A 71,527-nucleotide genomic window follows, 5' to 3' on the forward strand; every position below is an offset into this window, starting at 1 on the left:
CCAGGCCCAGAGCCCCAGGCACGGCCACCCATTGTGGGGCAGCGGCGCAGACAGAATGTCCTGCAGCCCAAACCTCCTGCTCCTGCCACACAGCGCCAGCCTTCTCCCCCTCCTCCTCCTCTCTCAGCACGGCACAAATTCCAGCTCGGAGGAGGCTTCCCCAGAGAGGGCTCCGGCTCCTGTTCCAGTCTGAATGTCCCTGCAGAGGAACAGGGCATCTTTCAGCCACTTCCACAAGCTCAGGCTTCGCACTTCCTAGGGAATCTGGGATGCAAATGGCCATGCTAAGAAAGCCAAAAGCCAAAATGTATTAGTAATTATTAGAAAAAAAATCACCCTTCTTCCAGGCAAAGTTCACCAGGTCATTCCCTGCATTTGTCCTTTTCAGATTCTTTCAGTCAGCTGCTCTTAGAGGTCCATCTTGTTCTGGTGCTTATCATGAACTGATTGTGCTCTTGATTTATGTACCAAGGCACCAGATGTGGAATCATCTACACTGAACTCAGAAACAAACTTCCTCTGTCAGAGCATTTTCACATTCCAGATAATTTTCAAGATGTCCAGTGACAGGTTGGAATGATCATCACACAACTCTCCACTTGTGGCTGCAGGCTCTGGAGATTCTTTCTCTGCATTCAGCCAGGCTTGTATTCCCTAACAAGTCCTGGTACCACCTCACGTTTTCTTAGCTTAGAACAGTAACAATGAAAACCTCACCAATGGCACAACTCCCCAGTCCACCAGCAAAAGAAAGGACAAGTTGTCAAGTTCTCTAAACCTTTGTCCTGCTTGGCTGCAGAAATTGTGCTGCACTCACAGTGTGGAAAGCCAAATGAAGCTGCACGTGGTGGCACATCTTGTGACAGGAGCTCGACCTCATTCTCCAGGAAATGTTTTTGAAAAGAGCAGATGGGATTACAGAGAAGATTCCTGGAAAACTGAACCAGCTATCCAGAAGTGAAATGAAAATGGAAAGAAACCATTTGAAATAATTTTCTCTATTTATTTCTATGCTCCCCTTTTCCATCTTGCACTTCTTCTCCATGCCATTAATTCCAAATGAATCTCACCTCTAAGATCAATGACTTAGCAAGTTTTAGACACTCTAAAATACCATGAGCTGCACACAGTTGGCCTTCCCCTGTTTTTGTTGGAAAGCAACACTGGAGCCATCAGTGCAGTGCTTGGGTTGGGCACAAATCCTGCAGGCAGAGAATGTGCCCCGGCAGTGTGCAACCCTCAGCAGGGACAATGCTCAGCAGCGTTGCTGTGCTCGGTCTCCATGGAACCATGCCAGGAGCAGCTGCTGAGCTCAGAAGCCATCACAGCCCCTGCCCTGCTCCAGAGCCCCTTGGCAGGGTGGGCTCCTGCCCTGGCTCTGTGTGCCAGGAGCTGGCAGCGCTGGGTGCAGGGAGCCCAGGGAGGGCACAGAAACGCTGGGTGAGAAATGCTGGGGCACAGCGAGATGGGCTAGTGCAGCCGGCCAGGGCAGAGGAGCAGCACACACAGGGGGCACAGCCTGCAGGACAGATGGCCAAGGGGAGAAAACAACAAACTTCTCAGGAGGGTGGAGAACAAACTTTTAGTTGCAAACTTCAGAGAATAAGGTACTTGGGAAATCTGAAAAAGCATTGAATTACAGTAAACCACTTGACAAAGCACTGACTGAGCTAACTCTAATGTGTCCAACTTCAAGTTATCCAGATTTTGAGAAGAGGAAGTCAGGAGAAGAGAGAGAGGGAGACAGAGATCCACAGTCAGTCTTGGATCTCAGCTGCTGTGAGCTCTGGAGCCGTGGGACGTTTCAGTGTCACACCTGTGTCACAGCCTGACCTGCTCTGGTCCCTCTCTCAGGTGGGGTTTTCGGGGTGCCAGGGGCTTGGCAGCCACTTTGCGGCTGCACCAGAGGCTGCAGTGGCTGGGGTGGGGCAGCGACCACCCCACCTATGCAGAACTTACCCTGCCCCCAAACACACAATGGAGATATCTGGGGCCGTTCATCATTTCTCTGCTCTCCAGCGCCGAGGCAACAGACTCTGACTACAGCTCTGAGCTCATGCCCAAGGCAACCACCCCTGGCAATGGAGCTCCATGGAGCTGCCATCAGGAAATCCCCAAGAGCTGGGGACTGCCCCAAAACTGCCTCAGAAACATGAGATACTCCAAAATCTCTTCAGCAATATGGATTATTCAAGAACTCACTCAGTAATGGGCTCCCCCTCCCTTCATCATCCCCAAACTTTGGCTGTCTCATTCCAGACCCCAACCCACCTCCCCAATCCCAACCCCAACCCATCCCAGCCCTCCTAGATATCATGACCCCCTTCCCAAGCTGTACTTCCCCAATTTCCCACCTCCCAAACCCCCTCCTACCCATCCTGCCCCACCCAATGCCCATCTCACCCCTCCTGATTTGCATCACACTTCGCCCAATCTCCTTCCAACCTCATTCCACACCAAGGGGTTGTGGAATCGAGGAATTTTGTGGTGGGAGTGAGTAGTTTCAGTGCTATTGAGCTGACAGATCAAACCCTCTTGTCTCTTTGAGTGCCAAGAGAGGGAGAAAACTAAACCAAATACCCCCCAAAACCCCAGATTCTCCCAATTATCTCAGTGAATCCCAGATTCCCCTGAAACATAAGTAAAAAGTGAGGCTTTGGATGTCTTTGATGAATTTATTGATTTTTACCCTGGTTTTGTCTGTTTTAAAGGGATGAAGATGAATCCAAAGAAAATTAGGGCCAAAACAAAAGAATACCCAGCCCAGTGTTTTCCCAACATGGATCACAGGGAATGGGTCACCAGGGCTGTGACCAATGTGGGTCCTCCCATGAGGGATGAAGCCGGAGCAATGCATGAAGCTCCTCCTGCAGTTGGGGCACTCACAGAGCTGCCCTTACCAGTGACTCTGTTGGTGTTGGGTAAAGAACGAGTGGTGTGAGAAGCTCTTCCCACACTGGGGACATTCGTAGGGCCTCTCCCCAGTGTGGATGCACCGGTGGGTGACGAGGGTGGAGTTGTGCCTGAAGCCCGTCCAGCAGTTGGGGCAGCAGAAGGGCCTCTCCTTAGTGTGAATCCACTCATGTGCAAGGAAGTGGGTGCTGGTGTGAAACCTCTTCTGACACTTGGGACACTCGTAGGGCCTATTCCCAGTGTGGAACCTCAGGTGGACAACAGGTCGGACCTGTGGCTGAAGTTCATCCCACACGAAGGGCCGTTCCCAGTGTGGATCCTCTGGTCGCAGATCAGGTTGAATCTCTTCCTGAAGCTCTTCCCACACTCCAAGCACTCGTAGGGCCTCCAGCTGTCATGAAGCTGCTCATGGACCACCAGCTCTGAGCTCTGGCTGAAGCTCTGTCCACCTTCCTGGCTCAGGGTGGGTCTTTCCTCCTCAGAGCACCCTGGGCTGGGTTTGGAGCCCATCCTTGTGTGGGATTGCCAAAGCTTTTCCTCCCCACTGGGTTTCTGCACTGTGCAGTAACTCAAAACGGCCTCTTCCACCAGGTTCTGCCCTGGGGATTTGTCCTCCCTGGTCTCCATCCTCAGCTCCTTGTCTGGGGGAGGAAGGACAAGGAGAGGATGGGATTTTCCTCCATGCCAGAGGGAAGGGGAAGGAGATCCCCCCAGTGCATCCCTGACAGGGCAAGGTTGGCAGTGGGGTTGTCCTGCAGCTGTGGGCCATGCTGGGCTGGGAGATGGAGCAGGAGAGAGGGCGAAAGGGGCACTGACTTCCTCCTGACCTGTCTGGGTGTCCCGGGGCATCTTCCTTGTAGCCTTCTCCTCCTCCATTCAGCCAAGGTTTGGGAATGGGAAATCCTGGTTTGGGGAAAAACACGTGAATGGCTTGGGTTGGGGATTCCTCCCACCCAAGTCCATCACGAGAAGTCATCTGGTCTCCATAAAAACCTTCAAAAATCAAGAGTGAATCAAAAAAGCCACCAGGATTTTCCCATTTCCAGTCTCTGGTGTTCTGGTGGTCCCCCATCTCAGGGCTGCTGGAGATCCCATGGGTACTGGGGATTCCCCCTCTCCAGGGTCCTGCTTAGGGATTCTAGGGGAATTTCAGGGTCCCCCACTCCAGCCTCCCCCCACTCCAGCCACTTGGGTCTCTTCACTCTTCCCACCACCCTGTCCTGTTTAGGGCAAATTGGGGAGAAAATCTCCAAAAGAGTTTCCTCTAGAAAGCAGATTCAAGCGGCCCCTCCCCCAACCGGATTGAGAAAATATTTCCATGGAGAAAAGGGGGAAAATCTGTTTATTTAAAAGGCAAAGCATCCACCAGCACAAAAAATGAACAATATTAAAAAATGAAACCTCTTGCCGCTCCAAAATAGATGACAAACTCAAAAAGTCCCTCTGTGGGCTATAGCTCAGCTCACTCAGTCTCTTATCAGTCTTTTATCACTCTGTTATCGGTCCCTCCAGCACTGGAAATGCCGCAGCCCAGGCTCTGCCAGGTGGGCCACAGGTGGGAGGTGCCAGTGTTGTTCTGGGTGTTCAGTCCAGAGCAGGTTTAAACAGCTCCAAAGAAAAGTAAAAAGCACAGTCCAAGGAACTTCTCTGTCTCAGCGAGCTAAAACTAACTAAAAGCAAAGGAGAGCTCTGTCCTGCTGTCAGTCTGTCCACAGAGAACTGATACTTTAGGTTTTAAATTTTTCCGTTCTGTTTTGATGTGCAGCTTGTAGCTTTATACTGGGATCTTGTCACAGGGTGGTGAAGATAAAACAATCCTCTTCTAGCTGGAGACTCAAGGACAATCTCTTAAAACTTCAGGCCCAAAGCATAAACAACATGGAGAGAAGAGAGCGGGCAAGCAAGCAAGGAAGATGTAACTTCATAATTTGAAACTATTAATTGAGCAGTTAACTTCTATATACAAATGGACTAAAACTTGCTAAAATGTGAGATCTCATGACCAAGCCCTCTTTTGCTCTGAGCTTGAAGCCATCCAGGCAGAGCCACAGCTGTGGCTCCTGTGCTGCCTGAGTGTGGCCTTTGAAGGCATTTCAATAAAAATCCACTTTATTTCTCTTAGCTCCTCTGTTCCAGCTCCTAAAGGCATCACAACACTCCAGGAGCTGGAATGCAGAGGAGTGAGTGCAGTGTATGAAAACAAACTGCAGCTTCTTCCTCCTCCCCTTCACTCTCAGAACCGGCCTTAAAGGTGCAGAACTCATTTCTGGGCTAAACAGACCGATGGGGTACGAGCATCATGAAATCACCCCAGGACACGCCCCTGTCAGGGTGAGGGGGTCCCGTCCCCGCCTCATCTCCAGGCTGCCGGGGGTCCCCCAGCTCCGGTATCTCTCCTTCCCCTCTCCCCGCCCCACGGGTCCCCCGTTCCACAGCCCCCGGCTCTCACGGGGATCCCCAAAACCAATGTCCCGCCCTGTTGGTACCGGGCCATCCCCACGTGGACCCCCCGGACCCTCCCAAGGGGCGATCGCGGCTCCTCTCCCCGCAAAAAAGCTCCTCTTAGGGAGCCCGGAGATATCTGGGGCTTGAGTCTGGGATCTGCTGGCTCCGAACACTCTCCAAAAAAATCCTCCCTGCGACCCCTTCCTGGAGCCGGGGCAGGCTCAGCCTTCACCCTCACCTGCGGCTCAGGGCTGGGGGTGATGCTCCTGGAGCAGGGAGTGCTGCACGCTCAGCGTGTGGGCACTGGGAGTGCCGGGATTCTCCCGCTCCTGCTCCTGCTTCGTCTCTCCCTCCTCTTCCTGATCCTTGTCCTAATCATCATCCACGGCCTCCTCCCCGTCCTCCACATTCTCATCCTTGTCCTCATCCTCGTCCTCCTCCTCATCCTCCTCCTCTTCCTCGTCCTCGTTCTTGTCCTCCTCTTCCTTGTCCTCATCCTCCTTCTCCTCTTCCTCCTCCTCCTCATCATCCTCATCTTCTTCCTCAACTTCTTTGTCTTACTACTCCTCCTCTTCGTCTTCCTCTTTCTCGTCCTCTTTTTCCTCCTCCTCATCCTCCTCCTCTTTCTCTGCCTCGTCATCCTCCTCCTTCTTTTTCCTCATCATCCTGTTCCTCCTCATCCTCCTTGTCCTCCTCCTCATCCTCCTCGTCCTCCTCCTCATCCTCCTCCTCCTTGTCCTCCTCATCCTCCTCATCCCTGTCCTCCTCCTCCTTCTCCTACTCGTCTTCTTCCTCATCCTCCTCATCCTCCTCCTAATCGTCCTTCTCCTCGTCTTCCTTGTCCTCCTTGTCCTCGTCCTCCTCCCCCTCTTCCTCCTCCTCATCCTCCTCCCCCTCCCATTCCTCCTTTTCCTCCTCTTCATCCTTGGTTCCCATGACGCCCTGCTGTGTCACCTTGTCCTCATCATTGTTCTCCTCCTCCCCCTCTTCCCCCTCCCCCTCCCCCTCCTCCTCTTCCTCCTTCTCATCATCCTCATCATCCTACTCGTCCTTGTCCACCTCCTCCTCCACGGCCTCCTCCTCGTTCACCTCCTCCACATCCTCGTCCTTGTCCTCGTCATCCTCCTCCTCCATGTCCATTTCCTTGTCCTCCTCCTCTTGCTCATCTTCTTCCTTCTCATCCTCATCCTCTTTCTCATCCTCCTCATCCTCCTCTCAACAGAACTGGAGATTTTCCCCTCCTTCTTTTCTGTGCACGGTTGAAGCCCAGCTGCCCTTCTCTTCTGGTGCCTCATTCTCTCCTGAGCTGAGGATGTCAAACACACCAGGAGCAGGAAAATCCCCATTCCCTTTTTGCTTGTGGCTGTAGCCTGGAACATTCACTCCACAATGACATCTTTCTGACAGCACTGTTGAATGACACTGGGAGGAGGTTTGTGAGAAAGGGCAGAAATTGTATTTTGAAACTAAATCAAGTCACAAAATTATTTCTTTCTGCCCCATTCATTTTCAGTCAGTTCCAGTTCTGTTTTTCAGAGTGCCACCTTCTCAGATCATTGTGTTTGTGTCCTCCGTTCCCTCCTGCCTTTCTCTGCCTGCTCTGTTCTCTTTCAGTGTCTCTCTTGACCCAGGACAGCTCCCACCAAAGACCCTGCCCTGATTTAATTCCCAATCCAGGAGCTGCAACAGCCATGGGTGAAGTTATGAAGGCTGGCAGTGAAATGTCACTCTAAGAGCTTGCTTCACTTGGCTTTTGGCTCCTTCTTAAGAACTTTGCCTTCAAGGGCAGGAACATCTTTTCCTGGCTGGGAACTGGAATTTCAGCCCCTGGCAGTGTGTGCCATGGATCCCAGAGGGGCATTCCCAAGGCTCCCAGGGTGCTGCTCCTGCCGTGCCTCCCAAGGAGCTGTGCAGGGCCAGGGGACAAGGTCCAGCAGTTCTGTTGGTTCTGCAGTGCCACAATGGCCCCTGGTTCCATGAGTTTCCCTACTGCCAACAGCGGTTCCTTGGTTCCCATGATGCCCTGCTGCTGTGTCACCATGGATATTTGGTGCCATGAAGTTCTTCTGTGTCACAATGGCCTCCCTCACTCCATGAGGTTCCACAGTGTCACAACGGCCTCCTTGGATGGGCAATGTCACCATGCACCATTGGCTCCATGCAGCCCCACTGGTCACCATAGACTCCTTGGTTCCATGAGGTTCTGGGTGTGTCTCCATGGCCCCTTGGTTCCATGGGACCCCAGAGTCACAATTGACTCCTTGCTTCCACATCGCCCCCTCAGTCCAAAATGGCCCCTTTGTTCCATGGGGAACACAAAGGTTTTGTAGAAACATTGAGCAAATCCTGCTGAACACACCTGGGAATATCTGTTTGCATTCAAGAGAGGGGTTAAAGGTGAGGATGGCACCAGCAGCTTCCATCTGCAACAGAGATCCAGGCAAAGGACAAGGATAGAGAATTCAGCTGGAACACTCAGAGAATTCTGCTTCCAGAGATCATTTCTACACACACTGTCCCTTGGAAAAAGGTGACACCATTCCAGGCAGCCTGGACTGAGCAGGTGGTTCCTGAGTGGAGTTTGTTGTTTAGGAAACCTGCTCAGGCTTTTCCATTCTTTCCTTCTCAACAGGGAAACTTCTTCTGGGCCTGTGTGCAGGCAGAGCCCTGAGGAGAGCAGGTGGGACATGGTGCAATGGGCTGGGACATGGAGCTGCAGAGCTCAGGGGACAAGGTTCTGCTGCAGGGCACAGGGATGTCAGTCCCAGGTGGGCCATGTCAGACATGGTGAGGCTGGGGGTGAGGAGCAGCTTGTCCAAACAGGGTCAGCCCTCAAGGGGCTCATTCTTCTTTGTGCCCAGACCTCCTAAGGAGACATTCAGCATTAGGATCACCTGGGGAATGCTTCTATCAGCTCTTCTCTGAACTGGAAAATAAAAAAATACTCACTTGATTAAAGAAGAAAAGTCATGAGATGCACTTTGAAATCTTTCTCTTGAAAAGAATTCCAAACTGACTCCAGTGAGCTGTTTAAGCCCTGAAGACCCGAAAACCATTGAAACTAGAGAAAGAGCCCCAAAGTGCTTTCTGTATTTTAATGAAACCCATGGTGGATTAGGGGCTGAGTCCAGGACCCTCAGGCACTGAGAGAAGGCTGAAGAAGCTGCTCAAGGAGTCAGCAGCAAAACTCCAAGTCCTTTGGGGCATCACTGGACCCCACTGAGGGCAGGGAGTGCCAAAGGCTCCCCAGGGACTGCTGAGAGCAGATCCTTGAGGCCAGGATTGCACAGAGCCCAAGGCTCTGAGCAGGGAACTGCAATGCTGAGCAAGATCTGGGCTGGTTGGAGGAAGCAGAAAGGCCAAGCCCTGAGCCCAGCCTGTGACAGCAGGGCCCATGCCTCACGGGTGGCTCAGGGCTGTTTGTGGGGCACTGGGATGTGAGGGGCAGCAAGGACAAATGCCATAAACCTGTGTGACACTCCAGATCTTCATGGAACCAAGGGGCCAGTGGGACACTGTGAGAAGTTGTGGGACCAAGGGGATCATTGTGGCACTGCTGGGGCCCATGGAACCAAGGGGCCAGTGTGACACTCTGGGGCCTCATGGAAACAAGAGGCCATTGTGAGCCTGCTGGGCTGTAACAGCCCAGAATGCTGAAATGCTGGGGGTAACCAAAGGTTCCTTTCCTTGACTTTGGGTCACTGGAGAAACACCAACCAGATATTCTCAACATGGGCAGATGCAAAGAATATTCTTGGTAGGAAGGGACCCACAAGGATCATCAAGTCCAGCTCTTAAGTGAATGGCCCACACAGGTATTGAACCCACAGCCTTGGTGATACCAGCACCATGCTCTGACCAACTGAGCTAAGAGGTCAAAATGACAAAAAATTTTACTGGCAAAATACAGGCAGTCAAGGAACTATGGCAAATGATTTAATACAACATCCACTTCAACATAAACCTCTTATCCTAGCATTAATTTCATTGCCTTAGTCCATTTAACCTGAAAAGTGTTAACCCTTAAGATATTAAGTTACACAAAAATGTTCCATGTAAGTAGGATTAGAAGGAGAAGAAATAAAGAACAAGAGAAAGACAGAAGATCTATAGAAAGACACGCACATAGGTACCAACCACTCAGGTTCCAGCCTCAATAACAAAGGAATGGCAGGAGAAGCCAGGACCCAGACCCTGGGCTGGCCTCGTGCTCCGGCTTTTAACACCCTGGGCCCTCATGGGCCCTCCCCTGGGATGGGACTGCCAGTTGCTTGTCCAATCAGAGCCAGGGTAGAGCCCGCTGGTGGTGTGTGATTGATTGACAGCTGGGCCAATCAGAAGTGGGTCAGGATAGCCCCTGCTGTGTGATTGACAGCTCTGCCAGGCCAGGGGCTCTGTCCCACCATAAACCAAGGCCTGACCCGGCCCTGGCCCCACACGGGCATTCTGAACATCCCAAGGTGTCTCGGGACATCAATCTCATCCAGCCTCTGACAGTGTCACCATGACCCCTTAGTTCCATGAGGTTCTGTAGTGTCACTGTGGTGTCCTTGGACCCGCATTGTGACAACTGACCCATGGTTCCATGCGGTTCCATAGTGTCACTGTGGTCGCTGTCAGAGACTGGATGAGATTGATGTCCCAAGACATCCACAGGCCGAGCACTCAGACATTTCTGAGTGACTTACTCAGCCGTCCTATCTCTCTTTTCCCCCGGGGGCCCCTCAATACATACCGTATCCACCGACGCCAGCAGGTCCTTGTCTGTCCTTGCAGGAGGCAAGCTCAGACAAGCAGAACCCCTCCAGGAAAATCCTGGGGCGCACCTTGGAGGTCCGTCTATCCCCTCTACCCCTGTGGGGACAGAGAAGTACCATCTGAGGTGCCAAAATATTTTGCGGAGATATAGCCAAAAACTCCACAACTTTGTGAAAGTTGTAAAGCCGGTATGTTTATTATTACAGCTCTGGATGCATGCAGAGATTATGCTCCTTAAAAGGCATGCATACCTCTGGGAACTTCAGGTCCCTTTTTATCCCCCTCTCATATACATATGCATACAATTTCACAAGAGGATAATACATATTCATTTTTACTAATTTTGCGTGACATTTGCTACTGGTTTTTCTTTTTATCAGAAAGAATTCCTAGGTCAGGTTGACTTGCTCTCACAGCAGTCTCTGTCTCTATCATCCTCTGTCTCCCCCCCCTTATCTCTGTCCTTCACTGAGCAACTTCACTGAGCCTAGGTTCTGCAGTCAGGCTAAATAGCTATGGTTTCTAACCATAGACTCAAATCAAAAATGTACATTTCACCTAAATCAAAATGAATTTCTACCCTGGAAAATTTCCACTTTGTCTCACACTACAGAACCTCATGGAACCAAGTGTCAGTTGTGACAATGGAAATCCAAGGAAACTATGTTGTGAGTATGGAACCTCATGGAATCAAGGAGACCATTGTGCAACTCAGAGGCCCTATAGAAGCAAGAATCAATGATTAAACAGTGGGGCCCATATAAAAAGGAGCCATTGTGACACAGAGGGGCTGCAGGAAGCCAAAGGACCCTTGTGACTCTGTGGGGGCTCGTGAAACCAAGAAGCCATTGTGACATTGCAAGACTTCATGGAATCAGAGAACACTGTGTCAGTGTGGGGACCCGTGAAATCAATGGAACATGGAACAGGTCTGCCTAGTTTGGACTCCTGGGGGCTGTCAGGTCCCACTGAATTTGACATGTCAAGGGCTACTTCCCATCTGATTGTGAAGCACTGGGGCTCTGTGCTTTCCTTCCTATGGGAAAGAACTCTTTTTCTTGTCTAGTCACCCATGGCCAAAACTGGGATTCTGCGTCTAAAATTCTCTTTATCCAAAGGTTACTCCTAGACAAAATCTGCCCATACAGTCAAGTCTGGTAAGACTTGGCCTCTGGTGACTGCCTCTCATCTGCCCCTGCACCACTGGGGCTCACTTGTTTCCTTCCTATGGACACCATTGTGACACTGCAGGGTGTTGTGGAACCGATGGGCCATGGTGACACTGCAGGCCCTTGTGGAACCTGTTACACTGTAGGAACTTGTGGAACCAAGAGGAACATTGTGACCCTGCAGGGTACCATGAAACCAAGGGGACACCGTGATACTGTGAGGCCTCGTGGAATCAAGAACATCCCTGTGGCTCTGTTGGGCTGCATGGTCCCAAGGGGCCGGTGTGAAGCAGCAGGGCTTTGTGGAACCAAGAGGCCATTGCTGCATTTAAGGGCCTGGTGGAGCCAAAGGGCTGTTGTGATCCTGCAGGGCGCTGTGGATCCATGGAGAGCATTGTGGCATTGCAAGGCCCCTTGGAATTGTGGAGACCCTTGTGACACTGTGGGGCCCCATGGAACCAAAGGGCCATTGTGACCCTGCAGGGCCTCATGGAAGCACGGGGCCATTGTGACACTATGGGAATTTGTGGAACCAAGAGGATCATTTTTGCACTACTGGGCCCCGATGGAACCAAGGGCCATGATGACACAGAGGGGCTTCATGGAACCCAAAGACCATTAGGACACTGTGGGGAATTGTGCAGCTATGGAGACCATTAAGATCCTTGTGCAACCATTAAGGACTTTTGTAACTAAGGGGACATTATGACACCTTAGGGCATCATGGAAGCAAGGAGCCATTGTGACACTGCAGGGCCCGCTGGAACCAAGGGAATACAAAATTGATATGGCTGCCTTAGTCTCCCAGGGGTCACCTGACAGGTCTGGCTGACCTTGGAATGTGGAAGGCCACTCCCATCTGCCTCTGAAACACTGGGGCTCTGGGCTTTCCTTTTTATGGAAAAGAACTGTCCATCTTTTCCAGGTATCTGTGGCCGAAATTTGGATTCTACCTCCAAATTTCTTATATCCAAGGATTGCTGCCAGATAAAAGCTGCCAGGACAGACAAGTCTGGTTGGTCTTTGACTCCAGAGTGCCAGAACTCATCTGTTTTCCAAGCACTGGAAACAGCTCTGTACTTTGCTTTGTATGGAAAAAATCATCTTTCTCCAGGCACAAATGTCTTCAATTAGGATTCCGCATTCGTAATTTTGAATATCCAAGGGTTGTGCCAAGCAAACCTTCCAGGACAGACAGGTCAGGCTTACTTTGACCTCTGGTGGTTGCTGTTCATCAGATCCTGAAATATGGGGGCTCCGTGCTTTCCTTCCTATGGAGACCAATGTGACACTTGGGAGTCCTGTGAAATGAAGGGGCCATTGTGACACTGCAGAGCACCATGGATCCAAGGGACCATTGTGACACTGTGGAGCCTCATGGAACCAAGGACATCATTGTGGCTCTGTTGAGCCACATGGTCCCAAGGGGCCAGTGCACAGCTGTGGTGTGGTAATTAGCCCAGCTGAAACTCAGAGTCAGCCAGATTTTACCCCAAAAGAACTGGGTGTGAGTTTCAAGCCCTGGGAATTATTTGTTTTACTTAGGGTGAGCTTGAGCGTTCTCCCATAAGCCTTTAATATTGCTATGCTAACTTGTCCAAGTTCTATTCCCCAATTGGTTACTGGTTTTCCTATATGGTTATTGTTCTAGAGTGTTCTATCCACAAGTGTACATGTTGTAGGTTCCCCTTTGTCTCAGGTCTTTGGATCCTGCCCCTCATACTCCTCTCGACTTCTCCATGTTTATTGTTTTTTACCCTGTTAATAAAGTTCCTTTAAAACAACTCCATTGATCCTGCCCCTTTTCATTTTTGCCACCCTCACCCTGAAGTCAGGGAACCAGAGAGGTTTGTCACAGCCACTTTCACTGCGACATTTGGCACCCAAAGAGTGACCCTGACATTCAGGGCTCCCTGTGTCAGTCACGTCAGCTGGGGTTAGCTGATGGATAGGCCAGCGCTCCCTGGGATTTTGGATCATGCCGGGCCCAGCAGATTCATCATTGCTTCAAGGGACCTTGCCCAGGATCTGCAGGGGCAACGATGATTTCACCTGCATAGGATTACAGGTGGGTTTGGGGAAATGCAAGACATTTAGTGCCCATTTTGCCACTGTGTTTTTACAATATGAACCCACGTCCCATAATTGATTTGCGTAGTTCCGGTGGCTCTTCCCCATAAGGCAGAGAAAGAGAAAAATGGGCAGCCAGATGTCCAAAGTAGAAAGGAGCATATATGGATGCTTTAATTTTCACTGATCATGATATAATATTTTAAAAGAAGAAATTAAAATCAATCATGAGATGGATCATTAGAAACTTTCCAGACACCTCTGCTGATGAAGTCCATACTACTGAATTTTGGGACTCAGTAGGAGTTAAATTGTACAAAGTTTCAATCAAAAGGGACCCCATTGAACCCCGCATGCTCCCGATCTTCCACACCACCCTTGACCAGCAATACTGTGTTGAAAACTCAATCAGTTGGTCACTCCTAACTCAGGACCTCCCCCAAACCTGCCTTTCTCAGACCTTCCACGATGGTCCAAGATGGCAATGGCCATGCAGTCTTGGAGCATCATACCCTGGAGAGTTAAGATGGAAGGAGCCTGAATGTGGCTCAGGAGCCCGACCATCCTCCTCCATCCTGGCTCCTCCACTTCCTGCTGCCACAGCCTTCTCTTCCGCCCTGAACAAACCTCCACACTCCACCCCCAAAACTTCAGGTGATGCCCCATTGTCAGTCATTCCACCTTCACCCTGGTCCATGCCTGCAGAACTCCACCCCGGAAGTCCGCAATCCTAAATCAAGGCCCTTCCTCCCCAACACCTGAAAAATTGGCAGTGCCCTTTGCCTCACTCTCCATCAACAATATACCCCCATGGTCAGATACTAAGCCCAACTGTCACACTATTTCTAATCCAAATGTTTCTGCTCTGAGTTATTCTTCCTCTCCAGAAGACAGTATGGATTCCCCAGAGCCACCTTTCCTCTCAACCCCAGAAGATCCCCAGGAAAGGATCCAGAAAGAAGCAGTTAAGGAAGGAGACTGGCAAATAATCTTGAAACCCGTCATTGCCCCAGGATGTCATAAAAGAAGGGGGCAGAATCCCAGGTATCAGCCATTGGTTTACAGGGAAATCAAGGATCTGTGTAGGGCAGCTAAAGATCATAGGAAAGACTTACCTTGTTTTAATGGCCTAATGACGGCCATGTTTAGAGCACATGTCTTAACCCCCTATGATTTAACATATATTATGACCATGTTCTTGTCACCTACAGAATACACCCTGTGGGAAGGGGGATGGAAGTGTGAACTAAATCAGTTAATAGCAGACTATGCTAATAATGAGGCAAGGGCAGAATTGACAATCAACCATCTAGCTGGAGAAGGACAACACAGCCTACCAGATGACCAAGCAGCAGGTATCCCCAGTATTGAATGATATCAAAGAGATGGCTTTGAAAGCTTTAATCCAGGTATGGGATGGTAGCACCCCCAGTTTGGACTACCTTGGGTGGCTGCAGCTAAAGCTTTAGGACAATTAGACCATCTTGGATGCCTGTTAAGTAAGCAAACCAATGCTACCTCCCTCACATTGAGTGGTCTGCTCTCAGACATAGAGACCATCAGACATGCCACCTTGTGTCGGATCCCATTTTTCTCTTTGTTACTGTTTTATGGTTGATTTATGTTTGCTGGTTGTCGGTTTCTCTTCCCGGCTGTTTTATGTCCGGAGATAGCTCAGGGATGCCACTTGCTCGGTTTCTCGGCTGTTTCAAAGACTTGGAAAGGCCCAGGATGGCCTTGGGCAGCCCGGCGCTTCAAAGGACGAGGAGAGACTTCTGATCTTGTTTCGGTCTCAGTGTTTATTAATTGTTTATCTAAAAGATTTTCTTTCAGCCCGACAGAGGTCTGCACAGCAAGTCAGCCATGGGCACACTCCCCAGCCTCCGGGGCGGTCACTTATCTTTATACCCAGAGTTACGTGTACGATATTTATAATTTTTCCCCAATACCTTCTATTCTTATTAACCGGTGCACTTTTAGTAAAGACCAATCCCAAAGTGCCACCATCACCACAGAAGATGGAGGCCAAGAAGAAGAAGAAGAAGGACAGGACACGCCCCAATTCCTCCATCTTACTTCTTTAGACCCCCCTGTACAGAAATCCTAAACCCTGTGTTCTACACCTTAATTAACTTATCCCTTCACCATTCACCCAGTGAAATCCTCCCAGTCCTCATACAGGTGTCGTCTCCTGTGTAGGATCAAAGTCCTGCCACCAGACACTTCTGGCAACATTCCAGGACTCCCGAGCCCCCCAGTGGTGCTCTCGGTCACTCTGCACCCTCATCCTGAGGTGCTGAGATCCCACATCTCCCCCTTCTGTTTGCACTAGGAAAACTTCTTTCGCTATCCGATTCATAGTGTGTTTTAAACATGCAAATATGCATGGGATAACAAGTATGAGGACTAGTAGAATTATTAAAACATAGAACCCTATTCTTAAAATTCCTCTCCAAATGGGAGAGATGTCAAAGAACTCTACCCTTAAAATTCCTCTCCAAATGGGAGAGATGTCAAAGAATTCTACCATACATTTTGCTTTGGCTGACTAATAGGTATATTACCCCCATTGCTTACTGCAATGAATGAAAGAATGATGCAGATAAGCATCATAAAACTCATGGCTTCGCTTCTATGTGAAATCATTGTTTCGCTTTTCTTTCAGGACCTTAACAGAGAATTCCCCCAAAGTCCTTAGTTTCTTTTTATTTCTCTTCCGAGTTGTCTTGTGCAGTCTGAGTCTCGACTCCTGTCTGAGTACTCGTCTCTTTGTTACTTGAATCATTGTTTCTCGGATCCACGTTTTCATGTTCTCGCACTCGAAATGGTTTCACGTGTCGTACCGACACCCACGTCAGATCTCGCTCTGTGGAGACACAAGCGAAAGCCTTGCCCCCCTCTAGGTGGCGCTGTCACTGGCCTCCCCAGGTCGGACAACAGCATGAGCTGGACTGCCCCTCGTCCTGTCAACTGCTGTGTTTGTGATCTCGTTTGAGACCGTGTCTGTCTGGCTTTTAATTCAGCTGAAAATGGAGCTTGAACACCAGAACGTCTCCCTTGAAGGGAAGGGACTGGGACTCCGAGGGTTTTCATCCAGAGGTACCAAGTCTGAAGAGGGTGTGGAGCCGCTGGGACAGGAACCCGAGCACGGCCCCTCCTCGCCCGAGACGTCACGGGCCCGCCCCGCCCGCGCTCTACTCTGCGCATGCGTGCTTTCCGAGCCTCCCCCCGTCTCTCCTGGGCTGACGTCACTCTCCCCCCCTTGTTCCACCTCCCAGGTCTCCTCCCTCGGTCTGCCCCTGACTCTGTCTCTGTGTCCATTCCTCCCGCCGGTGTGTACGGCCCGCCCCCCGCCGGCACCCGGGCCCGCCCCGCCCCGCAATTCGAGCCGAATTTGTCCGCGGGTTTTTGCGAGTTCTGCCCGCCGCGCGCGTCTCCGGGACGGCCGCCACCCCCCGGCGCCGTGCTGACAAAAGCCGCACCGGGACATGTGTCTCCCGGTATCTCTTCTCCCGCGCTCCCCGCTGGCTCCGCCGCTACCGCGCCGTGCCCCCGCGAGGAAGCGCCCCCCCCCCGCTCCCTTCTCTGTCCCCCCTTCACCCCCCTTCCGATCCTGACTCCCCTGTACTCTCCGGAGTTTCAGGACGCTTTAGGAGCTTCCTGGGGTTTCTGGGTTTTGGGACTGGGGCTTTAATATTTTTTCCTGCTCTCTTTTCTCGAGAGCCCTTTCCCCCTGGCTTCTTAAGGCCAGAAATAATTTTTTTTTCCGGAGCTTTGCTCCCCCACCCTTCTGCTGAGGATGCAGAGCAACTTTTCGTTGCTCTCCCAGTCTTTTCGACTGAACCGGTATGCTTTTCCAGCAATACCCTTGCCGACGAGAGCAGCTTTAATGCCGTCTCGTCTTTTTTGTCGTTAAGAAATATCAGTGCCTATTGATTTCCTGCCAAAACCCCACTTCGAATAGCAGGCATGTTTCGGCCAGTGGGTAATTAAGCCTTGCCCACAACAATAGCTGTTTTAATACTTTCTTTAGGATCTCTTCTGTGTGTGTTTGAGCCACGCCTTGTAAGGCGGACAAAATTTCCCGTTGTTCTTGGGAGAGTGTGTGCAATTATGTTCTTATATTTTGACCTTCTCACCGAATCTGTCGTCAGAGCTGTCCGAAGCCTCCCGTCTCTGTCCAGCAGGTCACAGGAGAAGAATCCGGAGGCGCCTTCCGGTTCCGATCCGGGCTGCTCTGCTACGAACTGTCTTCGGCAGAAGCTGAGAGATGTAATTCTCAGTGACTGCTGTTTTTTGCAGACTCCTCTGGCTGTTTTTCTTTCTCTTCTTCTTTTTCTTTTTTCTTCAGGCTTCTCTCCTCAGGAGCTATCAGTGCTCTCCTGGGAATTCGTCCTAGATTGGAGCTGCCCTCTTTGCTCTTCAGCTCTTGAGCTTCAGCTCTTCAGGGCTGATTCCCCCCCCGAAAGGGTTGGTGGGGAGTAGCCCAAGCAGTGAACGCCACTTGTCGGATTTCTGTTTTTCTCTTTCTCTTCTGTTTTATGGTTGATTTATGTTTGCTGGTTGTCGGTTTCTCTTCCCGGCTGTTTTATGTCTGGAGATAGCTCAGGGATGCCACTTGCTCGGTTTCTCGGCTGTTTCAAAGACTTGGAAAGGCCCAGGGTGGCCTTGGGCAGCCCGGCGCTTCAAAGGACGAGGAGAGACTTCTGATCTTGTTTCGGTCTCAGTGTTTATTAATTGTTTATCTAAAAGATTTTCTTTCAGCCCGACAGAGGTCTGCACAGCAAGTCAGCCATGGGCACACTCCCCAGCCTCCGGGGCGGTCACTTATCTTTATACCCAGAGTTACGTGTACGATATTTATAATTTTTCCCCAATACCTTCTATTCTTATTAACCGGTGCACTTTTAGTAAAGACCAATCCCAAAGTGCCACCATCACCACAGAAGATGGAGGCCAAGAAGAAGAAGAAGAAGGACAGGACACGCCCCAATTCCTCCATCTTACTTCTTTAGACCCCCCTGTACAGAAATCCTAAACCCTGTGTTCTACACCTTAATTAACTTATCCCTTCACCATTCACCCAGTGAAATCCTCCCAGTCCTCATACAGGTGTCGTCTCCTGTGTAGGATCAAAGTCCTGCCACCAGACACTTCTGGCAACATTCCAGGACTCCCGAGCCCCCCAGTGGTGCTCTCGGTCACTCTGCACCCTCATCCTGAGGTGCTGAGATCCCACATCTCCCCCTTCTGTTTGCACTAGGAAAACTTCTTTCGCTATCCGATTCATAGTGTGTTTTAAACATGCAAATATGCATGGGATAACAAGTATGAGGACTAGTAGAATTATTAAAACATAGAACCCTATTCTTAAAATTCCTCTCCAAATGGGAGAGATGTCAAAGAACTCTACCCTTAAAATTCCTCTCCAAATGGGAGAGATGTCAAAGAATTCTACCATACATTTTGCTTTGGCTGACTAATAGGTATATTACCCCCATTGCTTACTGCAATGAATGAAAGAATGATGCAGATAAGCATCATAAAACTCATGGCTTCGCTTCTATGTGAAATCATTGTTTCGCTTTTCTTTCAGGACCTTAACAGAGAATTCCCCCAAAGTCCTTAGTTTCTTTTTATTTCTCTTCCGAGTTGTCTTGTGCAGTCTGAGTCTCGACTCCTGTCTGAGTGCTCGTCTCTTTGTTACTTGAATCATTGTTTCTCGGATCCACGTTTTCATGTTCTCGCACTCGAAATGGTTTCACGTGTCGTACCGACACCCACGTCAGATCTCGCTCTGTGGAGACACAAGCGAAAGCCTTGCCCCCCTCTAGGTGGCGCTGTCACCGGCCTCCCCAGGTCGGACAACAGCATGAGCTGGACTGCCCCTCGTCCTGTCAACTGCCGTGTTCGTGATCTCGTTTGAGACCGTGTCTGTCTGGCTTTTTATTCAGCTGAAAATGGAGCTTGAACACCAGAACGTCTCCCTTGAAGGGAAGGGACTGGGACTCCGAGGGTTTTCATCCAGAGGTACCAAGTCTGAAGAGGGTGTGGAGCCGCTGGGACAGGAACCCGAGCACGGCCCCTCCTCGCCCGAGACGTCACGGGCCCGCCCCCGCCCGCGCTCTACTCTGCGCATGCGTGCTTTCCGAGCCTCCCCCCGTCTCTCCTGGGCTGACGTCACTCTCCCCCCCTTGTTCCACCTCCCAGGTCTCCTCCCTCGGTCTGCCCCTGACTCTGTCTCTGTGTCCATTCCTCCCACCGGTGTGTACGGCCCGCCCCCCGCCGGCACCCGGGCCCGCCCCGCCCCGCAATTCGAGCCGAATTTGTCCGCGGGTTTTTGCGAGTTCTGCCCGCCGCGCGCGTCTCCGGGACGGCCGCCACCCCCCGGCGCCGTGCTGACAAAAGCCGCACCGGGACATGTGTCTCCCGGTATCTCTTCTCCCGCGCTCCCCGCTGGCTCCGCCGCTACCGCGCCGTGCCCCCGCGAGGAAGCGCCCCCCCCCCGCTCCCTTCTCTGTCCCCCCTTCACCCCCCTTCCGATCCTGACTCCCCTGTACTCTCCGGAGTTTCAGGACGCTTTAGGAGCTTCCTGGGGTTTCTGGGTTTTGGGACCGGGGCTTTAATATTTTTTCCTGCTCTCTTTTCTCGAGAGCCCTTTCCCCCTGGCTTCTTAAGGCCAGAAATAAATTTTTTTTCCGGAGCTTTGCTCCCCACCCTTCTGCTGAGGATGCAGAGCAACTTTTCGTTGCTCTCCCAGTCTTTTCGACTGAACCGGTATGCTTTTCCAGCAATACCCTTGCCGACGAGAGCAGCTTTAATGCCGTCTCGTCTTTTTTGTCGTTAAGAAATATCAGTGCCTATTGATTTCCTGCCAAAACCCCACTTCGAATAGCAGGCATGTTTCGGCCAGTGGGTAATTAAGCCTTGCCCACAACAATAGCTGTTTTAATACTTTCTTTAGGATCTCTTCTGTGTGTGTTTGAGCCACGCCTTGTAAGGCGGACAAAATTTCCCGTTGTTCTTGGGAGAGTGTGTGCAATTATGTTCTTATATTTTGACCTTCTCACCGAATCTGTCGTCAGAGCTGTCCGAAGCCTCCCGTCTCTGTCCAGCAGGTCACAGGAGAAGAATCCGGAGGCGCCTTCCGGTTCCGATCCGGGCTGCTCTGCTACGAAATGTCTTCGGCAGAAGCTGAGAGATGTAATTCTCAGTGACTACTGTTTTTTGCAGACTCCTCTGGCTGTTTTTCTTTCTCTTCTTCTTTTTCTTTTTTCTTCAGGCTTCTCTCCTCAGGAGCTATCAGTGCTCTCCTGGGAATTCGTCCTAGATTGGAGCTGCCCTCTTTGCTCTTCAGCTCTTGAGCTTCAGCTCTTCAGGGCTGATTCCCCCCCCGAAAGGGTTGGTGGGGAGTAGCCCAAGCAGTGAACGCCACTTGTCGGATTTCTGTTTTTCTCTTTCTCTTCTGTTTTATGGTTGATTTATGTTTGCTGGTTGTCGGTTTCTCTTCCCGGCTGTTTTATGTCCGGAGATAGCTCAGGGATGCCACTTGCTCGGTTTCTCGGCTGTTTCAAAGACTTGGAAAGGCCCAGGGTGGCCTTGGGCAGCCCGGCGCTTCAAAGGACGAGGAGAGACTTCTGATCTTGTTTCGGTCTCAGTGTTTATTAATTGTTTATCTAAAAGATTTTCTTTCAGCCCGACAGAGGTCTGCACAGCAAGTCAGCCATGGGCACACTCCCCAGCCTCCGGGGCGGTCACTTATCTTTATACCCAGAGTTACGTGTACGATATTTATAATTTTTCCCCAATACCTTCTATTCTTATTAACCGGTGCACTTTTAGTAAAGACCAATCCCAAAGTGCCACCATCACCACAGAAGATGGAGGCCAAGAAGAAGAAGAAGAAGGACAGGACACGCCCCAATTCCTCCATCTTACTTCTTTAGACCCCCCTGTACAGAAATCCTAAACCCTGTGTTCTACACCTTAATTAACTTATCCCTTCACCATTCACCCAGTGAAATCCTCCCAGTCCTCATACAGGTGTCGTCTCCTGTGTAGGATCAAAGTCCTGCCACCAGACACTTCTGGCAACATTCCAGGACTCCCGAGCCCCCCAGTGGTGCTCTCGGTCACTCTGCACCCTCATCCTGAGGTGCTGAGATCCCACAACCTTGCAGAACAGCGATAGAGTTTTTACTCTGGGCACATGGGCATGGCTGTTTAGACTCTGAGGGCATGTATTTTATGAACCTCTCCAGCCACAGTGAGTCAATCCACAACAGCATTAAGGTACTGAAGGGTTCAAGAATCTTCAAATGGAAAACAAAGACTGGGTCAATAAACTCTTCCAGTCCAAAGGACTAAAGGGTTGGATGATATCTAGCTAAAACAGGACTATTAATTCTCTTAGTTGTTGTTGTATTGCTAATTGTCGCATATTTGTTTGGATGCTTTTAGAAAGTCTTACAAAATTCTTTCAGTTCCATCTTTGTTGTAAAACAGAAAGGGGGAAGATAGCCAACACAGGCCCCTCATGGACTCCTTGTAGGAGAGAACTGGAGGTCAGGATGGCACAAAAACCTCTCCGAGACTGGGAAGGAAACACCTTAAAAGTACCTAAAAGTATTCTTAAATCCATAAACTACCTTAAAAACCTTGAGTATCTCAAGGCATTAATGGGCACCACTGAGTGACAGTACAAAGCTCTCAAGGGATTTGTTAAAGCAGATAATTGGGGCTGTGATTGCGCAAACCTCTCACAGAGTCTGTGAGAAAAACCAGAGTCTGTGTCAAAATGGAAACACCAAGTACCTTAAAATAACTGAAGTACCTTGAAGTAGCAATGAGCCCCACTGAGTGTTGTTACTGACAAAGCCTCTCCAGGGACTAATTACAGCAGATAATTGGAGGGCATGATTGCAAAAACATCACAGAAATTCAAAGCAAAAGACAAACCCAAAGTCCTTTGAAAAACCTGCAGTTCCTGCAGGGAGCATGAAGGAGCCCCCAGAGCCATTCCTGAGCAAGGGTCCCCAGGGACTCCTTCCAGCAGATCTTTGAGGCCACTGGGATGTGGACTAGGGCGGATGCTGAGGGCAGGATAAGGGGCTGACAGTGCCCAGCCTGGCTGGGGCTGTGCCAGGAGGTCCCTGGGCCCCAGGACAAGGTGTCTCCTCCCAGCCCTTGGTGGCACAGACCCTGCTGCTGTGCCCCAGAGCACCAAGACTTGGCTTCTCTTGGTCCCCACCTTGTTGCCTTCTGGTATAAGGCAAGGCAACCTTGTTCTGAGGAACAGCACGGTGGCCCACTCTCCAGGGTCGCTCGGGCCAATGAGCACGAAGACACCAATGTGGTGGATGGTCCAAAGGCGTTTATTAACTCTTCTCTTGGGGTTTTATAGTCTAAGGGGGTCTCTACGTCAGAGGGGGTCTGTCTCTACTATGTATGGTTCCTAAGAAGTGGAAAGTTACCAGGGGTGGAAAGTTACCAGGGGTGGAAAGTTACTGGGTGTGGAATGGAAAGTTACTGGCTCTACTGTTAGGGGGCTACTTTCTAGGGTAATCTCTTATCTTAGGGGAACAGGGGGTCCTGCGTCTCCGTTACATCGCGTAATCTTCCGAACGCCTGTCCCTATCTACCACATCTCCCCCTGTCGCAGACATTTCTCCACAGAAATCCTTTCTTTTGGATTTCTGCATCTTCGGGAGGCCAGAGGCCAGAGGCCCCCGAAGAGAAGGTAAACAATTATTATCAGCTGCTGTGGAATGCAACAGGGACACCTTGATTGGTTCATTTCCTATGTTTATAATTAAGGGCCAATCACCAGTACCAGCTAGGGGACTGAGTCCCTGGACACAACTTTGTTTGGGATTCTTTTCTATCTATTCTTAGCTTAGCTAGCAGCTCTACAAACCTCTCTCTATATTCTATTTAGTATAGTCTTAATGTATTATATATCATATCTTAATAAATCAAGCCTTCTGATCAAGAAACAAGATTCACCGTCTCTCTATCACCAGCCGCGCCCACACAGGTCGTTGTAATATCCCCCCGCCTTTTTCACAAATGAATGAGGTAGTCATATACATAGGCACTGAAATGACGTATAAGGATGTAGTTCGACAAGGGAAGGGGTTTGGTAAACCTGAGTAAGTTTTTGCCAGGCAAGATTAGGACTTGTGACTGGCAGTGTTCCCTGGTTGAATTCCCTGGTTGAATTCACTGCATTTGTCACCGGCCTAGGAACCGGATGTTGGTCCGTTCTAGGCGGGCCTGAACGAATGAGACCAGCTTGTTCAGCAGGCATGGTCCGAAAGTGACTGCTAGAAGCAGCAATGCCAATGGACCTATTAGGGTAAAAATCAGAGTGGTTAGCCAAGGTGATTGATTGAACCAGGACTCGAACCAACCCTGTTGGGATTCCCCGTCTTTCTGTCTCTGAGCCAGTCTGTTTCGGAGTTCCGCCATGGAGTCTCTCACGACTCCCGGAGTCTCTACGCCGACTCCATGGAGTCTCTACGCGGACTCCCGTGTGGTCCGCGTAGAAGCAGCACTCCTCTTTCAAGGCGGCACACAGGCCTCCTTGCTGCATGAACAGGAGGTCCAGGCCCCGCCTGTTCTGCAAGACCACTTCCGAGAGCGAGGAGACTGACTTCTCTAGAAAGGAGATGGATTTCTCGATCCTTTGCAGGTCCTCGTCGATGGTCATTTGCAGCTGGGACAGTCCTTGGTGTTGGGTCGCTAGGGCTGAGACACCCGTGGCCGTTCCTGCTGCTCCTAGGCCGAGCAGCATTGCAATAGTTATACCTGTCGTTACTTCTCTTTTGTGGAGCCGGCTAGGTTTCTCAAAAAGGTGGTACACTTCTTTGTCTGAGTGGTACAGGACCCTAGGAACAATCAGAACTCGGACACAGAAGTCGTTAGAGTCATCAAATTTGGCAAGGAACACACAGGGACTCACTCCAGATCGCTGGCAAACCCACATCCCAGGTGCAGATGGGACTACCCACTTATTGTTTTTCCTGTTGGGCTTGACAACTTTGGTGCAGACGTTGCCTTTTCGCCTAGCTAGGGTTGCATTGCCAAAACATCTGCCCCGGCCTGTGACTTGACTCAGGGTGATTCCTTTGTGAGGGGTATCCCATCTGCACTGGTGAGGGGCGTCAGCTGTGGAGTAACTGAAGCGAGTGTTAAAAGTGACTCCTTCATAAAAGGGGGGTTTGACATCATAACAAAGCCAGCAGGATTCGGTTAGGTTAGGGTTGGATTCGTTCAGGGATACAAAGGTAGCTTCTAGCATGCAAAGGATTGGGTCTGAGTCTGACCCGGCTGAGCGGCCTATCTGAAAGGCTTCCGCATGGCCGGTCGGGACATTGCTGACCCCTGTAGGTAAGGTTTTGGGGTAGGTTGCATTTCTCCCTTTCGGCACGCTTTTGATCATTTTGTTGCGTCTGACCGCTCGGGGTGCCGATGGTTGGAACCTGATAATTTGCACATTCACCTTCTCTTTCGACCCTTGAAGGACTACTGTCCACATTCTGCCTATGGCCCAGCTAGGGTGATCTTGCTGCAAGACCGTCATGTTGTAGTCTGTGCATTTCCGAATTTTTGCGACTTTATGGCGATTTCGATAGAAACTTCCCTGAAGGAAGACGGGTGTTTTGCAGCCGCTGGGTGCCCAGGTGAACTGTAAGAATTTGTCGGGCTCTCGTAAATCCCACCCAGGCCCCGACGGTCTGGCATCTGTAACTATGGTTTCGCAGCCCCAGTGCCCACAATATCCCCACCCTGGGTGATTGCAGTAGCTTTTCCCAGGGTTTGAAGCTGGGAACCAGTAGGATAGGTACACGTGTGTGGTGTGTGAGGAATAGGGGTCTACCTTTGGTAGTCCTGGAAACAGGCCGGTGATGCGGAGCACGAAGGATGGGGTGTTCGGTGTGGTGATTTCTTTGAGCGCCTTGTCGCTACTAAGGTGTCACATGACCCACCTGAATGGTCAATGGGGGTAGTGGTCTGGGCTGGCTTGCCCTCTGGCAACAAGCCCCAACAGCAAAATCGCACAGAAACACTGTTGATGCTTGGGTCTCACCCGTGTGGGTCTCTCGGGCGCTGCCTGGCGGCTTGATGGTCTGTCTCTTTCCTCTGGAATGGGGATGTACACGTCACGAGGACGTCCCACGAGCATGTCCTGTAAACAGAAACTCGCAATTCTCGTCAGTCTCATTCTGCTCGCTATGATGAAGGCTGGGCTTAATTGACTTAAGTGGACACCACCTGATTTTGCCGTCCTTTTTGACAGCTGCATACCCTCTTCCCGTGAGCATCAACCTCCAGCCCCGTTCCCATTCACCTAGCTCATTACTGATTACCACCTGCGGGCCCTCCTCTAGCGTTCGAGTGGCCCAGTGCTTTTGAACGGGACTGTTTGTTTCATCTCCCCTAGGGAATTGATTCAGTGATAGCAAAGCGGTTGCCGATATACGTGCCTGATCTCCTGGGGGAATGGAATTGGCAAAGCCCTCTGCTTTCGCCAGTACTTCTAGCTTGGTTTTCAGGGTCTGATTTGCTCTCTCAACTATGGCCTGCCCGGTACTGTTATACGGGATACCTTGCACTAGTGTGATGCCCCATTTTGAGGCAAATTCCTCTACTGGTTTGGAGGTGAAATTGGACCCGCTGTCTGTTTTGATCTGCTTGGGGATACCGAGCCAAGCCATGGCTGTCAGACAGTGCTGGATTGTGGCCTTGGATTTTGTTTTGGGGTGCTGTGTGGCTATGATCGTTCTGCTATAAGTGTCTACTGTCACTGCAAGCCATGCTCGGGGCTTCAGCAGTTGACACAAGGTGAAGTCCGACTGCCAGATCTCTGAAGGCTTGAGACCTCTGGGGTTGACCCCACAGGTCCATAGGGGTGACTTCTGGCAATGAGAGCAGGTGGCTACCACATGTTTTGCGTCCGCCGTCGAGATTTCGCATTTCTTTGCCAGTGCTTTGGCTCCGATGTGGAGCGACTCGTGCAGTTGACAAGCTTCCTGCAATGTCCATATGCCTTTTGCTGCGGCGTCCGCTTTGTCGTTGCCGATCTGGAAGTAACCTTTGACTGGGTCATGGCTGTTGATGTGAATGACTGACACGGTGCCCTGTCGCAAGGAGAGTGCTTCTTCCAGCATTAGGGCTGCTGCTGATGTTGACACACCTGGTCCTGCCATGGCTAGACAGAGTCTTGCCACGAATATAGAGTCTGTTACTATGTTGAGGTGTTCTTCTTGGAAGAGTCCGCACGCCAAGACCACTGCTGCTGCCTCCAGTTGTTGCACTGACAGTGTGGGGTCACACGCTTTGACGCGGTGCCATTGTTCTCCTGTCTGCCACACTGCTGTTGCGGTCGAAGTCGTGGAGGAAGTGTCTGTGAAGACCGTTGGTCCTGGCTGTGGTCGATCCATAACCTTTGGCATCATGTCTATGTCAACAATGGTCAGCAGCTGAGTCCAGGGTGGTCTGGCAGAGTAGTAGATTTCTCCTCCGAAGCCAGTGAGAGCAAGGGCTAGGTACTCCGATATTGTGGCTGACTCCATGGTCGGCTGCTTGCGGAATGGAAGGTGGATGCTTGTCGGCTCGGTCCCTAGGTGTTTCAAGGCGAGTTTCCTGCCTTTCATGATGAGGTTAGCGATGCATTCGATTCCCGGGGAGAATGCACGAGCAGGTCTTCCGAGGACCACCCATTGGATTGGTTGGGCGTTTTCGCAAGGTCCTTGGGCCAGTGGTCCTACTCCCCGCTTTGGTGTAAAGTGGACTTACATGTCCTGCGGCAATACTCGCCATTGGAAGCGGAGGTTGGGCCGCTCTCTGTTTTGAAACACCACGGAAAAGGCGAATCGTTCTCTGTCCTCAGGGTGCAGAGGTATTGAAAAGAAACAGTCCTTGATATCCAGTACTGCGCATGGCTGCCCTGTGGGGATGGCTGAGTTTGTGGGTAGCAGTGTCTGGACTGGACCCATCGGTCGGATCGTCTTGTTCACTTCTCTCAGGTCGTGGATGAGACGATAGCCTTCTCTGGACCTTTTGGGGATCACGAATACAGGGGTATTCCACAGGCTGATGGAGGGTTCTATGTGACCCTTTTGCAGTTCGCGGTTGGCCAGTTCCAGCAAGGCTGCTGCTCGAGGCTCTGTCAGGGGCCACTGCTCGACCCATCCAGGGTCTGATGATTTCCAAGTCAATTTGATTGGCAGCGGAGGGTGTACGGCAGTGGCCCTCATGATAAATTTGTAATCCGGAGTCCTAGCAAGGAAAGAACCTCCCTTCCTAACAAGGGTGGAGAATTTTGCAGGATATAGGCGTAGATCACCATTGTCTGTTCTGGTCCCTTTTTCGTGTGAAGTGTTATAGCCACCAGCTGGGTGCTTTTCCATGCCCGGGACTGCCCTCCTACTCCGTTCACTGGAGGGACTTCTGTGAATTGCCAATGTCCGGGCCAATGTGCTTGGGGAAAAATCGTGCAGTCTGATCCTGTGTCCGCCCAAAACTGAAACCCTACGACGTGTGGATCTTGACTGCTGTAAAGGCGGCATGTCCCCCACACCATCAGGGGTTCCTTTCCTATTTTCATGGCCAAGGCCACCCAGGGATCCTGCTCTGGGGCGTCTCCTGCTGGCCCTGTGACACCGGCATGGCTTGTGGCGGTGAGGGGTGCGAGGGTACTGCTGGCGGGGATGCGAAACTGACTGCTCCCTGTGGGGGCATTGGGTATGAGGGCCCCCTGCCCCACTGGGGGTTGGACTAGGTGGGCCACCTTGCATTCGCAGAGGGAGGAGGCTGAGTATGGCCCGCGCGCCCCCTCCCTCTCCCGTTTCCCCGGGGCCGGGATCTACAGTCCCTAGCGAGGTGTCTTCCTGCAGCTCCAACAGATCCCTCTCGGGTATGCTTGGCGTGGGGGTGCTGCCAAGGAAAGCTGTGCCGGCTGGGGACAGCTCGCTGGGTTGCTGCCCTTCCCCAGAAGCCTGGGCTAACGCGGTCGTCCTGCCACTCCTGTTTAAATACAATCAGCCCCGCCCCATCAAAAACCATGCGGTTTATTTGCGTAATATCAAAAGTGAGCAAATCGTTATTGCTAAAAAGGCCGTCCACAAGAGTGGATACTACAGCTGAGTTGATCCCTTTTTCTTAAATCCCTTTGACAATCGCTTGTACACCTTTTGTGTTAACCGGGGTGTATGTGCCTTGTTGATTTCCCTGTGCTCCAGTGACCCTCACCGGGAAAGCGTGTATCGTGGCTGCCGGTGCCCAGTCCACACAAGCTATTTTTATTTTTTCCCAATCGGTGAGTTTGTGTTGCGATTGTTTCCCAATATTGTTTAAAGCTTTATTCGCTTTCGCTTGAAACCGCATTAATTCTGCTCTCTCGCTTTCCGAGTCCCAGCCGGGCTCGGTCGGCTCTTCCGAGCTGTCTGAGCAGCTGTTACTTGACTCTGAGCCGGAAGTTGACTGCCGGTACATTTCCGGTGCTCCAAGCCATTTTGTGTGGCTTCAACCCCGCTCCTCCCTTCGGGGGTGGTGCCGTTCCCCCCCCCCGGGGTCCCCGCGCCTCCTGCTGGGGGAGGTCCTTACCCTATAAGGACCTAATTTGAATGGAGCGCTCTGATTGGTCTTACGCTCCTCCAAGGGGGCTGCCCCTTCTCCCCACTCGCCCGCGCATGCGTTGTTAAGCAGGCTGACTGCATTTCCGCCCCCCGCCTCCCCCTTTCCGCCCTTGCCATGTGGCTCGGCGCCATTTTCAAATGCATATGGTGGGGGCGAGTTTTTACCGATCCCTACGGGGTCCGACAATCCGGCCACGTTCCACGCCTCCTCCGCGAGTTCCCTGCCAAAAGGACCACGCGTGCTGTTTTGCCTCCTGCGCCGGATCGGCTACCAGCGGGGAAGGGTCAGGTAGAGAAACCGCGGATTTTTCGGAAGGGGGGGGGCCAGGACCCGGCGGGCTCCGCAGGAGGGTCAGGGGGTCTCCTGGGTGTTCCGGGGGGTCTCCTGGGGGCTCTGGAGGATTTGGACTCGGGCTCAGGGAGGGGTGGAATGCACCCAGCCCCCGCGTATTCCCACCTTCAATCCGATCGCTCTCAGAGGCGGTTTGCGTCGCAGCCCCTACCCCCAGCTTTGGTGTAGCTAATACACGTGTACATGCGGCTTTCCACGTCTCCTGTTCTTCTAATGCCTTGCGTAGGGCCTCTTCTGCTTTACCCCACGCTTTGAGGCTTTTACCACTGCCTGAGGACTTCGTGTCCTCTGCTAAAGTGGCAGTGCACTTCTCCCACACTTCCGAATATAATATATTTACCGGACATCCGATCGTCCCCAGCTCTAGGAGCCTTGCAATAGCAAGATTAAAATTCCTGAGCTCACATTTAATTCCCCATCGCTCATGAGCCTGACTTACGACCTTCGCTGTGGATTCCATGGTCTACGCTGGTCTGGGGGCGTCCCCCCCGCTGCACTAGGCCAGCTGTGCAGCCGCCGTCCTCTGTCCAGGCGAATCCCCATTCCCCCGGCACTGATCAGCTCCCAGGTTTCGGCACCAGTTGCTGCCTTCTGGTATAAGGCAAGGCAACCTTGTTCTGAGGAACAGCACGGCGGCCCACTCTCCAGGGTCGGGCCAATGAGCACACAGACACCAATGTGGTGGACGGTCCAAAGGCGTTTATTAACTCTTCTCTTGGGGTTTTATAGTCTAAGGGGGTCTCTACGTCAGAGGGGGTCTGTCTCTACTATCTATGGTTCCTAAGGAGTGGAAAGTTACCGGGGTGGAAAGTTACCAGGGGTGGAAAGTTACTGGGTGTGGAATGGAAAGTTACTGACTCTACTGTTAGGGGGCTACTTTCTAGGGTAATCTCTTATCTTAGGGGAACAGAGGGTGCTGCCTCTCCGTTACATCGCGTAATCTTCCGAACGCCTGTCCCTATCTACCACACCACCTGTCATCACTGCCTCCAGTTCTCTCCTCAGCCTGAGGCCTGTTGTGTTCCTCAGTGGGACCCATTACAAGTCCAAGAAACTTTGGAGTTGGACTCTGACTTGTAGATCTGGAGAAGTTTCTTCAGCTCCCTCTCAGGGACTGATATACAAGGCCTGAGCACAAAGCCCCAGAGGCTCATTAAAGTCCCTGTGCTGTGTCTGTGCTGCTGAGATGGGCCGGGTTCCTGGCACAGAGGCAGCTCCTGGTAACCAAGAAGAGCTTCAAAACCACATTTCTCTTGATGAACAGCACCTGTGCCAGCCCAGCAGGGCTGGGGCACTGCCTGCAGCCACCCTAGGCACAGCACAGAAGCACAGAGATCTTCAATCAGTCAGGGCTGGGAAGGTGCTGAGAAGTGCCTGGGGCACAATCAATGCCAGCCCTTGGCACAGGAACCTCTGGCTGCAGGACAATGCAGCTGCAGCTCCTGGAGACATCTCCTAAAGATGGAACATCCCACTGCCTACAGACCCTGTGAGTACATTCTCTGATTGTCTCTTGTGCAGAGCCGCCAGGGGTGCCCAGGGCTGTCCTGCAGAGCAGGGTCCTGCAGCCCAGGGCGCTGTGCTGGGCAGGGACTCTGCTGCCTTCCAGGGACAGCTCTCAGCCAGCCCTGGCAGCTGCTCCCAGCACTGGGGGACAAGATCTGGGTGCGAGGAGACAGCTGGTCAGGCTTGGGAGTGTTGTCATAGTGTGGGGAGGATGCTGCATTGATGAGCAGTTCTCCCAGCATGACATTTAACTGCAGAACATTTCCAAGTACATTATAAAGGGAGCGCAGGAAGGCAGGGGCTGCACACAAGGAAAATCCTGCTTTATTAATCTACTGCACTGTATTGCCTGAATAGAAATTGCATATAGCTATCATCTCTCAGTTCAGGTGGAGAATAAATACAAAAAAAAAATCTTACAGACTTGAATAAACCAGGCAGTGACAGAAATCAGCACAGGGCCTCTCACAGGCAGCATCAGTGTCACTTTTCCAGCTTCCTCAGGGTTGCTCTGACGTTGCCATCAAAGCCTGCAGAGCCAGAGCTGCCCCTGGGCAGTGCCAGAGCTGGGAGGGCACTGCAGGGCAGAGCTGAACCCCCAGGGCTGGGCTGGGCTCTGGCAGCACTGGCAGGGCCCAGCACTGGGCACAGGGAAGCAGCTGCTGGCACGGACAGCTCCAGGCAGCAGAGCCCTGGGCAGGCAGTGGGGGGGAAGTGCCCCCAGGCTGTGCTGGAATATTTAAAGTCCTCTCCAAACCCAACTATTCCATGATTACGTTTTTTACAGATCCCCATGCTCAGCCCCAGCAAATGTCCAACAGCAGCTCCATAAGGCAATTCCTCCTGCTGGCATTGGCAGACACACGGCAACTGCAGCTCCTGCACTTCTGCCTCTTGCTGGGCATCTCCCTGGCTGCCCTCCTGGGCAATGGCCTCATCATCAGTGCCATAGCCTGCGGCCACCACCTGCACATGCCCATGCTCTTCTTCCTGCTCAACCTGGCCCTCTGTCACCTGGGCTCCATCTGCACCACTGTCCCCAAAGCCATGCACAATTCCCTCTGGGACACCAGGAACATCTCCTACACTGGATGTGCCACACAGCTCTTTTTCTTTATGTTCTTCCTGTCAGCAGGGTATTTCCTCCTGACCGTCATGTGCTACGACCGCTATGTGTCCATCTGCAAACCTCTGCACTACAGGACCCTCATGGGCAGCAGAACTTGTGCCCACATGGCAGCAGCTGCCTGGGCCAGTGCCTTTCTCTTTTCGCTGATCCACACAGCCAATACATTTTCCCTGCCCCTGTGCCATGGCAATACCCTGGGCCAGTTCTTCTCTGAAATCCCACAGATCCTCAAGCTCTCCTGCTCCAAATCCCACCTCAGGGAACTGGGACTTCTTGCTCTTAGTGGCTGTTTAGGACTCGGTTTTGTGTTCATTGTTTTCTCCTATGTGCAGATCTTCAGGGCTGTGCTGAGGATCCCCTCTGAGCAGGGACAGCACAAAGCCTTTTCCACCTGCCTCCCTCATCTGGCCGTGGTCTCCTTGTTCATCAGCACTGGCACATTTGCTCACCTGAAGCCCCCCTCCATCTCCTCTCCATCTCTGGACCTGGCCCTGTCAGTTCTGTACTCGGTGGTGCCTCCAGCCCTGAACCCCCTCATCTACAGCCTGAGGAACCAGGAGCTCAAGGCTGCAGTGAGGAGACTGATGACTGGATGGTTTCAGAAATATTAAACTGCTGGCCAGTTTCTGCAAATCACAAGTACAAAAAGTTGTTTTTCATACTTCTTGTTGGTTTCCATTTGGAGGTTCTTTATGTTTGTTTTACTTTTTTCATATTGTCCATCAAAAAATGCCATTTTTTTCTCATTTTGTTTCACATTTTGTTTCTCTCCACCTTTCCTGTGGCCGCACACTGTGTCAATGAGGGACTGCACTCTTGGTGGCTTTAAATGAACTAAAGGACCTCCCAGCAGAGTTTTCTGCAGAGATGCCCTTTTCTTGCCTTCTCTGGAGCTGCAGTAACAATGTCTGTGTGCAGAGCTGGGGGCAGATCAGTGCTGGCCCAGCAGCAGCAGCAATGCTTGGTGTTGCCAGTGCTGCTGCCGTGGCCCTGCCCTGCTGCCCTGGTGGCCCTGGTGGCCCTGGTGTTGCTCTAGGGCCTGAGTGTTCTCGGGGCCGGGCACAGCCCTGGGGGTGGCAGTGCCGGGGCTGCAGCAGGGACAGGCCATGGGCACTGCTGGGGCAGTGCTGATGCCTCAGGCCAGGGCCTGGGCGCTCCAGGCTCCTTGCCCAGGCTCTCCCAAGAACATGGCCAGGCCAATGCTCAGTACAGAAAGGCCCCGTGAGCAGCCCCAGAGTGGTCATGGGCAGGCTGGGGACAAAGACCATGGCTGAGGCTCTGCAAGGGCCCTGGGGCAGACGGGAAGGAGCAGCAGAGCAGGGGCTGATCCATCCCCAGTGCACTGGACAGCCCAGGGCAGCGTCCCAGAGCATCCTCATGCAGCTGCCAAAAACATCCCCCCTCTGCAGCCCTCACCTCTCCCCCAGCTCACACAAGTGCCCCATCCTTGCAGGCACAGACACGGCAGCACTGGCTCAGGAGCCCCGGTTTACCTTACACAGAGCAGGCAGGAGCATGCCCATGCTGTTGGGGGCATGAAGCTGAGGGAGCACAAATGCCATCAGCCCCTGGGGCCAGCAAGGGCTGGGGTACAACAGAGAAACCACTCAGCTTTGTCCTGGCCTCTGCAGTCAGCCAGAAAGGCTGGCCCAGAAACCATCAGTGTCCATCTCAGCCTGCCTGAGTGTGCTGGGGCAGGACTCAGAGCAGGCCTTGTGGGGCAGGGCCAGTGCCTGTGCAAGGCATTGCAAACAGGCAAGTGGCCCAGAGAGGATGCTGCTCTGTGCCCTTGGTGGCATGGACAGAGCAGGGAGGGGGCCAAGGACATTTGTCAGCACCAGCCTCTGTCCCCAGCCCTTGGCAGCCCTGGCTGCTGAGCCCAGCTTTGGCCTGGGTTGAGTTTGGCTGTGGCCCAGTTCCATCCTCCCGCAGGGCTCAGGGCCTGTTCCCAGCCAGGACCAGCCCTGGCGGCCTCTCTGCTGGCCCAGAAACTGGCAGAGCCCGGGGCAGGGCTGTCTGTGCAGCCCCACAGGTGCCATGGGCTCTGCAGGAGCTGGCAGAGGCTGCCCAGCAGGGAGGCCATGGGGCACAGAGCCCCAAGGCTGCTGTGGGCACCATGGCACAGAGGCCGTTCCCAGCCACAATGCTCCTGGCCTGGGCTGGGCCTGCACAGGGGCTGGGCCACCATGGCTGGGGCAGCACAGGGCCACAAAGGGGCCACACAGCCGCTGCCGGGGCTGACAGCAAGGCCAGGCACACAAAGAAATTGTTGAGCATGGCCTGCACCGGCCACGGCTGACTGTGCCAAAGGCGGAGCTCAGCTGCCCTTGGCAGCTGCCGGAACAGTCCAGAGCCCAAAGAGCCTCCATGGCTGTGCTGGAGACCAAGGCTGCAGGAGGGAAATGCAGGGCTGCTGTGGGATGGGGAGGGCATTGAATTCCAGCACACACCTCAGCTCTCTGATGATCCCAGCACCATGCTGGGCCCTGTTTCAGACTGCAGTAGAGCAGATGATGATGGGACAGGAGCCCTGCAGGGCTGTCAGGGACCTGTAGCTTGCAAGGTGCTCTGCTCCCCCTCTGGTGCTCTCAGAGAGACCTAATCCCAGCGGGGCACCTCAGGGCACAAGTGGCACTGCCTGTTCATGGGCACACAACTGATGTCTTCCTGAAAGGGGGCACAGGTGTTAAACCCTGTTTGTTTCATAATATACAAACAAATCTTTATTATCTGGGTAATTTGAGTACTTTTAAGAAATGGCACAATTTTCCCACCAGGAACAGGAATTTCCTGGAGGTGTACTGATGGCAGGAGGAGAAATACCGATCTTCCCTTCTACTGGTGTCACCAATATTCTGTTTATTACTTCCTCTCCCTTTTCCTTCAGGTGTTTTCAGCTTTTCTGTTGAAATGGCCATGTCTAAGGACATCTCTTCTTTTACAGTAGTTGGATCTATATACTTCTACCGCTCTCTGATTTCCTCCTCTGGGTGGTCTCTGGTCATTCAAGTGCCTCTCAACTGACTGGCTGCATGCTTTGAGCTGGAAAAAGTTGCCCAATATTTCTGAAGTTCAAATAAATATATAATAAATATAATTTTAATTGTGTTTTTACCGATCACAGAATTACCTTATGTCTTTGTCTAAATCTGTTCATGTACAGAAATCCCTGTGAGATGGGCGACATGTCAGATGCTGCTGGGACATCACAGAGAGCTGATGGAAGAGCTGTGATGGTTGTTAAACTGTTCAAATGTTCAACTTGTGTTTGTGGGCAAGAAACCTTTCTGTGCCTCTGAGTGTCAGCAGTCCCTGAGCCCAAAGGACACAAACCTGATGAGTTGTGGTTTCCACTGCAGGGGCTGCACTTCGACCTTGGCTCTGCACAGGAGAGCTCTTCATCCCCTTTATCTCTTTTCCTCCCTCTGGGCATGGAGGGAGCTCCTGACTTCAGCCTGTGACTTGTGTGTGCAAAGAGCAAATCTGGGCAGAATCTGGGCAGGAAGGGTTTGGGGGGGACCTTGGGATCTGTGCTGGGCACAGAAGGTGTTTTCCTTTGCTCTGAGACTGTCTGCTGTGGAAAGTGGATTCAATATCCAGCAGAGTAATGACTTCTGTATTTGATGGAGCTCTGCCTTCCCTTGGCTTTGTTGGATGACAAGAAATGAACATCCCTCTATGTCTCTGGCAGCTTCTTCTCCAAGGAAAGCAGGTGGGAGTTGGAGCCAAGGAGCTGAAAGCTGCAGGTGTAGCCTGGGCTGGAGGGAGTTCAGATTTGCACAAGGCTGCTCTGAGTGCCAGGGCTTGCATGGGGGAAATGGTGGGGTGGGGGTAGGGACAGAGTGTGATTGATTGTCAGCCATGAAGGGTCTTGATTTTCATATCTACTCAAATTCATGAGCAAGTACTTGGATTCAGTGTCAATTGGAAATTGCTCATATCAATGTATTAACATGAAAACAAAACGAAACAGGACCTAAAAATTATTTTCTCACCGTCTTTTAAAATATTGTGTATTCACTTTGAATATACTACTGAGATCTGCTTAACTACAAACTATTTGGAAACTGAAATCAAATCATTCCCAGGGGCTTGGCTTGTTAAGGTGTTCTGAATGTTAATGAGCCCTGCCACACTGAATTCCTGCACTGAAGAACTGAAGGCTGAACAAGCCTCTGCAGCAGGAAAGTTCAGCAGCAGCCTCCAAGTTGCTGAGGATGTCAGCAGCCCCCCCTATCCAGAGACCATGGGGGAATGGGCAGACGAGGAGACCGTCCCTGGGGCTGGGGCAGCACAACTCAGAGGCACCAGCGGCTCCAGCTGGGAAATGGAGTGTGGAATGTGCCTGGGAAAGCCCTGCCTGGGCTGTGCCAAGCAGGACAGACAAGCCCTGACTTCCATCCCTCAAACAATTCTCTCAAACAAGAAGACATTTAAAAGGAATTATAGTTGTTTGTGTATTCTGAGTTGGACTCAGAGAAATACCAACAAGAGATTCTGAGGAGCTCAAAAGAACAAAACAGCCTTTACTGGGTACTTTAGAAAATCAGAGAAACTTTTGCAAAAGGTTTATTATGACATAGTAGTGGTTTTGGTTTGTTAGTTTAAGATTTTTCTAATCTTGAGATTTCTTAATTAATGTATTGATGAGTGTGATGTGTTTTAATGTCGGTTACTGATTTATGTATTTATTTTATTCTGAAATAAAATTACGAGAATGGTAAAGTAGGCTTAAAATTTTAAAAGGATATAAAGAAACTTTCATTAAAAGCAGCCTAAAGAGAAAAGGTAGGGAGAATTTAAATAAACTCTTTGGAACAATTTTTTTTCCTTTACACCTTTTTCTTTTTATTGGCAATGTAAAGAAACTAAACTTAAAATTTGTAGTTAGTTTGCTGTTTGTAGAATAGTCTTTTTTTAGTTTACTTAGGGAGACAAGTTTATCTTGTTTGGGTTATGGAAATTATTTTACAAGAGGAAAATGTGTTTTTTTGTAGTTCCTAATTTTGACATGGATAACAGTTGTCTGGGGAACTTTGTTATTGTGAAGTTGTTTTTATTGCTACAAGCTTTTTTACAGCTTGTTGATGGGCCATGTTGATGTATGGGGTATTGTTTTAAAAATGAGTTCTTTAAAGGTAAAAGTTTTTATTATTTAGTTTTTGAATAATTTTTATCTCTGGGAATAGAGATCTTCTCTTGGGGGTACTGGATTACTTTTTATTTTTCTGCTAAAAATTTGATGCAATTACAGTAATTTCTTTATTTTAAGATGGAGGTTTTTGTTTGGTAGTATTTTTTAATATTTTAATTTTTTTATAGTTTGATGTGTTTTAAAGAAAAAGATTTTAAGAGGATTTTAGTTTTAAGACTAAGGAATTTTTTCTTCATTTTTATTTGGGATTTTGCTTCTTCTTTACTGACTTTGATGGTTTTATGGATTTTTAAAATATGTTTGTATTTTGTTTTTTTCTTTTACTTGAGTGAAGATTGAAATATTGAAAGGGTCAACACCTGACCCGCTGGTAACTTGGGGTGGAAGTTGTGGTTGGATTGTGTTAGGATTAGTTTTATAGTTGGTTTTGGGGGGGGGGGGTTGTTTAGTTTTAGTTGAAGGGTTATATTGAATGGGTTGTAGGTTGTGAGGGTTTCTGGTTTGAGTTGTGTTGCAGGGAGGGACTTGACGAGGGGATTTGATGGTAAGATTTTAACAGCTGTGGCTACCTTTGTTCTAGTTGGGGTTTTGTAGCCTCTTTTGTTTTCCTGTTTGGTAGTTGTTGGGGTTTGGTTTGGTTAGAATGGGGCTGATAGTGGGGGGCAGCCTGGGGAGGGGTGAAGGAGCTCAGCCCATGGCAGGGTTGCTTGGTTTGGTTTGGTTTGGTTTGGTTTGGTTTGGTTTGGTTTGGTTTGGTTTGGTTTGGTTTGGTTTGGTTTGGTTTGGTTTGGTTTGGTTTGGTTTGGTTTGGTTTGGTTTGGTTTGGTTTGGTTGAGATGGGGGCTAGGGCCAGGGCCCGCTGCTTCTTTGTTGACTGGAAAAGAAAGAGGAGGTTCCTGGGTTTTTTCATCTTTAACATATGTGTTTCACAGAGGCATGTTCAGTATCTTAGTGGTTTAACAGATTGTCAGTAACACAAAAAGTTTTGTATTACTTTTTAAAATTCTTCTCATGTCAACCTATGACAGACATTAAATCAACAAAAAACACTTCTCAAAGCATTGACTTGGCCCATTCAACTTCACAGACTCTAAGCCTGTTCAATTTAATGTTATTCAAAATATGCAGGAGCAAACAACAGAAGAAGAAACGGAAAGACAAAAAATATGCAGAGAAGCACACACAGCTACCAACTCCTGCATTCCATCAGTGTTCAGACAGAAATTCCAAGAGGAGGTAGGCTCAAGATGTGTGCTTGCCTTGTGGTCAGCCTTCAAACCCCTTGGTCTTCCTGAGCCCTTCCCCCAGATGGGGCTTGGGCTCATTTGGTCACTCAGGAGCTGGGCTGGGGGCTGCAGAGGTGGCTGTGGAGCGTTGCCTGTACTGTGCCAGGGACTGGCAGACACTGCTGGGCTGGGATAGAGACTCTGGGTGGATTGGGGTTCCAGGGCAGGGCAAGGCCCTTCCTCCCAAGCACATAAAATGTTTTTAGCCAACAATCTCCTCCAGTCTGTCACAACAGGGAATGTTGGAGGTGAAATCCCAATTCTGGCCATGGGCATCTGGACTAGAAGGATAGCTCTTATCCATAGGAAGGAAAGCATGAAGCTCCAGTGTTTGGAAGGCAGGTGAGAGTCTCACTAGGCCAAGGCCAGCCAGACTTGTCAGGAATGGCAGATTTTGTCTGGGAGCAGTCTTTGGATTTAACGAATTTTGGAGGTGGAAGCTCAATCTCAGCCATGGGCACCTGGAGAAGAAAGACAGTTCTTTTCCATAGGAAGGAAAGCACGGAGCCTTTCCTAGTGTTTTGGGGACAGATGAGAGCTGACCCTTGTGAAACCATTACCAGCCAGACTTATCCTGGCAATATTCCTATTGGAACAATCCCTGGATATAAGGAAATTTGGAGGTGAGATCCTAGTTTTGGCCATGGATGCCTGGAGGTAAAGGAGAGTTCTTTTTCTATAGAAGAAAAGTACAGAGCCCCAGTGTTTCATTAGCAGAAGAGACAACTGAGTTCTTGAGGGTCTTGGCACCAAGGGGCACCCCATTCCATGGGGTCCAGCAGTGTCACAATGGTCCCAATGATTCCATGAAGCCTTGCAGTGTCACAATGGTCTCCATAGTTCCCCTGACCCCACAATGTCACGTGACTCCTCTGTTCCATGAGCCCTGCCATGTCACAATGGACCTTTGGCCACATGGGATCTCACAGTGTCACAATGGTCCCTTGGTTCCATGAGACCTCAAATTGTCACAATGGTCTCCACAGCTCCATGAGGCCTGGCGGGGTCATAATGGACCCTTGGTTTGGTGGGGCCTCTCAGTGTCACAATGATCCCTACACTCCATGGAGTCACAGAGCTGGGATTCCACACATGGAGTAGAGGTGTGTGGTTCCATGGAATGTAGGGATCATTGTGACACTGGCAGGGGGACCCAGGGGGACAGGGGACCCCACTGTGTACGAGCAGGGTTAGATTTCTCTGGCATAAACTGTGAGGGTGGGGCAGGGAGGATTGACCTCAGTGACCTCACACAGCTCCTTTGATATCACATAGCCTCCTTGTGATGTCACACAGCCTTCTCTGTGATGTCACACTGCCCCTGCAATGTCATACACCACCTGTGATGTAACACAGTTCCTGTGATGTCACAGAGCTAACTCTATTATATTACCCTGTAATGTCATACAGCAGCGCTGTGATGTCATAAATGACTGTGATGTCACAAAGTGACCCTGTGATCTCACAGTCTATTCTGTGATGTCACAGCCTCCTCTATGATGTTACACAGCCACCTAGTGATGTCACAACCCTCTCTCTGATGCCACAGAGACACACTCTATGATGGCAGAGACTGCTCTATGGCCTCACATCCTACTATGTGTTGTCACAGCCAGCTCTGTGATGTCACAAGTCCCTCAGTGATGTCACAAAACCTTCAAGAACTCAGTTACATTGAAACATTGAAGTCTCTTGGACTTTGAAGAGATCTCTGTCAGGGACACAACCGAGAAAGTGTCCTCAGGTTCCAGGTAGAGCAGAACACTGGAAGCAGTGATGACAGGTGGGGGCAAACAAGGCAAAGGTGTCTCTGGTGCTGAGCAAACATCGATGTGTTTCAGGATTGCCAAGGGCCAAGGCCTGAGCCCCAGCCCCTGGCCAGGCAGATCCTGTCCCTCCCTCCTTGCTCAGGGCTCTTCCCGGATTGGGCACTGGCATGTGGGGATGTGCAATGCCAAGGGCAGGACCATGAGGCGACCCCTGCCAGGCTGCTGAGCAGGGACAAGGAGGCAATGAGGCCCCAGCCCTGCAAGGGTCACTTGTCCCCTCCTGGCCTCAGGCCCAGGGCCAGCAGCCATGGCCAAAGTGCTGCCCAAGTTGGCTCTGTCAGGGCTGTCTTGCAGCTGCTGCCCATCCCTGTGCCCTGTGCAGCCCAGGCTGTCCCACGGTGTCCCTGCCCTGTGCCTCTGTCCCTGCAGGCTGTCGGCATCCCCCGGCTGCCCCACCTGGCTGGCCCCTTCCTTTGCTGACAGCTCTACCTCTGCCTGCCCACACAAAGCCTTGGGCTTATTATCAAAAGGTTTAATTCAATTTTTACTGTGCCTGTGAACTTTCAGCCAAGAAACAAGGCATTGAGGGGCTCCTTTCCCAGCAGGAATGGTTGGAAGAGAAGATTAAGACATTTGGCTCAAGAATGCAGTGACAGAAAAAAGGTCTGAATCTGGGAACTTGGAGTGGGTTTTAGGGTAATCGGTAAATTGCAATACACATTTAGTGACACTGGTAGAATTACATGTCCACATAAGGTTAGGAGTTATCCCTCACTAGACCTCAGGCCTGAATAAATGATACCCACTTAAATAGGAAATTAGTGTTAATGAGTCTTATTCTGATATTTCCGAGATTTGGTGGCAGTGGAGCCTCACAGAACCAAGGAGTCAGCTGTGACACTGAGCAAACTCATTGAACAAAGGGTCCATTGTAACACAGAGGAACCCCATGAAACCAAAATCCATTTTCGCACATTGGGGCCACATTGAACCAATTGTGATACACCACATTGTGATACTGCGGATCCAAGGAGAGCATTGTGACACTGAAAAACCTGTTGGAACCAAGGGACCATTGTGACACAGCAAGGCCTCGTGGAACTATGGGTCCATTGTGACGCTGCAGAGCCTCACAGAACTAAGGTGACCATGTTCTACTATGGAACCTCATGGAACAAAGGAACCATGGTGACATTGCGGAACCAAGGAGACTCCTGTTGGCTGTGTGAAAGCTCATGGAACCAAGGGTCCATTGTGACACAGCAAGGCCTTGTGGAACCAAGGATCCATTGTTAAACTCATTGGCCTCATGGAACCATGAGCCATTGTGACATGGCGTGACCACATGAAGCCAAGGGGCCGCTGTGACACTGTGGATCCAAGGAGACCATTGGGACTGAGGAACCTCATGGAACCAAGAGTCCATTGTTCCACTGTGGGGCCTAGGGGAACCACAGGGATGACAGTGACTTTGTGGGCCTTCATGGAACAATGGAGACTGTTCTGACACTTTGGGACCCACTATAGCATGGCAGGGTCTCATGGAACCAAGGGGACTACAGTGATTCCTGTGGGTCTCCATGGGATGAAGGGTCCGATGGAACCAAGGATACCATTGTGACACTCTGGGACATCATGGAACCAAAGGTCCATGAGGAGGGCCTCATGGAACCATGGAAGCCTTTTTTACACTTTGAGGCCTTGTGAAACCAAAGGGCCATTGTTGCATTTCAGAGCCTTGTGGAGCCAAGGGGACCACAATGACACTGTGAGGCTCCATTAAACCAATGGTCTATTGTGACACTGCAAGGCCTTACGGGATCATGGAGACTATTCTGACACCAAAAGCCTCACTGAACCAAGGGGCCATAGTGACACTAGAATGCCTCTTGGAAGCAAGGAATCATTGTGGCACCATGGAGTGTTGGCAGGCCAAATGGCAGTTGTCACACTATGTGGCACTGTGTGGCACCAAGGAGTCCATTGTGACACTACAGGCCCCATGGAACTAAGGATTCATGGAACAGTGCTGGAACACATGGAACAAAAGGTCCATTGTGACATTGCAGGGCCCCATGGAATCCTGGAGGCCATTATGACACTTTGAGGCCTCGTTGAATCAAGGGGCTCTGCAAGGCCTCATGGAACCAAGGAGACCCTTCTGACATTGTGAGTCCCCATAGAGCCAAGGGTCCAGTATGACACCATCAAATTTGTGGCAGTACAAAAGCTCATGGAACCAAAAGTCCATTGTGACATTGTGGGGCCTCATGGAACCATGAAGATCATTATGACACTTCAGGATTCACTGGAACCGAGGGGCCACTGTGTCACCACAAGGCCTTATAAAACCAAGACAGCCACTGTGACACTGCAAGATCTCATGGAAGCAAGGGGCCATTGTGTCACTGCAGGTCCCCATGGAAGGAAGTGGCCAGTGTAACACATCCAGGCCTGGTGGAACCAAGGGGCCATTGTGGCATTACGGAGTCCCATGGAAACAAGGAAACCATTTTGACACTGTAAGGCCTCGTGGAGCCAAGGAGACTATTGTTATATCACTGGGCCTCATGGAATGTTGCCTTCTAGTTCAAGGCAGGCGACCTGGTTCTGAGGTACAGCTCTCCAGGGCCGTTCGGGCCAATGACATACGCAGACACCAATGTGGTGGACGGTCAAAAGGCATTTATTACTTCTTCTCATGGGGTCTTATAGTCTTAGGGGTCTCTACGTCAAAAGGGGGTTTGTCCTTCTTACCTATGGTTAGTAGGGAATGGAAAAGTACTGAGTAAGGAGTAGAAAGTTACTGCTTCAGTGGGGCAACATTCCTATTGTTAGTGGGGCCACATTCCTATGTTAATTTCTTATCTATGAGTACCTGAGGGTCTTATCTATGGGGAACAGAGGGTCCTGGCTTTCCGTGACATCGCGACAATCTTCCGCAGCGCCTCTCCCTGGCTACTACATCTCCCCTCCCCTTTTCACAAATGAATGAGGTAGTCATGTACATAGGTGCTGAATTGAAGTATAAGGTTGTAACTTGACAAGGGAAAGGGATTTTGGGAAACCTGAGTAAGCTTTTGCCAGACAAGTTTCGAAAATCTTGTGACTGGCAGTGTTCCTTGGTTGAATTCCCTGGTTGAATTCACAACAATTGTCGTCGCCCTATGAACAGGATGTTGGTCCGTTCCAGGCGGCTCTGAACGAACGAGACCAGCTTGTTCAGAAGGCATGGTCCGAAGGTGACTGTTAGAAACAGCATCGCCAATGGACCTATCAGGGCAGAAATCAGAGTGGTTAGCCAAGGTGATTGATTGAACCAGGACTCGTACCAGCTCTGTTGGGCTTCCCTGTCTTTCTGCCTCTGAGCCAGTCTGTTCCGGAGTTCTGCCATGGAGTCTCTAACGACTCCCGTGTGGTCTGCATAGAAACAGCACTCTTCTTTCAAGGCGGCACACAGGCCCCCTTGCTGCATGAACAGGAGGTCCAGGCCCCGCCTGTTCTGCAAGACCACTTCTGAGAGTGAGGAGACTGACTTCTCTAGATAGGAGATGGATTTCTCGATCCTCTGCAGGTCCTCGTCAATTGTTGCCTACAGTTGGGACAGTCCTTGGTGCTGTGTCGCTAGGGCTGAGACACCCGTGGCCGTTCCTGCTGCTCCCAGGCCGAGCAGCATTGCGATAGTTATACCTGTCATTATTTCTCTTTTGTGGATCCGGCTGGGTCCCTCAAGAAGATGGTACATCTCTTCATCTGAGTGGTACAAGACCCTAGGAACAATCAGAACTTGGACACAGAAGTCGTTAGAGTCATTGAATTTGGGAAGGAACACACAAGGACTCACTCCGGATCGCTGGCAAACCCACATCCCCGATGCGGATGGGACTGCCCACTTATTGTTTTTCCTGTTCAGCCTGCCAATTTTGGTGCAGATGTTACCTCCCCGCTTAGCTAGGGTTGCATTGCCAAAGCATCTGCCTCGGCCTGTGACTTGACTCAGGGTGATTCCTTTGCGAGGGGTGTCCCATCTGCACTGGTGAGGGGCGTCGGCTGTGGAATAACTGAAGGGAGTGTCTAAAGCGACTCCTTCGTAAAAGGGGGGTTTGACATCGTAACAAAGCCAGCAGGATTCGGTTAGGTTAGGGTTGGATTCGTTCAGGGATACAAAGGTAGCTTCTAACATACGAAGGATTGGGTCTGAGTCTGACTCGGTTAAGCGGCTCATCTGAAAGGTTTCCGCTTGACCGGTCGGGACATTGCTGACCCCTGTGGGTAAGGTTTTGGGGTAGGTTATGTTTCTCCCTTTCGGCACGCTTTTAATCACCTTGTTGGGTCCGACTGCTCGGGGTGCTGACGGCTGGAGGCTGATAATTTGCACGTTCGCCCTCTCTTTTGACCCTTGAAGGACCACTGTCCACGTTCTGCCTGTGGCCCAGCTAGGGTGGTCTGGCTGCAAGACCGTCATGTTGTAATCAGTGCATGCCCGAAAGTTAGGGATTTTAATTTGGTTTCGATGGGAGTTTTCGCGAAAGAAGAAGGGTATTTTGCAGCCGATGGGTGCCCAGGTGAACTGTAAGAATTTGTCTGGCTCTTGTGGATCCCACCCAGGCCCCGACGGTCTGGCATCTGTAACTATGGTTTCGCAGCCCCAGTGTCCACAATATCCCCACCCCGGGTGATTGCAGTAGCTTTTCCCAGGGTTTGAAGCTGGGCACCAGTAGGATAGGTACGAGTGTTTGGCGTGTAGGGAATAGGGGTTTGCCCTTGGCTGTCCTGGAAACAGGTCGGTGACGCGGAGCACGAAGGATGGAGTGTTCGGTGTGGTGATTTCTCTGAGTGCTTTGCCACTACTAAGGTGTCGCATGACCCACCTGAAGGGCTCATGGGGGTAGTGATCTGGGCTGGCTTACCCTCTGGCGACAAGCCCCAACAGCAAAATCACACAGAAACACCCTTGGTGCTTGGGTCTCACCCGTGCGGGTCTCTCGGGTGCTGCCTGACGGCTTGGTGGTCTGTCACTTTCATCTGGAACCGGGATGTACGCGTCACGAGTGCGTCCCACGAGCAGGTCCTGTAAACAAAGACTCGCAATTCTCGTCAGTCTCATTCTGCTCGCTATGAAGAAGGTCCGGTTTAATCGACTTAAGTGGACACCACCTGATTTTGCCGTCCTTTTTGACAGCCGCGTACCTTCTCCCCGTGAGCATCAGCCTCCAACCCCGTTCCCAGTCGCCTAGCTCGTTTCTGATTACCACCTGTGGGCCCTCTTCTAGCGCTCGAGTGGCCCAGTGTTTTTGGACGGGACTGTTTGTTTCGTCCCCCCTAGGGAATTGATTCAGTGCCAGCAAAGCGGTTGCCAGCATGCGTGCCTGATCTCCTGGGGGAATGGCATTGGCAAAGCCCTCTGCTTTTGCCAATACTTCTATCTTGGTTTTCAGGGTCTGGTTTGCTCTCTCAACTATGACCTGCCCGGTACTGTTGTGTGGGATGCCTTGCACTAACGTGATGCCCCATTTCGCAGCGAATTCCTGTATTTGTCTGGAGGTGAAATTGGACCCGTTGTCTGTTTTGATCTGCTTGGGGATACCAAGCCAAGCCATGGCTGTCAGCCAGTGCTGAATTGTGTTTTTGGAGTTAGTTTTGGGGTGCTGTGTGGCTATGATCGTCCCGCTATAAGTGTCTGCTGTCACTGCGAGCCATGCTCGGGGCTTCATCAGTTCGCACCAGGTGAAGTCCGACTGCCAGATTTCTGAGGGCTTGAGACCTCTCGGGTTGACTCCGTAGGTCCAAAGGGGTGACTTCTGGCAATGAGGGCAGGTGGCTACCACATGTTTTGTGTCCGCCGTTGGGATTCCGCATCTCTTCGCCAGTGCTTTGACTCCAATGTGGAGCGACTCGTGCAGTTGACGAGCTCTTTGCAAGGTCCAAACGCCTTTCGCTGCGGCATCTGCTTTGTCGTTGCCAATCTGAAAGTAACCTTTGACTGGGTCATGGCTGTTGATGTGGATGACTGACACGGTGCCCTGTTGCGAGGAAAGTGCTTCTTCCAGCATTAGGGCTGCTGCTGATGTCGACACTCCTGGTCCTGCCATGGCTAGGCAGAGTCTTGCCACGAATATAGAGTCTGTTACGATGTTGAGGTGTTCGTCTTGGAAGAGTCCGCACGCCAAAACCACTGCTGCTGCCTCCAGTTGTTGCACTGACAGTGTGGGGTCACACGCTTTGACGCAATGCCATTGCTCTCCTGCCTGCCACACTGCTGCTGCGGTTGAAGTCGTGGAGGAAGCGTCTGTGAAGACCGTTGGTCCTGACTGCGGTCTGTCCTTGACCTTCGGTGGCATGTCCATGTCGACTACGGTCAGCAGCTGAGTCCAGGGTGGCTTGGAGGAGTAGGAGATTTCTCCTCCGAAGCCGGAAAGAGCAAGGGCCAGGTACTCTGGTATTGTGGCTGACTCCGAGGTCGGCTTCTTGTGAAACGGAAGGTGGATGCTTGTTGGCTCTGTCCCTAGGTGTTTCAAGGCGAGTCTCCTGCCTTTCATGATGAGACTGGCGATGCATTTGATTCCTGGGGAAAATGCACGAGCGGGTCTTCCGAGGACCACCCATTGGATCGGTCGGGCCTTTTCAGCAAGTCCTTGAGCCAGTGCTCCCACTCCCCCCTTCGGTGTAAAGTGGACGTATAGGTCCAGTGGCATGGCTGGGTTCCACCTGGCAAGTGTGCCAGTGGACATCTGGTTTTCGATGAAGTCGAGGGAGCTCGTTGCTTGCGGCGTCAGCTTCTTGGGATCCCAGGGGTTCTTCCCTTTCAGGAGGTCGTATAGAGGGTCCATGACCTCGGGAGGAATCAGGACAACGTTGCGAAGCCACTGCAGCGATCCCACCAGGCGTTGCATGTCGTGGAGCGTCTCGACTTCTCGGTTGATCTTCATCTCGGGGGGTGTCACGTAGGAGCTTGTGATTCCTACTCCCAGGAAGGTCACGCAGGGTCCTCTCTTGATCTTTGCGCTCGCGATCTCAAAGCCGTTGGCCTGAAGGGTCTCTGTGATTGTGGTCACCAGGTCATCTACTTGGCTTGTCGATGGTGCTGCAACCAGGATGTCGTCCATGTACTGGATGATGGTTGCGGTGGGATTGGAGTGTCTGACTGGTGTCAGTGCTTTGTCCACGGTGATCTGGCATATGGTCGGACTGTCGACTAGGCCTTGTGGAAGCACTCTCCATTGGAAGCGAAGGTTGGGCCGCTCGGCGTTCCGAAACGCCACGGAAAAGGCAAATCGTTCTCTGTCCTCAGGGTGCAGGGGTATTGAAAAGAAACAGTCCTTGATGTCCAGTACTGCGCATGGCTGCCCTTCGGGGATGGCTGAGTTCTCGGGTAGCAGTGTCTGGACTGGATCCAGGGGTCGGATCATCTTGTTCACCTCTCTCAGGTCGTGGACGAGACGATAGCCTTGTCCGGACCTCCTGGGGATCACAAATACAGGGGTGTTCCATGGGCTGATGGAGGGTTCTATGCGACCCTTTTGCAGTTCGCGGTCGACCAGTTCCAGCAAGGCTGCCATTCGAGGCTCTGTCAGGGGCCACTGCTCAACCCATACAGGATCTGATGATTTCCAAGTCAATTTGATTGGCAGCGGGGGGTGCACGGCAGTGGCCCTCAGGATAAATTTGTAATCCGAAATCCTAGCAAGGAAAGAACATCCCTTCCCAACAGGGGTGGAGAATTTTGCAAAATGTAGGGGTAGATTGCTACTGTCTGTTCTGGTCCCTTTTTCGTGTGAAGTGTTATAGCCACCAGCTGGGTGCTTTTCCATGCCCGGGACTGCCCCCCCACTCCATTCACTGGAGGGACTTCTTTGATTTGCCAATGTCCGGGCCAATGTGCTTGGGGAATAATCGTGCAGTCTGATCCCGTGTCCGCCCAGAACTGGAGCCCTGTGACGTGGGGATCCTGACTGCCGTAAAGGCGGCATGTCCCCCACACCATCAGGGGTTCCTTCCCTATTTTCATGACCAAGGCCACCCAGGGATCCCGCTCTGGGATGTCCCCTGCTGTTCCTGTGACACCGGCGCGGCTTGTGGCGGTGGGGGGTGCGAGGGTATTGAGGGCGGTGCTGCGCAACTCTGCCATTGTATTGCTGGGGGGGGGGTGCAAAGTTGACTGCTCCCTGTGGGGCCATAGGGTATGAGGGTCCCCTGCCCCACTGGGGGTTGCTGTAGCTGGGCCGCTGCATGTTCCAGGTGGGAGGGGGCTGGATACGGCCTGGCTGCCCCCTCCCTCTCCCTTTTCCCTGAAACCTGGATCTGCATTCCTTAGCTAAATGCCCCTTCCTTCCGCACACCCAGCACGGCCCCCTACCTCCCCCTTGGCGTGATGGAGCATCTGCTGATGGGCGCCTTGGCTGGGGGCAGTTTACTGCCAAGTGGCCTGCCTGGCCACACTTAAGGCACGCCATCACACTGGTTATTGCGGTGTGAACTGCTGCTTGAATGGGAACTAGATGTTCCTCCTTTGCAACGTGTCTGATCATGGCAGCTATGTTGGACCCCTGCGGCAGTGACCTTAAAATGTCTTTGGTGGCTGAATTACATTGCTGGCGTAGGCAGTCTGCCAGCACGGGACCCTTCGCCTCTGAGGGTAACGCAGAGGAATCTAGTGCAGCCTGAAGTTTGTCCACAAAATGAGTGAAACTCTCACTCTCACCCTGTTTTATGAGAGACCACGGGGATGGTTTAGCTACCACTTTCGAAGTGTCACGGATGGCTTCTCGGGCAGCACAGGTTGTTGTCATTACCTCATGGGCCCGCAAGCCCTCAGCCTGCGCCTGGGGGGTGATCATGGTGGGGTCTGTGCCCATTAGCCTCTGTATGCTGGAGCCGTGCAGTGGGTGGTCTGCCCCTGTTACCAAGGCTAGCTGTTTGAGGCAATTATCCTCCCATTCTTGTTTAAAAACGATCATTCCCGCACCATCAAATATCATTCTGCACGTCTGCTTAATATCAAAGGGAAGCATATCGTCCCCACCGAAAAGGCCGTCAATGAGTGTGCAAACCATGGCAGAATTAATTCCCTTATCCGCAATCGCTTTAACAATTGCCTGCACATCTTTTGGATTAACCGGTGAATAAATCCTTTGGTTTCCGCCTGCCCCCCCCACACGAACCGGGAACACCAGAGTGGCAGACGGAGCCCATTCCGCGCAAGCCATTTTTATTTTCCGCCATTTTGTAAGCGGGGTTCGGTTTTTCTCTGGTAACCCCTTCACCCATGCAGGAGCGCTGTGGCTAGTGACCTTACTTGCCGCTGCTCTCTCTCTGTTAGAGCTAGAATCTGAGCCGGAATCCTCCGACCCTGTCTCGGGCTCCGAGCTCGAGTCCGAGTCCGAGCCGGAAGTCGAGTAAAGAGACGCTTCCGGGCTGCTCTGCCTTTTCCTCGGGCTCCGACCCCGCCCCTTCTTGCGGGGGTCGGGCCGTTCCCTCCCCCTGGGATCCCCCCGCCTCCTGCTGGGGGAGGTCCTTGCCCTACAAGGACTTAATTTGAATAAAGCGCTCTGATTGGTCTTACGCGCCTCTGCGGGGGCCGCCCCGTCTCCCCGCTCGCCCGCGCATGCGTTGTTCAGTGTGCTGACTGCGTTTCCGCCCCCCGCCTCCTCCTTTCCGCCCTGACCACGCGGTCCGGCGCCATTTTCAAACGCATATGGTGGGGGGGCGTTTCTATCGGTCCCTATGGGGTCCGACATTCTGGTCGTGTTCCGCGCCTCCTCCGCAAGCCCCTGCCAGAACACCCGCGTGTGCTCCCCCCCCTCCGATGGTGAGTCCGCTCCCTGAGGGGGATCTGGCGTTCGTGCCTCCGCGCGCCCGCCCGGGTCAAGCACCTCCGCGGTTTGTGTCGCCGCGCCCACCCCCAACTGCGGCACGGCTAATAAACAAGCTCGCGCAGCTTTCCAGGTTTCTTGCTCTTGTCGAGCTTTTTGCAGAGCCTGGACAACTCTGCCCCACGATTTTAGGGCTTTCCCTGAGCCCAAGGACATAGCGTCCTCCGCCAGGGCTTTTGTACAGTTATCCCACACGTCTGAATGTAGGACGTCCACAGGGCTTTCAATAGCCCCAAGATTAATCAATCTCGTCAATGCGAGAGTTAAATCCTTAAGTTTACATTCTCTACCCCATTGCGCATGCATCTCTGTTACGACCTTCGCTATGGCTTCCATGGTCCAAGCTGGTCCGGGAGGCGTCCCCCCCCGCTGCGATCAGTCCCGCTGTCGCAGCTGCCGTCCTCGTTCCAGGAGTGTCCCTGTTTGCTGGGCGCAAGCCGCTGTCCCGGGTCCCGGCACCAAATGTTGCCTTCTAGATCAAGGCAGGCGACCTGGTTCTGAGGTACAGCTCGACAGCCCTCTCTCTAGGGCCGTTCGGGCCAATGACACACGCAGACACCAATGTGGTGGACGGTCAAAAGGCGTTTATTACTTCTTCTCATGGGGTCTTATAGTCTTAGGGGTCTCTATGTCAAAAAGGGGTTTGTCCTTCTTACCTATGGTTAGTAGGGAATGGAAAAGTACTGGGTAAGGGATGGAAAGCTTCTGTGGGGCAACATTCCTATTGTTAGTGGGACCACATTCCTATGTTAATTTCTTATCTATGAGTACCTGAGGGTCTTATCTATGGGGAACCGAGGGTCCTGGCTTTCCGTGACATCGCGAAATCTTCCGCAGCGCCTCTTCCCTAGCTACCACAGGAAACAAGATCTGTTGTGATCCTGCAGGGCCTCATGGAACCAAGGGGCCATTGTGATCTTTCAGAGCCCCAAGGATCCCAGAAAATGGAACAGATCTGATTGGCTGGCCCTTCTGGGGGCTGCCTGACAGGTTCAGCTGACCTTGGCATGTTGGGGGGTCATTTCTCATCAGCCCCTGAAACCCTGGAGTTCTGTGTTTTCCTTCCTGTGGGAAATGACTGCCTTTCTCCTCCAGGGGGTCATGGCTGAAATTTTGATTCCTCCTCCAAATTTAATTATATGCAAGGATTATTCCCATATGAAACCTGCCAGGACAGACAGCTCTGGCTGGCCTTGGCTTCTTGGGGGCCACCTCTCATCAGCCTTCAAAACACTGGGAGCCTGTGCTTTTCTTCCCATGGGAAAAACTTCTTTCAAGTCCAGGCATCCATGGCAAAAGTTGAGAATCTGCCTCCAAAATTTGTTATATCCAAGGATAGCTCCCAGATTAAAGCTGCCAGGACTATTTAGGTTCCCTTGGTTTTCTGAGAGTCAGCTCTCATCTGCCTTTGAAACACTGGGGCTCTGTATTTTCCTCCCTATGGAAAAGAACTGTCGTTCTCATCCAGTTGGCCCTAGACAAAAGTGTGGTTTGACCTCCCAAATTCTGTCTGTCCAAGGATTCTCCCCTGAAAACAGGTCTGACTGCCTTGGCCTCTAATCAGCCTTTGAAACATTGGGGCTCTGCCATTTCCTTTCTATGGAGAACTGTCATTCCAGTCCAAGAACCCAGGGCGGAAAGGGAATTCCACCCCTAAAACTCCCCATATATCCAAGGGTTGTTTTCAGCCAAAAGTTGCAAGGACAGACAGGTCTGGCTGGCCTTGGCCTCTGGTGACTGCTTCTCATCTGCCTTCAAAACCCTGGGATTGTGTGGTTTCCTCCTATAAAAAAGAACTGTCGCTCTTGTCCAGGTGCTCCTGGCATCAGGCATTTGACCACTGTATAGGGACACAGGAGCTCTGTACTCAGTGGGGTGGAGACTGAGGACAGCAGAGGAGAGCCCTGGGAGGGATTGAAGGGTGGTTTCAGAGATTCTGGACCTTTTCTTTATAGAGGTGCAGAGCGGACACCAGGAGAAAGGAATTTGCCTGCCAGGGCAGGGATGTGGGGCAGCACGTCCCCCAGAAGGAGCCTGGAGCAGCCCAAGGCTTTGTGGGGACAGGCAGAGGCAGGCAGGAGGCAGAGTTGTCAGCAAAGGAAGGGGCCAGCCAGGTGGGGCAGCCGGGGGATGCCGACAGCCTGCAGGAACAGAGGCGCAAGTGTGCTCAGCAGCAGAGACACCTTTCCCTTGCTTGTCCCCACCTGTCATCACTGCCTCCAGTGTTCTGCTCTACTTGGATCCTGGGGACACTTTCTCAGTCTTGTCCCTCAGACGGATCTTTTTAAAGTATGAGAAACTTCTGTGTTTCAATCACTTTTTGAGTCCCTGAGAAGTTTTTTGAGCACACTCTGAGGGACTGGGTCTGATGCAAAGAGCACCAAAGCCCCAGAGGGTCATTAAAGTCCTTGTGCTGTGTCTGTGCTGCTGAGCTGGGCCGGGCTCCTGGCCCAGAGGCAGCTCCTGGCAAGGGCAGGGCTGCAGAGAGACAGCTCTGGCCAGGAGCAGCTCCTGTGCACAGCCCAGCAGGCTGGGGCACTGCCAGTGCCCCTCAGGGACACCAGCAGGGCACAGACAGAGCTCACAGGGGCTCAGCACTGGCTGGGCTGTGGCATGTCCCAGAGGGGGCTGTGTCACAGCAGCACCTCTGTGGCTGCGTCATAGAGGCACAGAGCAGCTAGGATGTCAGCAAGGGGCTGTGTGACAGCACAGAGTGGGCTGTGTGAGGTCACAGATTGGGCTCTGATATCACAGAGTTTGTTGTGTGAGGTCATTGTGTGACATCACAGAGCAGGTTGTGACATCATGGCATGGCTGTATGACATCATAGAGCAGGCTGTGAGATCAAAATGTGTGTAGTGACATTACAGAGTGTCAGTATGACATCACAGAGAGGATTGTGTGACATCACTGAGGGCATTGTGACATCACAGAGGTGGCTGTGACATGATAGGGTAGGATGTGACACCATAGACCAGACTCTGCCATCATGGAGGGTGGCTCTGTGGCATCAGAGAGTGGGTTGTGGTATCACTGGGTGTCTGAGTAAAATCACAGAACAGTCTGTGACATCAGAGAACTTACAGTGACATCACTGGGTGAGTTTGTGACATCACAGTGTCTTCTGTGACATCCCAGGAGGCAGCTGTATGACATCAGAGAGTGATATGCCAGCATTGGCTCTGTGATATCACAAGGGGGATTCGTGACATCCCAGCATGGGCTGTGACATCACAGGGATTGTGTGACATCACAGATGCCTGTGTGACATCACAGATGGCTGTGTGACATCACAGGAGCTGTGTGACATCACAGAGATGGCTCTGTGACATCACAGGTGCTGTGTGAGGTCCCTGGGGAGGTCAATCTGCCCCAGCCCCCCTCACAGCTCCCCCCAGAGCAGTCCAACCCTGCTCATGCACAGCGGGGCCTCCTGTCCCCCTGGGTCCCCCCGGCCCCGGCCCCACAGCCTCCCCCAGAGGATGTTCCACGAGATCGACCCCAGAGCCTGACACGGGGACGGGGTCACGGGGCCCTGGGTGTGGCACAGGGGGACAGGGACCCCCCAGCAGCATCCCCATGTCCCCCAGGGCCACAGCCTGGGCCAGGGCTCCTTCACTCTGTCACAAATGAGAGCTTGAGAGCACTGAAAAAATCCCCAGCAAGGGATCAGCAAAAACCAGATTTAATATTAAGGGACAGCAGCACAAAGTTCCTTGGCAAGAGTCACTCTGCTCCTGACTGGACACTTCAGGTGCACCAAGGAAACAAAACAAAACAAAACAAAACAAAACAAAACAAAACAAAACAAAACAAAACAAAACTCCAAAATTAAGGCAATCAAACAAAATATGAACTGAGAACTAGGGCTTTCCTTTCTCTGGAAGGGAACTGTCCTTGTCCAGGTGCCCATCAAATTTGGGCTCCACTTCCAACATTCCCTGTTGTGACAGGCTGGAGGAGACTTTTGGCTAAAAACATTTCATGTGTGGAGGAGGAAGAGGCAGGTGCAGCCTTGCCCTGCCCTGCCCTGTGACCCCAATCCCCCCAGAGTCTCTATCCCAGCCCAGCAGTGTCTGCCAGTCCCTGGCACAGCACAGGCAATGCTCCACAGCCACCTCTGCTGCCCCAGCCCAGCTCCTGAGGGACGAAATGAGCCTAACTCCCACCTGGGGGAAGGGCCCAGCAAGACCAAGGGGTTTGAAGGCTTGTGGTATTTAAGACCATATGGCAAGCACACATCTCAACCCTGTATCCTCTTGGAATTCCCATTTGTGCACCACTGAAATCCAGGAGGCGGTAGCTGTGTGTGTGCTTCTCTAAATAATTTTTGCCTTTCTCTCTTTCTATGTCATCTTCTTCTATTTTGAACCTCTTAAAAATTTTGAATAATTTGAAATTGAACAGGTTTAGTGTTTATGAAATTGAATGGGCCAAAATAATGCTTTGAGAAGTATTTTCTGTTGATTGAAGTGTCGGGAGTTTAGTTCAGGCATGGCTTAAAGAAAAAGGCCATGAAGCCATGCAATTGAGAGAAAAGTAAAAGGTAGTTGAAGCAGTTCCAAAGCAGTTCCCAGCCTGACTTCTATAAACAATTAGACTCTTTCAGGCATCACTGTATAAACAATAAAGTTCTCAGGCAGTCTTCTCATAACAAGTGTAACACTCTCTCTGGGAAAAGATGGCACCCTGAGAACAGATGTGGAAGTTTTGGGAACCGTTCGCATCACAGTGAGAACACTGGTTTTGTTTTGTGTAAACAATCAACGGTGTAGTAAAACAAAAGGTGTGGTTAGAGTTTTCTCTGTTAGCCTATCATAAACCCGTATTACAGAATATGCATGAAGTTCCTTAACACTATTATTTAAGCTGACTGATCGATCAATAAATCGAGTTCGATGCATCACAGGATGGTCGTTCTCCCCTCACTTTTACAAATGGTGACCACCCGGACGTGATAGCGGACACCACGACGATCGCGACCACCACGGGGATTGCGAACACCACGAGAAGTGAGGACTGGTTCAGGCTCCGAAGCAGCGGGAGCGGCAAATAAGCGCGAAACCAAAGCGGAGGAAAAAAGCCGCCGATACGCGCCGTGCCCTGGCGACCATATTAGATGGGTCCAGCTGATACGTGTGGCCGATGTCTGGAAATCGCTGCTAGGTAAAAGTGCGCACTTAAAAGAGGTATGGAAAGGCAAGCCACATATGAACTTTTTATTATGTTTTTGCAAAAAAGGCAAATTAAGGGAATAGACTTACGGAAGGAATTGCAAGGTCTTTTGGCTTATGGTCTGGAATGGGGAGTCTTCGTGAATCCCCACACAGTTTACGAGTTAACGGAATTGCGTGAATTCGGTGATTTATTGTCAGAGGCTGCTTTAGAGAGTGGTAAAACTGCCAAGAAGCTAAGCAGGCCATGGCAAGTGATATATGGTGGACTGTTTTACTATCTCTCTGAGTGCAAGACAGCGGCCGCAGCTCGTGGAGCTTGCGAGTCTGTGCTACTCCGAACTCGGCACGGGCGCTCCGCCATGGCGAGCAGCCGCGGCGAGCGACGCGGGAGCGGAGGCAGCGGCGGGGAGAGTGGAGCCGCCGCCGCGGGAGCCGAGCCGCGCCGCCCCGGGAGAGAGCGAAGCCGCCGCGGGGGGAGCCGCGGGTGCAGCGGTGCCTGCAGCAGAGTCAGCCTGCCGGTGAGTAAACAAAGAGCCCAGCGCAGCGGGGGGGTTTCGCCCGCTCCGACACACGCGCCGCGGGACTGGAGCGCTTTTTGCAGCGGGAGCATTTCTCCCTCCCCCCACAGCCGACAAAAGCTTCAGTTTAAGACCTAACAGCCTAATGGATGTAACTTTTGTCAACAAAAGGAAAAGATCCCTGTTGAAATTAAGAAACAAGTGATGGTAAACAAGGAAAGTTAAAGGCACTTTTGTTCTTCCTGGCAGAGACTATGAAACAGGAATCAGCGTACTGTATGTATGGGTCAAATTTCGGCCGATTTGGCTCGGCATTGGTTATGCTGTCTTGAAATCACCTGCATTAACATAGATTTTAACATCAGAAGCCCGGATGGTTCAGTCAGTGGAACATCAGACTCTAAAATTATATTTTGAAAAGTTTAAAAATGTTAAGATGTGTTGGATTGATTGTATGAGTGAGATGTTGTGAGTGTGCTTTTTGGTATAGAAATGCTATAGCAAACACATGAAGAAAGTTATTTTAGCTTAATATTTTAGAATCAGGCCTGTAAGTAAGTTATAGTAAATGCTATATTTTATTTCTATAGTAAGTTTTATCCGTTGCTAAGTAGTTTAAGTTGAATTATCTATTAAGTGCCGTTAAATGTTAAATACTGTTAAGGTTTAGTTTTGTTAAGTTGATCTCCTGTTAAGTTTAAGTGTTATTAAGTTTAAATAAAGCTAGATTCTGTTTAAATTATATTAGGTTTAGGTTAAGTTAGATTCTGTTAAGTTTGATCTTACAGTATTTACAAATAAGTCTGTTATTTAAAGTCAGTTAAGTTTTGTTATAGTTAAGTTTTATTAGAATTAAGAGATTTTACATGTAAGTTCTGTTGATTTGAAAATCTATTAAGTTTAAGTAAAGATAAGTTTAAGTAATGTTAAGATCTATTAAGTTTAAATATTTTAAGTTTAAGTATTTTAAGTATAAGTGCTGTTAAGTTTAAGTGATGTTAGATAGATTTATGCTTTTACGATAGGCGTTTATTTTATGGCTTGTGTGACAAGTGTTGTTGTGAACTTCAGAGAAACCTTGCTAGCTGAAAATACTATTTAATTATTAGAATTGCCTATTCTTATGTTGCAAAGAGTGTAACACAGCTAGCCCATAGAATTTTGAAGCCAGTTAAGTTCTGTTAATTTACAAATAAGTCTGCTAAGTTAAATATTTTAAGTGCTTTAAGTGTATACTATTTTCTCACCACTCCAAATCAACAAAGGACTGAGAATCGCCCAGCTGATGCCATTTCAGCCAAATGACTAAAGGATTACAGACTGTAAAACAGATTTTGAACTTTTCTGAGAGGCCCGGGGAAGGGGTAGATGTGAAAATCTCAAGGACAAAAAGGATTGTTTTCAGACTTGCCGTTCACCTCCTCTCCAGGTTCACATGAATGAAAGCAGCTAACAGCTGTCTTTTCTTAGTCCAATTACCATCTACCTTGCAATGCCTGATAAGGCCGGACATTGTGGCTCAGCTGGGGGTGCGTTTAACCCTTTGGGATAAAACGCCGTTGCCGGAGGACCAGAGAACTGATTGACATTATTGAATCATTATCATCTTTCCATATAAAAGGACCGGCAAAAGAGAACTGCCTTGAATGTCACAGCCCACATTGTGCTGCTTGGGTTGCACTGTGTTGTGGGGGTTGTGACAGGACTTTTTGAGTGGACCAGTTGTCACATTTTCGTTTATGGTGTAATACCTGTAATTATGAACATAACTGGGAACATAATTGGGAGTGGGCACTACGGAATGAAACAAGACTAAACACTGCCTCAGCTTTAGATCTTTATGAATCGCATGAGCAGAAAATCTTAGCTTATTATCGGTGGGAGGTACAGTGTATTTTGAAAAAGATTAAAGCTCAAAGTGCATCATATATAACCTCTGTAAGGTGTAAAAAACTGGTGCCTTTAACACGACATTCCATTGTAGGGCCTATAAAAGGAGATCCCAATCAGGCATTAGATAACTGCATTAGAAGGTTACAAAGGTGTGGTCTTCAGGTCTCAGGAACAGTAAGGTTAAAAACAGTTATAAGAAAAAGAAGGTCAAAGTAAAAACAGAAAAGTGAGGTTTACTTTTATTATATTACTTGGTGTAGTGGTAGCTGAAGAATTAAAGGTAACACATTTTAGTCAATCTAGAGATAATGTATGGTTAACACTTGCTAGGCAGATTAATCAGACATCGCTTTGTTTCAGCCTTGGAGGAGTTACTAACCCTTTTCGAACATGTTTGGTAGGGCTTCCAGTATGGTCTCCTCAAGAATTCTGCAGTCTTATTAATAACCGTGCCTTATGTATGCACAGTATGGTAAATATCAAATTGCCTAAAGGGTATACTGCCAGTCAAAGTGACGGCTACCGCCAATGCCTGTTAATTCAATCACTTAATATTCCTTTGCATTCTCCACCTGAGGAATTGGAGCTTTTCGGGAGTGCAAATGCTAGCATGACCAGCACTTCCGACGGTGGGTGGTTTAGCTCTGATTATTCTAATCCTCAAAAGATGAATCCACATACACAAACGTGGGCTACCCTGGATTCAGTCCTAAAGCCAAACATAGTGTCTAAACAACTCTACAATCATTGTAAAGGCTCTAGCATCATAACACCTAAGAAATTACCTACGGGTATATTTCTAATTTGTGGAGATAGAGCCTGGAGTGGTATACCTGCTCAGCCTCAGGGTGGACCTTGTTATTTAGGCAAGTTATCTTTATTCCACCCTAATATATCTGTGCTAATGCAATTAAGCCATAAGATAAGCAGGCAAAAGCGTAGCTTACATAATTTAGACTGTAGTCAAATAGGAGATCCGTGGTTCTGGAGTAAATTTAAGCAAGTGATGGTTTCAGCTTTCCTACCATGGGGTGCTGCCAGCAAAGCATTGACTCTAGCAAAGCAAATAGGGTGTTGGGCTAAGGGTGAACTGAATAAAACTTCACAGATATTAGATATGTTAACTTCAGATGTACAAAATGTTAATCATGCTGTTCTGCAAAATAGAGCTGCCATAGAATTTCTTACTATTAGCACAAGGCCATGGGTGTGAGGAGTTTGAAGGGATGTGTTGCATGAACTTATCTGATCATTCTGTATCTATTCATGCTAAGTTAAAAAAGCTACGGCTAGGATTCAACAAACTTAAGGAAGAAGAAAGATTAGGTATTGATGAGTGGCTTAAAAGCTTAGGACTGGGACCATGGCTAAGAAACCTTGTAATATATGCTATAGGGATATTAGGTGTACTCTTATTGCTTTTACTTATATTACCTTGTTTTTGTAGCTGTATTCAAAGGATGGTTAGTAGGATGATAGAGAAAACCTGGCAAACTAACTTCCTTTCTCAAAAAGAAAAAAGCGGGGGAAATATCGGGAGTTTAGTTCAGGCATGACTTAAAGAAAAAGGCCATGAAGCCATGCAATTGAGAGAAAAGTAAAAGGTAGTTGCAAAGCAGTTCCAAAGCAGTTCCCAGCCTGACTTCTATAAACAATTAGACTCTTTCAGGCATCACTGTATAAACAATAAAGTTCTCAGGCAGTCTTCTCATAACAAGTGTAACACTCTCTCTGGGAAAAGATGGCACCCTGAGAACAGATGTGGAAGTTTTGGGAACCGTTCGCATCACAGTGAGAACACTGGTTTTGTTTTGTGTAAACAATCAACGGTGTAGTAAAACAAAAGGTGTGGTTAGAGTTTTCTCTGTTAGCCTATCATAAACCTGTATTACAGAATATGCATGAAGTTCCTTAACACTATTATTTAAGCTGACTGATCGATCAATAAATCGAGTTCGATGCATCACAGGATGGTCGTTCTCCCCTCACTTCAACATTGAAGGTTGTATTAAACATTTTGCCAAAGTTTCTCTGATTTTCTAAAGTACCCAGTAAAGGCTGTTTTGTTCTTTTGAGCTCCTCAGAATCTCTTGTTCGTATTTCTCCAGGGAGTCCAACTCAGAATACACAAACAACTGTAATTCCTTTTAAATGTCTTCTTGTTTGAGAGAGTAGTTTGGGGGATGGAAGTCAGGGCTTGTCTGTCCTGCTTGGCACAGCCCAGGCAGGGCTTTCCCAGGCACATTCCACACTCCATTTCCCAGCTGGAGTCGCTGGTGCCTCTGAGTTGTGCTGCCCCAGCCCCAGGGACGCTCTCCTCGTCTGCTCATTCCCCCATGGTCTCTGGGTAGGGATGGCCTCAGTGGGGGCTGCTGACATCCTCAGCAACTTGGAGGCTGCTGCTGAATTTCCCTGCTCCTGAGGCTTGTTCAGCCTTCAGCTCTTCAGTGCAGGAATTCAGTGTCCCAGGGCTCATTAACATTCAGAACACCTTAACCAGCCAAGCCTTTGGGAATAATTGGATTTTAATTTTCAAATCATTTGTGGTTAGGTAGATCTCAGTAGTGTATTCAAAGTAAATGCATGATATTTAAAAAGACATCGAGAAGAGATTTTTTAGGGTTTTTTTTCCTGTTTTTTTATTGCTATGTGCAATCTCCAGTTGACGCTGAATCCAAGTACCTCCTCATGCAGTTTGAAGAGATATGAAAATCAAGACCCTTCATGGCTGACAATCAATCACACTCTGTCCCTACCCCCACCCCACCATTTCCCCCATCCAAGCCCTGGCACTCAGAGCAGCCTTGTGCAAATCTGAGCTCCCTCCAGCCCAGGCTGCATCTGCAGCTTTCAGCTCCTTGGCTCCAACTCCCACCTGCTTTCCTTGGAGAAGGAGCTGCCAGAGACATAGAGGGATGTTCATTTCTTGTCATCCAACAAAGCCAAGGGGAGGCAGAACTCCATCAAATGCAAAAGTCATTCTTCTCCCTGAGTCTGCCGTCCCCCTGATCCTCACAGCCTGTCCTGTTTCCTTCATCCCTCCTTTGCCAGGGACTTTCTGGGACAAGGGAGCTCTGCTCTGGCTATGGAGGGAGGTCCAAGTGCAGCCCCCGGAGTGGGAACCACAACTCATCAGGTTTGTGTCCTTTGAGGGACCAGGAACTGGTGAGACTCAGAGACACAGAAAGGTTTATCTTCATGGCCAACATAAAAATTGTGACTGTGATAAAATTTATTAAACATCAAAACACTTCCTTCAGTTCCTTGTGACATCTCAGCAATATCTGACATGTCCATCATCCACAAGGGATAGCCATAAAGGAAGGATTTTAGACAAAGGCATAAGAAGAGGTGATAGAATAGATAGAACTACAACTAAGATGCTGACTAAGGAGTTATTTAAACTTCTGAAAGAGTAGGCAACTCCCTTAAGGTCAAAGCATGAAGCCAGTCAAGGGAGACTCATTGCAATGGCCAGAAAACAGCTGCAGGAAGAAAACTGGAAGAAAGGGGAAGGACATAGATCCAGCTGCTCTAAATGAAGACATGTCCTTAGACATGGCCATTTAAACAGGAGAGCTGGAAACATCTCAAGGAAGAGGGTCATGACATATTAGACTGAATGTTGGTGACAAGAGTAGAGGATCAGTATTCCTTCTTCTGCCATCATTAGAAGGATCCAGGAAATCCAGGAAATTCCTTTTCTTGGCAGGAATACTTTGCCAATTCTTAGAAGCACTCAAATGACCCAGATAATAAAGATCTGTGTGTATACAAAAAACCAAACAGGTATTAATATCTGTGTCCCTTTCCAGCCAAACATCCATTGTGTGCCCATGAACAGGCAGTGCCACTTGTGCCCTGAGGTGCCCCGCTGGGATTGGATCTCTCTGAAAGCACCAGAGGGGGAGCAGAGCACCTTGCAAGCTACAGGTCCCTGACAGCCCTGCACGGCCCCTGTCCCATCAACATCTGCTCTACTGCAGTCTGAAACAGGGCCCAGCATGGTGCTGGGATCATCAGAGAGCTGAGGTGTGTGCTGGAATTCAATGCCCTCCCAATTCCGCAGCAGCCCTGCATTTCCCTCCTGCAGCCTTGGTCTCCAGCACAGCCATGGAGGCTCTTTGGGCTCTGGACTGTTCCGGCAGCCGCCAAGGGCAGCTGAGCTCTGCCTTTGGCACAGTCAGCCCTGGTCAGCACAGGCCATGCTCAACAATTTCTTGTGTGTGCCTGGCCTTGCTGTCATCCCCGGCAGCGGCTGTGTGGCCCCTTTGTGGCCCTGTGCTGCCCCAGCCATGGTGGCCCAGCCCCTGTACAGGCCCAGCCCAGGCCAGGAGCATTGCGACTGGAAACGGCCTCTGTGCCATGGTGCCCACAGCAGCCTTGGGGCTCTGTGCCCCATGGCCTCCCTGCTGGGCAGCCTCTGCCAGCTCCTGCAGAGTCCGTGGCACCTGTGGGGCTGCACAAACAGCCCTGCCCCGGGCTCTGCCAGTTTCTGGGCCAGCAGAGAGGCCGCCAGGGCTGGCCATGGCTGGGAACAGGCCCTGAGCCCTGCGGGAGGATGGAACTGGGCCACAGCCAAACTCAACCCAGGCCAAAGCTGGGCTCAGCAGCCAGGGCTGCCAAGGGCTGGGGACAGAGGCTGGTGCTGACAAATGTCCTTGGCCCCCTCCCTGCTCTGTCCATGCCACCAAGGGCACAGAGCAGCCTCCTCTCTGGGCCACTTGCCTGTTTGCAATGCCTTGCACAGGTGCTGGCCCTGCCCCACAAGGCCTGCTCTGAGTCCTGCCCCTGCACGCTCAGCCAGGCTGAGATGGACACTGATGGTTTCTGGGCCTGGCTCTCTGAGCCCAGCCCAGCTCCCTGCAAGCTCTGCCAGCTGCCCTGAGCTCTGGGCAGCACCAAGGGCCTCTCTCCAGCCCAGCTGGCTCTGGCCCCACAGCTCTGTTCAGGCCAGGCTGCTCTGGGCACTGGCCCCACGGCCTCAGCCCCTGGCAAGGGCACAGCAGCAGCTGCAGCTGCCACAGGACTCAGCCCCAGCCATGGGGGAAGGTGCTTGGCCAAGGCCAAAGGAGGCTCCCTGGCTGCCCTGCTCCCCTCTGTCTGAGGTGTTGAGAGCTCTGCAGCCCCTGCTGCCATCCCATCTGCCCAGGGCAGCACAAGAGCCCCGGTCTTGGGCCCTCATGTGCTGCTCCTGCTCCAGGCCCAGGGCCCATCCCAAAGCGGGGGCAGCCACAAAGCTAAGCCAATTTCTGCTCATTGCTTCCCTACTGGCGATAGTAGAATAAGAACACAAATATTGTTGCAAGTTCATTTATTTCAAATAAATACAATGTGAAAATCCTCATTTACATGAAGTTTCTGGGTCACAAAAAGGGGGATAATTTTAAATTGGAGGTAATGAATACCATCTGTGCTTTGAAGACAACAGCATCAGAATTGGAAGAAAGATAAATAAGGAGAAACTTGGCCTGTCATGATGTGCACCAGGGGCCAATGACGGAAGGAAGCTGGAAGTGTGTGGTAGCTGAAAAGGATCGAGACATCAGAGCCCTGAGAGATTTCTTGAGCTCCTGGTTCCTCAGGCTGTAGATGAGGGGGTTCAGGGCTGGAGGCACCACCGAGTACAGAACTGACAGTGCCAGATTCAGGGATGGGGAGGAGATGGAGGGGGGCTTCACGTAGGCAAAGATGCCAGTGCTGAAAAGAGACCATGGCCAGGTGAGGGAGGCAGGTGGAAAAGGCTTTGTGCCGTCCCTGCTCAGAGGGGATCCTCAGCACAGCCCTGAAGATCTGCACATAGGAGAAAACAATGAACACAAAACAGCCAAAACCTAAACAGGCAATAACTACGATGAGCCCAAATTCCCTGAGATAAGAATTGGAGCAGGAGAGCTTGAGGATCTGTGGGATTTCAGAGAAGAACTGGCCCAGGGTATTGCCATGGCACAGGGGCAGGGAAAATGTATTGGCCATTTGCAGCCGAGCATGGAGAAAGGCACTGGCCCAGGTAGCTGCTGCCATGTGGGCACAAGCTCTGCTGCCCAGGAGGGTCCCATAGTGCAGGGGTTTGCAGATGGACACGTAGAAGTCGTAGCACGTGATGGTCAGGAGTGAATACCCTGCTGTGATAAAGAACATAAAGAAAAAGAGCTGTGTGGCACATCCAGTGTAGGAGATGTTCCTGGTGTCCCAGAGGGAATTGTGCATGGCTTTGGGGACAGTGCCCAGAGTCTCCAGTGCCTCGGAGTCTCTGAGAGCTTTCTGAAATCATGCCCTCCAATTATCTGCTGTAATTAGTCCCTGGAGAGGCTTTGTCAGTAACAACACTCAGTGGGGCTATTAATGCCTTGAGATACTCAAGGATTTTAAGGTACTTTATGGATTTAAGAATACTTTTAGGTATTCTTAAATACCAAAAATCCAATCTTTAAGGATTTTCCTTCCCACACTGAGTCTCTGAGAGGTTTTTGTGCCATCTGGGCCTCCAGTTCTCTCCTCCAAAGAGTCCAAATTTGGGTGCCAAATGTCGCAATGAGGGTGGCTGTGACAAACATTTCTGGTTCCCCAACTTCAGGGCAAGGGTGGTAAAAATGAAAAGAAGCAAAAGAAGCAGATGCTGGGAAGATGAAACAGGAAAGCCTTATTAATATGATTGCCTGGCAATACATTTTTAAAATATGGAAACTATAAGTGAGATTGAAATGAAAGCAAGCTTTGAGATACCTTAGTTACTGAACGACTGGAAAACTATGGTATGGCTGGCTGAAGGTAATCCCCTTTTGATGAAACAATACCCCCTGCTTGCAGACAGGTCCACGGGTCAGAGCAGACCCTACTAGCTTGGCAGAAGGGGTCCAAAAAGTAGTTTTTAGGGTTTAAAATGTAACACAGTATGGTAATGTAATTATTCCTATAGGCCGTATGTAAATGCTGTAAGATTTTTATCTTGTAATAGATTGGTTAGTGAAAATTAGAATATGCAGCACAGAAGAAGATTTATTGCATAGATTTATTGCATGGGAATTCCTCTCCTGTTTTGGGCATCCATTTTGAGTGCCTCTTTTGAGGTCCTCTTTTGGCCTGCTCCGAGCTATGGCTGGCAGCTCCAAACAAGGCCCCCGCACCCACATCCTTTGCAATAAACCACACATTCCAAGACCTGGCTTGAGACATCTCTTGTCTCTGTCCATCCCAACTGTCCTAGCCCCCGATGCTCCTATAAGCAGGATCAATGGACTTGCCCAAAAAGAACTTTAGTAACAGGGTGAAAAACAATAAACATGGAGAAGTCGAGCACAGTACAAGGGGCAGGATCCAAAGACCTGAGATGAAGGTGAAGCAACAACATACACACTTGAGGGTAGAATACTGTAGAACAATAACCACAGAGGGGAAACAAGTAACCAATAGGGGAGGAGAACTTGGACAACTTAGCATAACAACACTAAAGGCATATGGGGGAACTCTCAAACTTACCCTAAGTTAAACTAAGGATTCTCAGGGCTTGAAATTCATGCCCATTCTTCCGGGATAAAATCTGGCTGACTCTGAGTTACAGCTGGGCTAACTACCACACCACTGCTTTGCTCTGGTCCCTTGGGGCCATGTGGCCCACTAGAGCCACAATGATGTCCTTGGTTCCACAATGCTCCACAGTGTCACATGGTCCCTTGGATCCATGGTGCTCTGCAGTGCCACAATGGCCCCTTCATTTCACAAGGCTCCCAAATGTCACACTGGTCTCCATAGGAAGGAAAGCACGGAGCCCCCATTTTTCAGGAGCTGATGAATGGTAAACACCAAGGCAAGCCTGACCTGTCTGTCCTGGCAGGTTTGCTTGGAGCAACCCTTGAATATTTGAAATTATGAATGCGGAGTCCTAATTTCAGACATTTGTGCCTGGAGAAGAGGAATGGGGTTTTTTCCATAAGAAGAAAAGCACAGAGTCTTTTCCAGTGTTTGGAAAATAGGTGAGTTCTGCCCCTTAGGAGTCAAAGACCAACCAGACTTGTCTGTCCAGCCAAACTTTTGTCTGGGAGCAATCCTTTAATACACAGAAATTTGGAGGTGGAATCCTAATTTTAGCCATGGATGCCTGGAAAAAATGGACAGTTCTTTGCCATAAAAAGAAAAGCCCAGAGCCCCAGTGTTTCAGGGGCAGATGGGAGTGGCCTTCCAGATTCCAAGATCAGCCAGACCTGTCAGGTGACCCCTGGGGTGCCAAGGCAGCCACACCTATTTCATGTTCCCTTGATTCCACAGGGCCCTGCAGTGTCACAATACCTCCTTGCTTCCATGAGGCCTTGCAGTGCCACAATGGTTCTCTTGCTTCCATGATGCCCTCAGGTGTCATAATGGCCCCTTGATTACACAAGTCCTTAAGGATCTTAATGGTCTCCATGGTTCCACAAGGCCCCACAGTGTCACAATGGTCTATTTGTTCCATGAAGCCTTGCTGTTTCCAATGCCCTCCCCAATGGTTCCACAAGTTCCCATAGTGTCACAATGGCCCTTTCCTTCCATGAGGCCCCACAGTGTCACAAGGGTCTCCATGATTCCAAGGGGCCTTGCAATGCCACAATGCTCTCCATGGATCCACGGTGCCTTGCAGGATCACAATGGCCCTTTTGCTCCACAAGGCCCTGAAATGCAGCAATGGCCTCTTGGCTCCACAAAGCTCCACTGCTTCACATTGGGACCATGCAGCCCAACAGAACCACAAAGATGTCCTTGGTTCCACGAGGCCCCACAGTGTCACAGTGTCACAATGGCCCTTTGGATCCATGGTACCCTGCAGTGTCACAATGTTCTCCTTGGTTCCAGAAGTTCCTACAGTGTAACAGGTTCCACAAGGGCCTGCAGTGTCACCATGGCCCATTGGTTCCACAATGCTCCCCAGTGTCACAATGGTCTCCATAGGAAGGAAACAAGTGAATACCAGTGGTACAGGGGTATAGGTGGCATGTGAGTCATAGTAAAATATACGTATTGTATAGGTGGCCTTGCCCCGATAAGTCCTGCATGTTCTAATGGGGCTAATTCCCAGGTGCCCATGGCTCTCCACATCAGCGCGGCAGCTCTGTGGGACCAGAGCTGTGCGTCAGTATCATGCCCCATGCAGCTGCAGCAGGCTCAGGAAACAGAGGGGCCCGAGGGTGCCAGTGCTCTCCGCCTGTCTGGCAGAGCCCACTGGACAGGCTGTACAGGGCAAGGGGCCCTACAGACCGGTGAGCACCGAGCTCTCGAGGCAGTTGTGCCCCTTACCCGTCACACATCGGGGCACAGCGCAGGAGGCTATTCACCACGGGGGCAGGGTGTTCTTCAGCGAGGCTGAAGAACAATGGCCATTTGCAGACCGGCGTCCACAGACTCACAGGACGTGAGTCTCTGCAGCATGGCACTCACCACGACTTGCACCTGGAGGAAGTGGCATGGGGAAGACTTGGAGTGCTGTCCAAGGGAGCAACTTGCCCAGCTTCCCCCAAGAAGTGCTTGCCTTCCCAGCCCACTGTGATGGGGCTGAGGGGGGCCAGCAGACATGGCTTTAGGGGCCACGGGATCCTGGGAGGCCTTCAGCCCTGGCCCCAGGCTGCTGCAGAGAATTATTAAAAGGAAGGGAAAGCTCTGTGTAGCTGTCACAAAGGTGACAGGGATAAAGAGAAAAATGATTCTCACATTTGGTAAAGCCCCCAAGCCTGGGAATTCAGGACTTATTCAGAAATTTAGCTACTTGAGCTGGACTTCTTGTGGGACATTTAGCTGCCTTGCGTTCCTCACCGTGGGGTGAATGAACCTTGTCAGTCTCGCTGGTAACATTTGCTGCCTTTCCTCCAGTGATTTTAACAACTTTTCAAGGAAAGACAACAAATTATTTTCTTTACACTGACCACACATAAAAGCCATTTTCCTCTTCATTTCTCCCATAAGTTCCCCAGGAGGAAGGAGCGACTGTGTCCAAGTTCCAAGAGTTCTTCCAGAAAAAATCACAACCTCCTCAGGGGAGGGAACCATGCTGTTGTCAAAGGCACTTGGGGTCAGAGAACAGTGCCCTGAACTCTCTGTGCCAAAATAATATGGCAACATTGTTAAGAAAATTGTTAGTGAGATGCCTCTGCCCCAATTAAGGTGCTAACGCGACAAAATCCATCGTGGATTTTATTGAACAGTAAATGTGAGGTAGAGAGATGGAAACAAAGAGAAAAGGGGGGAGAACAAGGGAGTGACAAGGGACTGAGACCTCCCCTGAAGCAGGGCAAGTGTGACATTGTCCCCTGTGTGTGTGGCCTTCCCAGGGTGGGGGTTTTACACCTGAGCCAGTTTGGGTAAGGGGGGTGGTGTTCACTCCTTTCCAGGCAGGGGAAATTGTGGCCAGGCAGACCCAGTGAGTTGTGTTGTAGTTTTCCCTGTCAAAGTTTTATTTATCCCTTCTGTTATCAATATTTTTTCTGTTCCATTTGTTTCTTATTTTGTTCCTGTTCCCAATAAATTCTTCTTATCCCAGCCCGGGATCTTTGCCTTTTGTGCTTTCCATGGGAGGTGGGAGGGCAGGGAGGGCAGCGCAGTTTTAGCGGGAGTAAAAAATTGGGGAATCCCATTCCTGAACCCCAGCCCATTGAAACCCAGCATCCCAGCTGGTGCCAGCCCTGGTGGCCATGGCAACAGCCTTGGGAGCGGGTCCCTGGCTGGGGCTGTGGGAACCTCTTCCCTCTGGTGCCCAGGGACAGGAGTGGAGGGAATGGCTGCAGCTGAGTCGGGGCAGGCTCAGGCTGGATGTCAGGAAAAGGTTTTTGCGCGGAGGCTGCTGGGGCCCTGCCCAGGCTCCGCAGGGAAGGGTCCCAGCTCCAGGGCTCTCTGAGCTCCGGCAGCATTTGGACAGCGCTGCCAGGCCCAGGCTGGCATTGTTGGGGTGTCCTGTGCAGGGCCAGCAGTTGCACTGGAGGATTGTGATGGGTCCCTCCCAGCTCAGCCAGTTGTGTTGTTCTGGGATCCCATGAGCATGGGGATGGGGCTGCAAATGGTTTCCACGGCAACAGGATCTGGCTGCAGGCCTGAGCTGGTGTCCATGGGAACTACCCCAGCATGGGGTCTCCATGGAGCTGCCACGGGACTGACCATAGCAACAGGGGGCTGGTGATGGTTGCCATGGAAAGTGACCATAGCGACAGGGTGGGTGGTGATGGTTGCCATGGAAACAGAGTATAGAAATGGATCCTGGTGATGGTTGCCATGGAAACAGACCATAACAACAGGATCTGGTGATGGTTGCCTGCGAAGGATCAGATTTTTCACAGGCCCTCAGAGGGGTTCCATGGGGACTTTCCAAGAGTCTCCAGGCTGCTCCAGAGCTGGAATGTCACAGGCAGAAACAGGGGCTCCATGGAGACCTCCAAGAGCTTTCTGGGGATGGTAAAGAGCCCTGTGGTCAGAGGCAGTCACAGCCATTCCATGGTGACATCACAGGGGACCTTGGGCTGCAAAGGCACCTATCTGTCACAGGCACTCACGGGGGCTCCACAGTGACATCCCAGGAGTCCCCAGGCTGTCAAAGAGCTGGGATGTCCCAGACACTTACAGGGGTTCCTGTCATGGGCACAGCGGGAGCTTCAGGCTAAGTTTATTAGAGAAGCTCCTGTTGGGCCTCAAGGTACAGAAAGGAGCCCTAATAGCCCCCCTTGGATCCCAAAATACCTCCCAGGACTTCCAGGCTTTCTAAATTCCTTCTGTGAGAGGAGCCTTGGAGCTGCTGGTTCCAGTCCCAGCCCCAGACATTTCAAGAGTTCATGTGTAAATAATTTTAAATTTGGAGTTAAACCTTTTTAGAATTTGTCTCACAACATTATAGATGGCAAAGCAGAGATATTTTTATAATTACTATGGTAATGTAATTACCATGATTAGATAAAATTATCTTAATCAGATGTATTTACACCAAGGTACAGGAGTTATAACATTTATATTATATTATATTATATTATATTATATTATATTATATTATATTATATTATATTATATTATATTATATTATATTATATTAATTATATTATATTATATTATATTATATTATATTATATTATATTATATTATATTATATTATATTATGTTATGTCATGTTATACAGTATGAAGTGATTTAAAATCAACTGCATTAAAGCAAAATCTGTACTTAAGCAGAGATTGATGTCACTCCCCCAGACCAATTACCATGGGCAAATCCCTTTTTCTCAGCCTGGAGCAGTGACCTTGAGGGTTGTCCCCACTGCAGGAAGGAATCTCCACACCTCCCAAGAAAGGAAATGTCAGGAGATGCTGCAGTTAAGATTTGAGATTGGGCCTTTCTAGTCTGAGGTGCTGCCCTGTCAGCCAGATGTGCCCAGGCTGGGCCAGCTCAGCAGCTCTGCAGAAGCTCTCAGTGGTGTCACTTGGTTGTTCCTTTCTCTGGGGATTTTTCCAGCTCTTCTACAGCTTCAGCTCCCTCTGAGGATGTTGAACTTTGGCATGGAAGAGTCAGGCTGGTTTCAGCATTATTCACCCCAAAAGCAGGGTGACCCCCCTCCTTCATTTCCCAATGGGGGTTTTGCAAACAGGGCCTTGCTGGAGTTGTTGGAGCCCATTGCAGGCAGAGCCTCCTGCTCCAGCAGGAACTGCCTTTCCTGTGCCATCAGCAGGGCAGGTCTCGCTGCAGGAGAAGCCCCAGGCCAGCCCCAGCACAGGGAAGGCCTCGGGCACAAGGGCAGAGTGCTGTGCTGGGAGCTGTGCCAGGGAGAGTCTGAGGCACCAAAGGCACCTTGGCAGCAGCAGCTGCCTGCAGGCCATGGCCAGAAGCCTCCCTTGGCAGCCCGGCCTGGTGGCCACCACTGCAGAGCTGCTGCCTCAGGGCTCATTCCTGGCTGGGCTCTGAAAAGACACTTCTGCCCCAGGAGCCTGACTGGGAGGCCATTGGCCCCAGCACCTTGGGGACGAGATATTAATGACAAAACTCTTCATGCCAGCAGAGCCAAGGCAGGGGCAGAGGAAAGGGGAGAACCAGGCCCAGGGGACAGGGCTGCCATGGTGATGGCTGTGAGGTCACTGCCCCTGCAGCAGCCTGGCTGTGCTCAGCAGACATTCTGGCCAGAAGCGTTGTGAGGGCACCCAGCACATCAGAGAACCCACACTACAGGAATTCTGTCCCTAGGGATGAGAGGGTTTCACTGGGTCAGGTTGCACAAAGCTCCTGCTCTTGGACAATTCCTGGGATGGGGCATCCAATTCTCTGGAAAAACAACTGCAGTTTCCTGCCACTTTCATAATTGTAAAAATATTTCCTCATTCTAACAAATGTAAATCTACCCTTATTCAGTTTAAAGATATTGACCTCTTTCTGTCATGGCAAGATTTAGGAGAAAATAAATTTGACCACTATTTTTCCATTTTCACAGACCTTATTTTTTTTTCCAAAAATCACCCAAGATGGAGTTTGGAGGCCTCATCCCATAACCAGCAGGTAGAGACTGTGGATTGTGGGCTCAGTGGTGTGGAGACTGAGGACAGAACAGGAATAGTCTGGGACTGATGGATGGGTGGTTTCAGAGAGGCTGGAGCTTTTCTTCATAGAGGACATAAGCATGAGAAGGAAACAATGGCAGCAAGGGCAGCTGGGGAGGTCCAGACTGGACATGTGGAAAAAGGAATTTCCCTGCCAGGGCAGATCTGTGGTGCAGCATGTCCCCCAGAAGGAGCCTGGAGCAGCCCAAGGCTTTGTGTGGGCAGTCAGAGGCAGGCAGGAGGCAGAGCTGTCAGCAAAGGAAGGGGCCAGCCAGGTGGGGCAGCCGGGGGATGCTGACAGCCTGCAGGGACAGAGGCGCAGGTGTGCTCAGCAGCAGAGACACCTTT

Source organism: Melospiza melodia, unplaced genomic scaffold, assembly GCF_035770615.1.
Source record: "Melospiza melodia melodia isolate bMelMel2 unplaced genomic scaffold, bMelMel2.pri scaffold_51, whole genome shotgun sequence".
NCBI lineage: Eukaryota > Metazoa > Chordata > Aves > Passeriformes > Passerellidae > Melospiza > Melospiza melodia.